Here is a 72,089-nt window from a genome sequence, read left to right as displayed (position 1 = left end):
ATCCCAGGGGAAAATCTTTGCCTGCAATGTTTCTGTGGCCCTTTTTCAGCTGAGGAAAGGGAAATTTTTGGTGAAGAGGCAGAAATGGATTTTTCTTAACTATTATTTTAATCTCTTACTGACTTGACTATGTAGGACAATTGACAAGCCTAATTTTGACCTGTTGTCTTGGATGTATGCAGGATTGCCCTCTATTGCCCAGGACCAGAGCCTGTGACGGACCCTTCCCAGGGAAGGCCAGCTCACCTTCTGGAAGGCACTTGGGTGGTGTAAGAACAACAGGCTCCTCGTTACAGCTTCCTGGCCTACCCTCGCCCTCAGGAAGGAGCCAAGGATTTGCTGTAATACTAAATCAATTACAGCTGCCTCTCCAGAAGTCTGTATGTCCCATTTGGACAACTACTTCAAGGTCCATATGTTTATCTATACGTCATCCAAAGTATGTGATCAACCTGGGTCCTCTAAGCAGGGTGGGAAAACAACCACGTTTCTGCTTCCTCTCTTCTTGCTGACCTGGAGCAGAGCACCCTCAGGGAAAGCCAGAGAGGACAGAATTGAGAACAAAGAACTGCACTGCTAAAAAGTGTATTTTCCTGACCATGATGACAATGACAGCTATTGAGCTCAGGAAGTAGCGGCCTTGTTACCTGGACCTGAAAATGAGATCGCACACATGATTGTCACTGTGGACAGTAGTCAGGCTTTGAAGATGTGCAGAATATGGAAGACCAAGAGAGGGGCAGATGCTTCATAGTGAGAATGATTTTCAAGAATAGAGATCCAATGGGGAACAAGCCAGAAAAACTTTACTTAGTGATTTTACAGTCTAGTAAGGCACTATTAGCATTTCTTTGGCAAATGAGGATTGATTTGCTTGTGTATGATAGATTACCAAACATGGAGTTAAAAATTGGTGCTATGCCATGTAACTATTGCTCCAGTCCCTTTTAAAAAGTCACTTGGTACATCGTTTAAAATCAGTGTAAGTGGTCACTGGAAAACATTAGTTACACGGTTTCCATTGAAAACGAAAGTACCTGTTTATAGTTATGTTTTCATGCAAACAGATAGTGTAGCATAAATAAATATCACCATTCTGTACTTAACATCACAATGGAAGTGAAATAAGGCAAACCCCAATGCATAAAATCTTTATTGGATCTCAGGAGGAAGAGAACAGCAACTTTTTCATTGAAATGTCCATTGCTCTGTGCTGTCAACACTAGTCCTCCAATGCAGAACAGTCTTCCTAATTGTCCACAGGAGAGGAATATAGTGTTATAGAAAACATTTGGTAACTTGATGTAACCTGGTTTCTTCTGCATGGAAGTTTTAACTGTTTACTGATAGTTGTCATGCTGTTCTCGAAGTATCGTTTACTTTTCATTTCTTATTAGGGAGGTTAAAATTAACTCCATTTTTTGTGCTTCAGTATGAAGTCTTTGGCCTCCTCGTCTGAGGAGTGAGTGTAGGAACTTCTGCCTTCCATCTCCTGCTCTTTGCAGTCCTCTTCCCACCCAGTCACTAGGAAATGATGCAAGGAGAAGAGGACAAGGACCCAGCCTCCTCTTCAATCCATTCTGTTCTCTGATGGGAGATGATTTGTTTCACTGCATGAATATTGGGACACAGCCTAAGGTCCACTGAAATAAACACTTTTCCTTCTGATTTAAACCCCAGTAGAAGAGCAGGTGCTGTCCCAAGCACAGAAGTTTCCATCAGGCACAGCACAGAAGCCAAGCAAGGAGGGAGGACAACCTTCTGTGGTCTCCCCCCTCTTGCACAACTCTGCATGATAGCTGGTGTAACGAAAGTCTCAGAAAACCCTGAAAAAACAGAGAGAGAGAGAGGACTGTACAAATATTGTAAGCTTTAAAGCTGGCTTATGGACAGGAAACAGAAGGCGCTAGTAAGAGTGAAGAGTTCAATATAGGGAGAGGTAGCAAGTCCTGTGCTGAAAAAGTCAGTATACCACACATATGAATGGTCTTGTGGAGTGTGAGAGTTTTACTTCAAAACTGTTTTTACTGATAGCACAGTAACTGAGGGTGGGAAGCAAAAGAAACAGAGGAACTGAGTCAGATGGACTGGGAGGGCAGAAAGGGAGCCAAGACACAGAGAGGGGGGGACGAACCTCATGCGTGGTAAGTGGCAAAGGCATTTTAATGCAGTGAATAAAAGTGAAAAGAAAATGTAGAAAATATTTTCCTTTGCCCTCCTCAAAAATGATGGGTCTGATTCTCAGCTTGTATAGTGATCACAGCTCCAAAATAAAGAATCAAGTGTTGAACAAATATTGTTTAAATCAAATTAATTCTAGACAGTAAATTCAATTCCCACCAACTTTAGTGAAAATACAAAGTGCTGAGCAAATGACATTCTGACTTGGATTTTTGTCCCTGGTAGAAAGGAAGAAGCTTTAGAAGAAGAAGCTTTAGAAGAAGCTTTAGAAGAAGTAACAAGGAAGAAGACCAGTCTTTATGGTCCTCTAAGATACCTATTATTTATATAAAGTTCATGAATATACGGTGTATCGAATCCAGCAGTAAAGAGTGTTTCCAGAGTTAACAGGAAGAGTTTTGGAAATGTCATACCAGAATGTTACGATTTGATTTAAATAAAAGCTGTTAAAATCATATATGCAAATCTAATATTTATATTTCATGGTAAAGCAAAAACTGTAAAGAACACTGGCCCCTGCTGTAACAGTTAAAAGCTGGAGGCATAATTATATAGTCATTCATCTAATAGGGCAAATTTTACATCCAGGATTAAAACATATTTAAAAAAAAGGGGGTTGAATTGTAAAAAATGTACAGTTTTATATTGCCCTCATACTACACAATTTTATTGCTTGGTAAAAACAGGGAAACACCTCATACCTCACTAGAGGCTCTTTTATACAGTTCTCTTCTGGCTGATCAGCAGTGATGCATTAAAACACATTGAAAAATTACAATTAATCTCTGAAAACTGACATTTTCCATTTGATTTAGTAGCACAAAGTTGACTTGAGGAGCTTCCAGCTTCTCTTGCCTCTGCTGTTTTGACGTTCTCAGTGCTTCAAGAAGTATTGTCTTCCTGCTAGAGTAATGGAGATATAACTCTTTTGTGCTTAATTTTTACTTCTGAAACACAAGGTTCCCACTTCAAGCTTTCGCATCACAGGGAGAAATAATCCTTTACATTTTCCTATCAATACTTCACCCTAAACCCTAAATGAAAGAAAACGAAAATAAGAGTCTTCTTTCTTGGTCTGTTTGAGATCTTTCACTTAGTCTTCTAAAAACCACTCAGAGGTGTGTGCTCATGTGTATTGTGCATGGGGGAGTTGTTTCCAGATAGCTCGTAGTTTAGGTTTATCACCTTCCTTTATTTTCCCACAGTTGTAGTACCCCAGTGTACTAAGGAGAAAGTTTTCCTGATGCCAGAAAATAATTTTTTCATGTTTTTCTTGCCATGGATACTTTCCTAGATGAGTTAATTTCCACCTAGAGAACCTTTTGAGTCATCTAAATGAGAGGAGACGAGCCTTTTCCTTGCAGAGGGCCAAGTAGACCTTTCACACACCTTTCACAGGCCACACATTAACACACAGATTAGTGTTATTTTATAATCTGGGAGGAAAAAAAAATATAGCTTCAAGTCATATAAATTAAAGCCGCAGGGTAATTCTGCCAATAGGTTCTCACATCTTCTAAACATGACCTCCCTTGCACGGTGGACTCCCATATTTATACACCTCCTTGAAAAACAACTCCTGAATGCTTTATTAAGGGAAATATCACAAATACAGCATTCCAGCCCTGGAAAAATTCACAAGGAATGTCTCTGAAAGTACGTAAAAAGTGTAGCTCATCTCTGATTAGGTGCTCATTTAGCTTAAAAAGATACCTCCTGAAGCAAGAGGATTACATGCATTTTCCTTTGGCAGCTTCTTCTCCACACTGATGCATTCACTTACGAGAGGCTGGACAGCAGCACCCATGGACTTCTGCTACTGGATGCCAGTTTTAACCTCCCACGAAGGTATATGTCAGCTGAGGGTGTGTGAAATCGCCCTGGAGCTGGGCACTTCGCGCTGGCAGTCCGCAGGTCTTCTAACAGACAGGACAAACAGGCAGTGCATCCCACCCTCCGGTCACCCTGGGCACCTGCTGCCTGTGCACACCACTAGCTGCTGAAGCACATCTTAGGTAAAATTCATTTGCATTTCAAAGGAAGCTCTGGAGGAATTACTCACATCTGTATCTTCTCCCAGACCACACTAGGAAGAGTTTACAGGATTGGATGCAGTTCCTCAAAGCTGTGCTCTGGATAGCCAACCCTTCCTCTCCCCGCCACAGCTCTTCCATGAATTCATGCTCTTCTCACTCACACATCTGGAGTTTTCTTCATATTAGAGATATTCTCCCATATCGCATGAAATGCCTTTGTTCTCTCTGCAGGATTTGTTGAGAAGGATGGATTGGATGCACAGGAAGATCATGGTAGGCATGTGAAAACATACCTAAATCTTAACTTAAGCCTACATTCATTTAGCGTAGAGCTCAAGGCTTTTCTGTTGTGGCTTTTAGGACTTCACACTTGCTTGCATGCTGTCAGTTAATGAAACTATAGCATGAATTTGTGAGAGGCCACATGTAACAGGTTGTGTCACTAGCTGGGGGTATAAACGTTTTGGGTTTCCCACAATATACCCTCTCTTTCTGCCTGGAAATGTTCTCTGGGTAGTAAAAGATAATTCTTCCCATTTGTCTGGATAAGTTAGCCCAGAGAAAAGGTAGCTCTCTGGCTGCCAGATGTACAGCAGCCCCAGGCAAGTGTATGTGCAGATCACCAGGTAGACGTATTGCTTCATGTAGTAAGTCAGACGGACCCCAAATGCATTGATTCTGTTGTGTATAGTATCTGTGCCACTCCTCTGTTGCGAAATCTGAGACAGAAATACTGCAGCCCTATTAGCTAAAAGTCCTTGGGTTTACATTATATTGTAGCATAGAAGTGACATCCTATACTTTTTCTTCTTAAAATACTTCTGCCTGATTTTCTACGTTGCCAGCATCTCCCTTCCACTTGAAACTCTCAGGTTCATCGCTCCCTGCTGCAACAAGCATTTGACGCTGGTCTGATGATAAGTATTAGATTTAAGAGATCTTAACAGTGGGAAAATCCCAGCCCATGTGTTGGGGAGTAAGGGGGTTCTGGTACTGCGTTGCTCCTGGGATGGCTCCTACAGCATCACCTAATCAACTCCATCAATTTTTGGCTGTTTGAACAGCCTGAAGTTGCTGGGAACCAGGCCAGTGGCTGAACCATTGAAGGTTGAGGGGTGGATCAGCAACATGTGCTCCTGACCTCTCTGCTGAATGAAAAGCAGTTCAGATGTTGATCCATAGTCTGTGTATCTATGGAGATGGAGCTGGTCAGTGGAATTGGTGATTCTAGCTATCTATAACAGTTGTCCTCTACGTTTTACATATCGCCATAAACCAATTTAACTTGTACTCCTAGTTTTGATCACATACTCACCAGTAAGCAACTGGCTAAGCATATGGAAGTGGTGGCTCAGGGGGCACATAAAAGGAGACAAATGCAAAATGGATATTAGTGCTCAGAAAAGGAGGTCTAAGATGTGACGTCAGAAGCAGGTTTTTTTGCTTTACTGTGACCATAATTTCACCCAGCGGAGTGAAGGAAAGTGCCCCTTGTCACACTGTCTTGCAACTGCTGTAACACACTGGTGAAATCTCCTCGTCCTGCCCTACACAGTTCTGCTATGTTCTCACTGCTCTGTGCTTTTTCCAGTAAAAAACAGTAAGTGCTTCTTTTCTTCAAAGCAATAGAGAGCCACAGAATCTACCCAACTTTGTTATCAGATGATTTCCCTGAAACTGTAGATCAGCCTCTTAAATTTTCTGTGTGCACCAGGAGCTAAATGAGCTAACCTTCTGTCAAGCAGCGAATTCTGGGACATTTTTTCCACTTTTGCAAACATCAGTCTGTTTAAGTGAATCAAGTACTTAACATGGCATGATGAGGAGGAACCCTGGGGAAAAACTAGTGAGCTCATAGTCCAAAACTGATGCAGTCATAGTACTCAAAGAAAAAGAAAGAAAAAAGCACTCAAATTTTCCACTATGATAAAACCAGAAGCAAGCGCTAGAATAAGTAGGTTTTGACATCCATTGTTCAGTGTCACTAGACTGCTATTTTTTCTATATAGCAGAACAGTGGGTAATTCATAGCTCTTGGAATTTTTTTTCAAGCATAAATCACTATAGGGTTTTTTTTTTCCCCTATATCAATCAGTGGTTTGTAAAAATCTGCAGGGATAAATAAACCATACAAGCTGGCAAGTAGTTTTAGTGGCATTTAAAACAACTGTGGTAGTTATAAACAGTAAACAAAACATAGTAACCAATTTAAACACTAGAGATTGTTGTATCATAGGAGCATAAATCATTAACTTAATAATTTCAGCAGCAGTGACTCAAATACAAAATTAAGCCAACAGTACCCCCTGTGGCAATAATGAAGTACTGTATTTCTTACAGAAAACAACTGACACAATTTGTGGTTGCAGCTTGGAAATCCTCTGAAGTTGATCCTTGGAAGAGAGATCTCCAAGCAGCTTTAGCACAAAGTACTTTTATAAGGAATTATATTCCAAACATATTTTCATAAACACAATCCAGAGTCTATGAGCAATGGAGATGAGGTTAGAGGTATTTAGAGAAGAGATGCACACATATAAATGTGATGGCAGACCACTGCTGGGATTCAGAGAGTTCTGTGTTTTTAGACAACATTCCTGGCTATTTTTCTGAAGAACTTAGTGACACACCAGTGTTATGAAGTAGGAGATTAAAACATAGAAGGGTCTGAAGATGCAGTGTTCACTCTGGCTAAACTCCTGTTACAGTAGGACTGAAGAGTTCAGTTCCAAATATCCCAGCTGGCCGTTTATGAAACACTGAAGCATATCTGAAATGAAACTACACTCTCCTCCCCTCAGCCAAATCCATCCTACATCTCTTCCTACTGCCTGGAAATGAAGCTTAGAGTGACTAGGTTTCTCTCTAGGCATTAGTCATGGGTCAAAAGTTAGGTGGCTGAATCTTAGCTTTAATTTTCCAAGAAAATTGCAGAACTTCTAGGATACATGAATGCTGCTCAGTCAAAATTTCTTTTAATTATCATGTTCAGATTTTGATACCTCTTCAAAGAGATGAGAAAATCCAAAAATTGCTGTTGGAGTTGGTAGGGAATGCAATTCACTTTCACCTTATTTCTTTTTTTATTTCTCTACTATTAGCCCGCAGTATAGCATTTTGGGGATGGGAACAAATAATATATTTCTGATGTTAGTTGATACTACAGGGGGGAAAACAAATCACGTGATACTACTTCACTTCAGAAGCACCTTTTAATTAAGGATCTCAGAATTCTTGTTCCAGACTTCTACATACAGATTTCTACATACGTAAATATGTAGAAATTTAGTCTTGGCTTTGGCCAAAGCTCAGGTAGCAAAAAGTAGGAAATATCACTGTTGAAGCACAGGAAATTTTCAGATGGAAGAAACAGAGACAATATTGGTCTCTGGTCGCCCTTCAAATAGCTGATGCAGTGCTACAATCTTTTCTGCTATTTTTAGCTCAAAAAGAAAGCACATATAAGAATAGGGCTTATTTTTGATATATTTAAGATGTGAAAAAAAAAAAAAACAAGCAAAAGAGAAAAATGTAAACATTCAAACAGGAAAAGAAAAGACAATTGAATGTTACTACAACAGGAATCAGACGGAAGATCTGATCTCCTTTTCAGCATTATTAACACATGTCCCAGTGTAAGTGTTGTCTTCTTCCCTTTGCTTCAGTGCCTAAGAATCCTATTTGTATGGCAGGAGCCTTGTACAGCATGAAATAGGGCAACAACTAGTGTCCCAGTGAAGCCATAATCTAACTATAAGACAAGAAAGTAAAAATTGAATCAGTGGTGCAGGGATACCTTTCACTTACATATGTACAATAACAATTCTTCAGTAAATACTTGAGCATACTGGTTTTCTTCATAGAAATCACTCGAGTCAAACCTATCTTCCTCAGCTGTCCTTTGTGATTTTGCAGGGTGGTGATCTGTAATTTCAGCCTAGTCCCTTTTTTAACAGAACTAGATTTTTGTTCTGTAAGTATCTGTCATGACATACATTAATGCTCACAAGAAATATGAAGTCCTTCCCTATACCCTAGGGAAGACACAGACTGAAAAGTAAGGGATCGATTGCAAACATTCCTGAATGTGAATCCAGACTCTTGACTCAGGCCTACATATCACATATAACGTACACATTAGCAAATAAAGGTGATGAAAGGAATTTGCAGAAATGACAGGCTACAGTGCTGTGTACTCCAGGGCTTCCCTCCAATTTCTAAGATTTAATCTTAAAAAAATCATTTAAGAAAGAATCATTATCTGCAATAGTTTTAACAGTATTACCTTATCCTCATGTCTGAAAGCCCTGAAACAATGAGTTCTTTTTTCTCAGTGTATCAGAGAAGTGAAGATGCAGCAAAGTGCCGCTACTGCTGGTAAGTAATCTGGATAATTTATCTGAGTAATCAGTGGGGACAGAGTCAAGCCTCAGCTATCTGAAAGCTTTCCTCCTGGGACAGCCTTCTGAGAATTAAAGTACAGAACAAGGAAAAGAGAAGAGATTCAGGATGGACACTGTGAAGCCCGAAAGAGAAATCTCTGTCATGATAGCAGGCAATGGAAAAGCTGAGTTCCCAAACCTGTGGCAAAGCCATCACATATGCAGGTGGTATAACTGCACTGAGCCCACACACCAGAGGAGCCCCGGGGTTAACTGCGATGGGCAAGTGCTGATGGCAAACGGGACCCAGGACTCATGCCAACAGCCCCAGATGATTGTTAAGGGCTAAGGAGTCATGTTGTTTCATGTTAAAAAGTAGCAGGCCATATTCTTGATGTATTTACAGGTAACTCCATGTAAACAGGGAAAGGGTACTTTGGCATTCTGGGTGGCTTTAAGATGGTGTCATTTCCATACTACCAGGTAACAGATCAGAATCCTTCATCCTCAATGCTCCAGAGTCTCAGATCACCTTCCAGGGTCATCATTCAGATTTCTGTCCATTTAATACTACTTACAGAGTAACCAGTTGCTATACATTGCCAGTTGTCTCTAAATCTAAACTGTATGTGAACTATGGGAGTGAGATTTGCCAGACTTTGAAAGGGATGAATCCAGTTCACACACAAACACCTATCAATCACATCTAGCAATAACATGTACAAAAAATATCAAGTACCTTGCTTGGGCTGAAATTTTTTCCTTTCAGATGTGCCTTAGTGTTTGCTTTATTTCTGAAGCAGCATTAGCCAAGAAAATCCTGACAATGGCCAACTATCATTGCTGTGTAGCCAAACTGAGGATTAATAACACATTTAGCCAAAAGCAGAAGGTTTAAGGATATTTCCCAGCTGAAATATTTTTCAGGTATAAAACACTGCTATAGATCTTTGCACGCAGAAGGATTCTGCATCACTCACTAGGAAAAATCCCATCACCAAGAAGATTCCTTGGAGAAGACTGAAAACTAAATAGATAGCCTGGCCAATTACTCAGCTTTAGCTACTAGTAAAAAGCTGCTTAAGAGGAAGAGGTGATTTGTGGAACTTTGCACTGGACAATACATCCTGGGTTCAGGTTTTTGAGCTCGAGACTGTCAGAATCACTGGTTATCTGACAAATCATAGATTCTGACCAAGACTCCGGCTGTGACCCCTTTGGGAGGCTGTGGGAGAAATGAATGCTCCACAAGTGAGTGTACGACCACAGGGTACACCCTGGCCTCCTGGAATAAGTGGGATTTTTTCACCAGTGAAGGCTAGCCATTTTTCACAACAGAAGCCAGCTCAGACCCCAAAGCCATTGCTACCTAGCGCTGAGGTAGCCCACTGTTTACTTACAGGCATGCATTAAAAAAAATGCTAAGAACTTTCTTGAGTTCACAAGTTTGTAAAGCATCATAAAATAAAGACTTCCCTTCAAAATGTAGGTTAATGTTGACCACAGAAAACTAAGGGGGCCTTGTTTTGCTGCACACAGGCTGCAAACATCTTCTGACTCTGGATCTAGTTTAATACACATCCTTGCAAGAAAATAATTAGGTTGTTAAGTGTGAGTCAAATGTCACTTACGTTATGAATAGTGCGTGTCTGTGTGATGAAGAAATGCTGACTACATATGAGTTCAGCCTCTTGACTAAATTTTCAGCCAAAACTGCTAGAAGTTACTTAATATGTGTGAACAACATAAACTGTAAACAAAACTAAAGAGGGAAATTTGGTCCCTGAAATACACCCTTTTAGGTCCCAGAGATTATTAAATCAGCAAGTTAGCTCTATCATTAATCTCTCTTGAACAAAAGTGGTCTATTTGTGTCCAAGTATATGTGACAAATAATGTGGAATAATGTTGCAATAAACAAAGTTGCAGGGTTCCAGGCAACACTGTAAAGGTATGGTAGAGGGCACATTGCTGTTCTTCAGCTCCTATCAAGAAACATCAAACATCTTCAAAAAAGATTTATTTTTGAAACATTGTGTGACATATTTACCAAAATGGAAAGCTAAATGAGGTAAAATCACAAAGTTGGTATGAGACAAGATGAAACATATCTTCATCTATCCAGTTCCTTATAAATTCCCATAAATCATGTTGATTTACCTTTAGAAATTCACAAATGCCCTCGATGTGCCACAGTACTTAGTCACTATGACAGTGTACAGACTGGGAAACAAGTCACTGTGCTACAGAACACCCTTCTGAAAGCACACCCACTCCTCTTCCAAATTTTCATCCAGGATGACTTCTCACTGCAAAGCAGTTGTCATGATCTTCCTGCTCCCCTTCATTTTTCAAAAGAGAATGTAAAGAAAATTTCACCTAAGCTGACAACTCTACTTTGTGATAACTCTGCTGGTGAACTACTAGGAAGGACTTTTGCAAGCACTTAATCTTGGTTGCCAAAAACATCATTCTGACCATCTGGAAACACGGCTCACCATCAGAAAAGACTAAAACAAACCTGATTGCAATTAATATGCTCTCATTATTTTGGTCACATGAACATTCTGTTGCAATGTGGCCCTCTTTTATGCACATCAACCCATCAGCTTGATCGGGTTGCTTCTACTGTAACTTCAAGCATCTCACTAAAATTCATACAACCCATATTACATCTCTAGAATAGAAAAAATCTGCTATTTTAATAGCGTATACAAAACAAAACTCCAAATCCCCTGTCTGCTTAAAGTGATAAAGGAAAATGTGACTATTGATGACTCCAGGATAATTAGAAGTGAAAGAACTTTAGCTTGCCAAAATCACCTTATCAGGAGCCTTATACTTCCTTATACTTTTAAAAATATGATCTTGCTGACCTTCCTTCCTATTCTTACAGCTTATAGCCAAAATTCTGGGATGGCAGCATCATGAGTTGTACTGTAAAGCATATTTAAGGACAGAAATCCAGTATATATAATATGTTTGAACTCTGTGAGTAACTAATAATGTAAAACATACAACACTTTCAGGCAAAGAAAAGCTATTTGTGATCCCTATTTACCACTCCAAAATAAAGTGAAAAAATAACATATTCTCCATATAAAAATGCAGAGACAAGCCCTATGTACAGAGATCACTTCAGCGTAATCTTTGAAGAACCTGCATGAGGCAAGGGATAGCTATAAATAAGCATGTATTCAATACTTAGTGTTACCTTTTGATGCTGCTTTGAAATGTCAGATATGCCCAATACAAACAGAATGGAAAAACAAAATTGCATCTAGTGGTGTCAGATGCAATCATTTTCTTGAGCACCACAATCCACGTGCTTAAACACTCAGCATTTCTGACTTGCCTTCTCTGTTGAAACACTGAAATACTTCACAAATATGTAATGTAATAACATATTAGCAACACTCAGCTATGTTCACAATAGCATTTGCATTGACGTGGTATCTGGAAGTGCCCATCAAAGTCAGACCCCATACAAGGCACTATTCAAAGAAAAGAGAAAAAAAATGTTATCAAACTAAGACAAGATGCCATAAGAGCATGAAAAGAATGGTGCAGCCAAGATGACAGAAGCAGTATGAGAATCTGCTTTTATGGAATCACTGAATGTCTACAGGTAAAGAGGGGCAATCTATACCATCCTCTGCTGCTACATCTTTGTACTGGAGCCTGATGTCTAGAAAGGGAGATAGGCAGTTGTTTTTTTTAAAGGAAGTGACTTTTTTTAGGGGAAAAGCAGTGACTTCTGTATTCCATTATATTATTTTTTTGTCTCTGACAAAATAAGGTATATTGATGATGCAAAAATTCTGTGGGCGTTTATGTTGTGAACGAGAATGGTAGAGTACACTTTGAGATGGTCTAAAAAAACAGATGATTTCCCTACAGTCCTTTAAAAAACTAATCTCGAGCTTAAATCACTGATTATCTTTTGCATAATTTACCTGTTCCACAGAATTGGAATTACTCCATAGAATTATGGCCTGCAATCTCAATGAGAAACCACATGCAAACTTTATCCAAACATTTACAAAGGGCCCATTTGTTTTTAGCTTCTGTCATCTTCTCCAGCCTTCTTTAATGTGAGAGTATCGTGATCCATTATGTTACTAAGACAAGGCAACCGTCTTTGCGCTATCTTAATATGACTAATGGCTACTCCATCCCTGAAATTGTTATTTTATGTAATTGAGAAGAGCTGACTGGGACTGTATTGTTCAGAGCTCATGGAAACTTCCTCCTTGAGGTCACTGCCCAGTTCATATCTAGTCCAGGCAGATCCTGACTGGTATTTGAACGCATAATGCCAACAGAGGCTCTGACATATGATCTTCAAAGAACTGATAATGGCAATACTGACCACCAAAGTAACACTGGCTACAAGGTACTTCTGTTCCTTCAGGAGATCTGTTGCCATGTATCAGATTCAACTTGCTCAAACATGGGACACAGGGTTTATGAGCAATGCTAGAATTTGCATCTCTGCTCTGTTCCCCTGCATCGAGTGGGGATATCTAGAGTTGTTTGAGAACATCAGCCAAATATCCCATGCCAGGAAACATGGAATAATTTTGTAAGTATTGTAATGCAAAGTGAATATAGTTTTGCTAATCATTCCCTTCTATTTGGCTTTCCTGAGGGTGCATTTGGAATACTATGTCTAATTTTGTCCCTTCCTCCGTGCAAGAAAGACACTGACAAACTGGAGTGAGTGCAATGGAGAGCCAACAAGATGGTTAGACTGGAGCAGATGAAGTAAAAGGAGAAACTGAGAAGGTTAGGTTTGTTCAGCCTGTAGAAAAAGAGGCTAAGGATGGGATTTAACTCCTGCTTGCCACTCCCATATGAAAGGGTGATCATAGAAGAGACAGAGCCAGACTCTTCTCAAGGCACACAGCAAAAGGAAAAGAGGCAACAGTCACAGGTTATAGGAAACAAAATTCTGTCTGGACATTAGAAAAAAAAATCACAGTGAAGGTAGTGCAGCACTGGAAGAGTCCACAGGTGTAAAATTAGACACCTTCACTGTTGTGAGAGGAGACCAGTCACAGTTCACCAGCAGACATTCTGGTCTGCAGGGCCTGATTTTCTCAGAGGGAGTCAACACCAGCTGTTTCCACTGAAGTCTGTAATATGTGTCAACCTTTATTACTTTGAGGAAATTAAAGATAGGTCACTGAAGATTCAAGGACCAGATTTTTAAAACTCCTTTATGGAAGGTACTGAACATTGAGGACAATTGCAGACACATCTATCTGTTTAGATACCCTAAAACTGTTGCTAAAACACCACAGAAAATTAGGCCCTCATTGTTTTACATGTTTCTTTTGTTAGTTACAGGTCAGATTTCTTTTGCTATCCCACAGTGCTATATGCAGTGCTGTGTTTATTTTCCAGGTCAAGTAGTTTCATGCGCTGGAAATTTAACTTTGAAGAAATAATATGAGAAAAAAAAAGATAATCTTAAATCTACCAAGTTTAAAGGGAAGAGAAAAAAAGTTTAGTTCACATGATTAACTGTCATAAGCACAGTACATACCATCAGAGGTGCCAAAGCCCAGCTTGAAAGGTTTTAAATGTTTCAAGCTGTGCAAGCATGCGTTTCTTCAAACAGGCAGAACTGATTATGATGATCACAGGCAAAACCTTAGTTAAACAGAGGATGTGCAATTTTTGTAAATCGTTATACAGCGATTACTAAGTATTGAAATAAATGGCTTGCATGTTTATTAGCATTAGAGTCTTTTTTCTCCCCTATGTATCCATGGGAAGAATAAGGAATGTTGCAGGTGATGAAGACAATTTTCGTCATCAGCACCGGACAGGCAATGAGTCTGGAGAAAATCAAACTTGGTCAAGTGTTCTTTAGATTTCAAAAAGTTTGGTAAACTTTGGGATAGTTTTCATTGCTGAATAACTCTTTTCTAACAGTTAAGGTCAAAATGCCACAAAAATGCTTTTTTTTTTTTTTTTTTTTTTTTTTTTTTTACCCCTTTATTACCAAAAATATATACATTCTGGTCATACCAAGGAGCTGAATGAACATCTGTTCCTCACTGTGGCAGGAGCTGTACACACTCCTGTACGCTCATCATTTTAGATGAATGAATGGAAAGAAGCACAGGAAATGTTGAAAATAGGGGTAAGGTCATGAAATCCATATTATATTTTACTGTTCATGTTCCTAACTCTAAACAAAACCTTACTCAGCTGAGCTATATATATTTTTAAAAAACAATGTATTTAAACTGGCACAGATCATTGTTTGGACACTCCTAAATTTTGTTTAACTTGCACAAGAGACTGAATTGACAAAAAGGTATGAAGCAAGCTAAGAGTTTAAACAGAGCTTCATAAGGGCTCTGTCAATTTGTCAATTTAAAACTTAAGTTAAACTGGCATTGCTTAAAGACTGTAAAGGCACGTATTATTCTAGCCATGTTGTACCTCCAAAACAGTTAAATGCTCACAGCCTGCCTCCAAAACACCATCTTCACCATTCACGAGCAGATCAGAGAGATGAAAACATCTGGAAGTGGACAAGGAAAACAACTGAAGATGGAAAACCTCTTTACCTAGAAGATGATGGGAGTTTACATCTTCAACTTAGGTGATGGCTAGTTCTCGTCCTTGCTGGCAGCCTCCTCCCAACCTACAGCCAAATGAATCAGTAGTTCCCAGGAACAGAAAGGTCTGCCTGGGCAGATCAGGTTGCAAACTGAGGCTTAAACATGTGCTTGCTGTGTTGTATATGTCAGAGCCAGATAATTTAGGAACAACATTGTGAACTTCAACCTATCAAAACAACAAATGATCAACATAACTTGCTTTCCACAGAAAGACAAGGTTTTTTCCTGAAGGGTCTTGTTTTATTGTCTTACCATTTGCTCTCCCAGCTGGAGACAACTGAACGAGGTCTGATTTTCAATAAATGGGGAGTACCTGCCCTTCTTTTTAAAATGCTGCAGCCGTCACCATTTCAGATTACAATGCAGCACTCGGGTTGTGATTCACAGAACTGTCCCTTGTTAGGATGGACCATGTTTAAGTCCACTGAAATAAGGAGGTGTTCAAACACTATCCTCATTAAGATATGTTTAATGTTTTCCTGGCAGGGATTCCTGACCAGTTAGATTCAGAGCACCTTGAATAAGCTGGAATTATTTGCTCCATTTTTTGGAATATGAGAAAATTTGATTTGTTCAGGGTGACAAAACATCCTGACTCCTATGCCTGGCTCTTAGTCATAGTTTCTCCTTTCTTCCATTTCATGATCTATTATGTGAAATAGGATCTGTAACCAGCAATAAAAGATTGGGTTTGTTTTATTCTGTAGACTGAGCATCTTATAGTGAACTGATGCACCAGTTTGCCAGCATCTCACCTCCTCTCTAAATACAGAGACACACACTTCCATCTATCTATACTTAGTTCTTTCTCATACATGTACTCTTTACAAATATGTATCAATTTCTGTGTGCATTATTCAGAAGAATATGCAACCTATAGTATATTGAAGTTGTCATTCTACAGTATCCTTAAATTTGTAATGGAAAAAGCCAGATCCAAAGGGAAATCTAAGAGGTTGATTAATACCAGAAAAGGAATAAATAAGATTGGAAACAGAGTGGATGCCTGAAAATCTTACTTGTTTCTACCTAGGGTCACTAATTTAATTTTCTCCTACCGTCCATGTGGTTTTTGTTTTTTAATTTCCAGGAATTCTTGACTGTTTATTCTATAGAAAACCAATGGGATTCTGAGGCCATGGTATGTTGTGGGAAATGTCTCAGTAGTATATGTTCTTTGTTAAAAGTTGCTGAGGAGCTGCATTAGTGTAATTGAATAAACGCTAACTACCCCACTTTTAAAATGGAGTGTAATCTGCACATTAATTAAAGCCAAATGTCGGCTTAATGGTTAAGACACTGCTATGTGTCATCCTCCCCATATTCAGCAAAGAAGTGTTCCATAAGTGCCTTGAAATCAAAGTGCCAGTGTTAAAAAAAAATCTTCAAATAGATGTGTGAAGGCAGATGGCTTGTTTATATACAATTTTAATGAGAACAGTGTTTTTCTAATAAAATCTTGTGTGATTCATCCAACATGTAAAGCCCAACAAAGGAAAACAAGGAGCGGACCATACGCACACACATACCAGGTTGTGATTATGCAAAGTGCTCCAGCGCCAGCCCCAAGCCTGGCCAGCGATGTGCTCCCTGCCTCCCTCCCACCCCAGTGCCCGGGCTGCCTGGGTGAGGGTGGGGAGCTGGGGCTTCAGCCTCGCACCTGGTAAGACGATGGCCACCCTACTCACTTTTCCCCTTGCAACATCCCTCCCTGCTTCTAACAAAATCCTAACACTAAATATAAATGTAATCATGAAAGAAATAACAGAGGTGCTGCTAGTTGGTAGATGTCTATCCCTGATCTAGGTCCAACTTCACTTGTCCTTCCTTGCCTCCTCCCATTGCTAATATTCCTCCCAGTGCTTCACAGATGTTTTCTTATCATGCTACTGAGTGGTTACTTTTCAAGTGGCTTCCCAGAGCAGATGTTCTACAGACATGTGCTCTTTAGCCTTCTGTTGACATTATGTCTCTTATAAAAGAAGTGTTACTGCCACGCTACTTTAAAAAAAAAGGAAAAATAAACCCCAGGACTTCAACTAAACAAACAAATCACTGGGGTTTTTAAATACCTGCTGATAATATTATAAAACAACCCTGATCAGCCTGGATGCTGTAGTTATTATTGTACATTTCACAAAGTAGCTCTTTCAAAATCTCTCTTGCTCAGAAAGCTCTAGTCCCTATGTAGTTGCAGGACAACTCATTTAACACTTCACAATACAGGCTACATGAGAAATAAAATGTGGCACAAATACGTTTACTGTTTAGACATATGCTATTTCACCACTATATTTTGATTATTTGCTTTAACAGAAAAGTCCCAAAATAAAATATGCATCATTTGGTTTTATGCCAGCAGGTGAATTAATTCACACTCAGTGAATCCTGCCTCTGCTCCCTCCACCAAGTTCATACACTGGGGCATGTTCTTTTATTTACTTGGTTCTAGCATCTTTCTATTGCACTTTTAATATAGTGTTTCATTCCAGTTAGTTATTAATGCAGATATATTCACTTGCTGCAGTTGTGCTCAGGTTTTCACAGGGTGTTTGGAGGTGCTGCACTTACACCCAGCTAGTTCTCAGGTCAACACTTCTTCAAAATTAGTGAGGAAGAACTCATTGAAGAGAAGTATTGTTGGACGCTGGATTTCAAAGAGAAATGTGCAGCAAAGTAGTCATGTGGAAATAAAATTGGGTTGGAGGCACTATCTGGGTGGAGAAAATAAACAAATATTGTGTAAGTTTGGGATCTACAACCAGTGGCCAGGTTTCCCCAGAGAGTATAAAACTGGAATTGCTCCATGAATTAAAACTTGGGTTCACGTGAGCTGTACCAGTTAAAACCAGCTGAAGAGCTAGCTCACAGCCCACAGCTTTTGGCTTTGACCAAACTGCACATCCCACTACATGCCCTTGATGTGCAAGCATGGCCTTGAAGAATGAGCACAAGAGCAGAAAATCTTGACTCGAGCCACCTCATGCCTCTGTTCCAGTTGGCCTTTCTATACAACCAGTTCATTAAACAATATTTCTAGTGCCTGATTCATCCTCTTTTATGCCAGTGAAATTGCTGGATCCAAACCAGCATAAAACTGGAGCCACACAGGGCTCAATTAAGCCCACGGATTTTGAAAGGGTTGATTAGCTAATGCTTTTTCAGTTCTTGTAAGTATAAAGCACCAAATGTGTTTCTCCTGCAAAGACTTTTCTGACTTCCAGAAACTTAGGACACGGGGCTGGGGGACAGCAGCAGTGTGACAATGACACATAATCAGGGAATGGGTTTTGAGATAGGCTATCCACCAGGTAGCCTTCTGTAACTCTCTGAGACTTCTGCTCTGAAAGGCAGCTTCAGTCCTGCACTCATCAGTTTAGGAAAAATGAATCCAACTTTTTCTGTTGACAGACTCTCTCTCCTTAGCCTAACACCACTCCTTTCCCACTGTCCTACATACCACCAAACCATCTGGGGTGGTGGCCTGTGCCAGAACTCACACCAAGTTGTCCAGTTGGCCAGATGTCCCAAAAGGCACGACAAATGCCTTGTATCAGATGTGTCTCTATCCCACTAATAGTTTTGCTACACTAAGAAAATAGTGCAATGGTTTAAAAAAAAAAACAAACAAAAACCAACACCCCAAAACACAACAGTGGGATATAAGCAGTTTGGAAGCCAAGGTGAGGAGAGAAAGAAAAAAAAGGCTAAATATAGTCGTGTGTGTGCGTGCATGTGTGTATTTACTCACAGACACACATACACACACTATATATGTAACGTTCTCTCAAAATATATAAGATGGCAGGCAAATTTCAAGGGTGAGCACAGAATATTACCAGAAAGCATAAGAGAAATAAAGTAGCTGACTTTGAAGAGTGGAAAGTACTTTTGATTGGATTTCTACTAACTGTGGGAACACTACTAGGGGAAAAGTGGGAAATGTTTAAGCGACTGTTGGAAAGAGTGCAGTTGAAATTCTTCCCACTTCAATCTAAACAGGGAAAAGTGCAACATAGGCCATTGTGGTTAGGTAAGGAATGAAATGCAAAGAGTTTTACAAGCAGAGAGCTGAAAGCTTTTAAAAAAGATAAACAAATCTGGTGCAGAGGATTTGGAGGCACTGTATGTAAAAATAAGCAGAAGTAAGTTAAAGGATCAAATTAAAGGAGCAAATGGAATTACTGAACGCTAAACTACATAAATATTTCAGCTGACAACAATGGACTCTTTAGACATATTCACATTAAAGAAAAAGGAAAATATAATAGTGGTCTCCTAAATATGCACAAAAAATGAGAAACAGGGACAAAGGAAATGGTCTAATAATAGTATAGAGAAGGAAGGGAAAAAACAAGGATTATATTACTGTTCCTGATTTAGAGCCCAGTCCTACAGGAATTGAAATGCATCTCTCTACTCTTTTAGGGGCAGATCTTCATCTGCACCAGGTGGAGGCCAAGACAGAAAAGGCAGGACAAAGTGTGCCACTTTGTCCACCTTTTCTCCCAATTGTGACTATGGGGCTGGTTGATGCTCCTGTGCTTGTAAGAGGAGGCATGAAACTCCTGTAAATTTTGCCTGGCTGCAGTGATCCTAAAGGCACCTTTCTGGTATTTGTGAATCACTGGGAGTCAGCTGTTTTCTGATCATGTACTAAATTCAGCCCAACTTGATGTCGGATAGCAGGGCGCTATAAAGCCTTTATAACGATGCTTTAACACCCTTTACTCCAGAGAAATCCCAAGGTAGCTCAGCAATACTTAGGTAACTCCCCACCTATTTTGTTTACACCTTGTGTCCATGAAAGTAAAAATGGATGCTAAGCACTAAGACAATATTAAACCTCAGTAAAACATAACAGGCTGTGAAGAGCTATGAATGATAGCCAGATAGTCGGCAGCCTACAACTTTTGGACCTGGAAGACTTAACTGCTTTACACGGCTCTCTTCTGTCATATGCACCTTCAAAGCAAGACACTTATGAAGAGGAGGATTTACAGAGGGAGTGGGCTGGGAAAGCTGTACCCCCCTTTGCATCAATATATGCTCATGCTGTTTGATGGAGAGAGACACTGCACTGCAGTGGATAAACTAGTATTTTTCTTTCAAGCCCTCTCTCCCCATCTGGCTCCACACCTGTTATGTGTTAAGCTTATTTTCAGTGACAATGAAAAACATTTAGGATGACCTAAAAAATGTGTACAAAATAATGAAGGAAGTGATAATGATGCACATGGTAAAACATCCTCCCAGCCAAGAGGCCCAAGAGCCATGAAATGTGGCAGAAGCATTCTAAACATAAACACGAATAAAATCCAGTAAGAACCTTTTTCACGAAGATAAATAAACACCTGCAATAAGCGGTCGCACTGGGCAATAAAAACAAATTACAACAGTGATCTAAGTATTTTCATACTGCAAATAAAAACGTAAAACACTGGAAAGTGGGAATGAGATAAATGTAACAAGAAAATAAAAAGAAGACACTTGGACATGACCATGTGCAGGCTGCATACGGAATAAAAGCAACTGTAAAAGAGCAACTGTTTATTCTTATTAGAGTTATCACTACTTTATTTAATCTTCTGACACTAAATTATGCGAAGCCAAAGCCAGATACTTACAGTGGAATTATAAGTACATACATGCTTACAAGGTTGCAAGAACAAATCCTGATTTCTTATTTTGAGCTATCACTGTTGAAGACATCGGCACTGACATATTATGCCTGACCACTCATGAAGGATGTTAATCTTTCAGAAGTAAGATCACTGTTACCAAGAATATTTCCTGCTTTGAAAAACTCACCTGACCTCTCAAACTGATTTGCTCTATTTAAAGTTAGCACTGAACATGAACTCCAAATCCAAAACCTTAAAGGTATGGCTCGGTCCCTAAATTTGAAACTTAGATCCTTCTCTGGGCCTGGACCAATTGGTTTATTAGTGCCACACTGATTTACACTTGCTGAGTGTGTCGTTCTCTATGTTTATTCCCTAAACGCAAGCTGAAAAAGTACATATACCCTGTGCCCAAAATATGTATGTTTTGACATTGCCTTTGAAAGTAGTGTTAAATCTTTAATATCGTTAAGTACATTCGATTTCTTCTTCAACAGCTCTACTCTCTCTCAGTTCAGCTAATTTTTGCCTTGCAGCGCAATGCTCACATGTTCAGATACTGCCCAAACACACTGGACGACAACGCTCTGTTTACAAAAAAAGCACAACTCTCAGTGCAAGTTTCTCTTCTCAGCCTTCACAAGAAGTTTTCCTGTTGTTCTCAACAGACTGTGTCTCAGGGCAAGATGCAACATGGTTTCGTTATTGGTTTGCTTGGATGATTGCTGATTACCGCCCACTATGAATGTGGGGGTTTGTGCCGTGTTTTGGCCCAAGTGTGCTGCGGCTCTTGCCCCATGTCCCACAGCCAAACCAGCAGAAGACAGTGACGGCTGTCATTCCCCATTGCCCTCTGCCAGCTTGGAAACCAGCCGCTGAGAAGCTGCACCTCATCACTGCCACTGGACAGTGCTGAGCTCCGTTTGCATACAGTGATTAATTCAATGAATTTCGCATGCAGAAAATAAATGTCTTGAAATTGCATTATTCCAGTGAAAACACCTGGATACCCTTAGGAAACAAATATAACAACACTAGTATTGAGAAAAAAGAATCACTAGGAATTTTAAAAGAGAGAAATAATTTGAAGTCACAGCTTTTATGTATCAGAACCAGCTTGGTTAAACAGATCCTTTTGTAGTGTTATCAAATCCTCTGGCGCATGGATGATATGCAAACTGCAGGTTTCCCGTTCTGCTACAATATTAGGGCAGGACTTCATTCACTGAAGGTTTTGCTTTAATATTAAAAACTTTGATAGGTATTTTCTATACTGCTATGAAAGAAAACTGTACCAAAAGGAGTCATAATTGTATGCCACATAAATTAGATCAAAATCTACAATTTTGACTCACAGGCAGTAATGTGTCTCTCCTCCTTCCTCCCCCAGCTTTTTGACAAGAGAAGGCACTGGAGAACTTGAGCATCACTCGGTTTTCTTGCTTCTTCCTTAATAAAATATAGTAAAATCGTAAGCTTTAGTAAATCCACACACCCCATCCTCATGTGTCAAAAGGCTGAAAGGTACCGGTAAAACTCAGAAGTCAGGGTGTCTAAACCAGTAATTCTTCTACAACAGTATCACACACACTCTTAATATCAAACCACTTCAGCTGATTCAAAAGTGTCATAGTGGCCTGGACTTTTGGAGCCTTTCTAAAACTGAAGTTCAGAATTACAAATGGTCATACAATGCAAGAATCAGCAAAAAAGCTTTGCCTAACAGTCCCATTTAGTAGTATTTCAAATAGTTACCATACAGAATGGCAGTGACCAAGGCAGAGAGGAGTAGAAGACAATTGCACCCCAAAATCTACTCAATAGGATTTTATTTGTTGTTTTAATTAAAAAGAATACAACTCTGCATTCCTAAGCACTGGCACCAGATACATAACAATTGCATATACTCTAAGATTCCTACTATGTATCTCTCAGTTACCCATTTGAGGACAATACAATCTAATTTCAGCACTCAGTTAATCAAATCAGGGTGAGAGGGTCAAGTGTTTCCAGTACTTTTCTGTGGAAATGCCTCGTGGCCCATTCTATTAAAAAAAAGAGAGATTCTTTTTTAAAAAAAATATATATATATGTACATCTATATATATAATATATTATATGTATATATAATTTCTGTATTCAGTCAGTAGAGCTAAGTTCATATATGATGTCATGGAACAAAAGAAAGGGAATGTGATGATGTGACAAAAGTATTTATTTTCCATGTTCCATTGCTATGAAGTCCTATCTTCTGAAGCTTGCTGCCTATAACATCCATTTAAATTTGATATAACAGGACAATTCATTCTCGTTCTGCAGCTTTCACCTGGCTTGCAAAATCCTTTCAGTACTTACGATTCCTTAATTACTTTTCTGAACTATTTTTTCAATTCACTGGTGTGATGAGAAGAGCATCTTTTTCACAACAATGGTCTCTAGACCATTTCTCTACACTCATAAATTAATTAGGACCAACCATCTCCGATAAAAATACAAATACACCTGCAGTGTTTCTTTAACTGAAGTATAAGAACAATTTGTGCTTACAGTCACTGTGACAGCATACCCAAAGGTGTTATGTGTACATATAAAATACACCAGAATCTGAGTAGCACCAGTCTTGCCTACACACTTGTACCTATGTGTATAGATGATAAATGCCTGTACCATGTTATGAACCTCAGGACTTTTTCATTCTCTGTATCTGAATAGCAAAACATGTGATATAAAAGCCATATCATGATTAGTAACTGAAGCTAAGCTCAAATCCTTACACATTCAAACCGCTGTCTGAGCAGTTGTAAATTAGTATTTGCTCATTCCAGATCTTACTGAAATATTCTGGATGAGACTCTTCAGTATAAAATACTGATTTTGTTCATTATAAAAGAAGACCATGACAGAAATCTCTTACCTGATCCTGTACTGAACTTTTGCTTAACTTACTTAAACAAAACTTAGATAGCAGCCACTTTTAAGTCCACAGTATCTCTAATAAATAAATACATTCATTTGAAAAAACTTCACCCCAAGTTCGTCTTGGTGTTCTTAAAAAAAGGCACATTTTTTCTTCCTGACCTCTTTCCCAGCAAAGACAGATAGGTTGTGTGCAGAGTTTATTACAAGATTGATCAAGATAATTGAGGTATAATTTTCTCAGCTATTTCTGTCATCATTTTTAAAGGCAGAGATGATTATGTTTCTCTTTCACCCATCTGGGAAAACACACTGTGTTCTCATGTAATTTGAACATTTCAGCAAGGATGTGAAACCATCTTTTTGGATATAGCTAATAGCTCTGCCATTAGGCCATCCTCTCTTGAGACTTCATTTTTCTTATTAATAATTGTCAACACTATCTCTTTTTCAGAAACAACCAACCACACCTAAGTCTTCTCTTCCTCTCTGGCGCAACACCAGCCGATACTAAGTCCAAAATGTGGCTATGGTTCTGAAGATCCTTAGAGATTCACTTGCTCCTTATGAAAATCTTCATAGACGATCCCTTTTCTATAGCACACTTTTTCTTTTTAAGAATGATTATTGAACATTTATGTTAAAACAAGCTTCTTTTTTTTTCTAAAGTCACCTTAAAATTAAACTCCAAGTCCCATATTTTTGCTGGAGTGACCATACGCAAAATTCTCTTCTCATTTATGCCAATCTTCCAGTGCCATAATTTAAGTGAATTACTCTTAATTGCATCTAACCTTTCAGAGAACAAGATCCTGACTGTCTGCTTTGTTATTTTTCATTCGATCCTTTTTTTCCCTCTGTGCTACTCTGGTTCTGGTAACTGTGATATCAGTTACCACAAGAAGCATTCCTGTTCTGAAATACACATTTTTTTGATCCAATATTAGATAATTTTCCAGATCTGCGATGATAACACTCTGTTTCACTGTGATCACTTATATTTCAATCTATTTTAACCACCAGTTTTCTACCCCGGAATTTTGTATCAGTAACCTCCAGTCCTTAACGCTTCAAAAGGTTAGGACTTCAAGTCAAAGTTTCTGCCTCTGCTTACCATGAAGGTAAAACCAAGACATCAAAGAGGTCAACATATGCATGAGAGTATATTATTGTGTATATAGTTTGTATTAGTCGTTTGAACTCTGACTGTTATTTTTCTAGAACTGGCAGTGATAAAATGTTCCTACTGGATTTAAAACCAGTGATTTCCAAGTATGTTCATGACATAAGCATATCTCAGCTTCAATGTTCACACCATATCTAAGCATCTGTGTCCACATTAAACAAACATTCTTGTTTTTATATATATTCAGAATCTTTGATGTACCTTGTGCACCAAATCCATTTTATAAACATAAGCAAATATAGCTGCTTGCTCTGCATTTGACTTAGAGTAATAATATTAATAAATTTACACTGTTCCAGGTTACTCTTTAACAAGTTTTTTTCTCTACTACCAAAAATAAGGCATTTGAACTAAATTGTTTTGTGAAAATAATCACAAAACTGAAAAATAAAATCAAATTCAATGGTAAGGTTTGAACATTTGGATCATAATGCTGGCTTTTAGCTAAGCAGGATATTTTCAGGACTGTCAAAATCTCTTTTAAAATGAACCACAAATTACTCACTATCTATCTGGAAAGTTCAAAGCACTTCAGCGTTTTACCGAAGATTTTGCCTATTCTGACTGGCAGCAAAATAAATATGATGGGTGGTCTGTTTAAGGCACCTGTCCAAGCCCAATCACATTACATTTTCATAGTATCAACATTTGAAAACACTATAGCTGTTGCATCAACAAAAGTGCATGGGAATATCTCCAAAGCAGATGGCAACGAGCACATCACAAAAACATGCAGATTCCTGAGCCAATTTATATAGCAAAACAGCATCTACCAGAGAGCAAAGGGAAGAATAATTAGCATATTCAAATGTTCAGAACTTCCCAACATCACATGGTTTATGCTAAGGACCATGAAAAGTAATTGCTCTCACAATTCATTTGAAAATATTGGCTAAATTTTGCAGACTGGAAATCACAGAAATCCAGACAAGGATCTTCTTAATTCAAACATTTAAGTATTTTGGTGTCAGTTCTTTTAAAGCAGTATGGTTCTAATGTCATTAACGTATTAAATTCTATAGTAATTCACAGGTATCTAATAAAGGCCACATATCAAGACAACAGTGAGCAATCTGCACCTATGTCACACATAACGCTTCATGCCAAATTTCTTCAGATACTGCATGCCTAGGTCTCTTTGCAATTGTTTCTGAAAACACCAATTACATTACACAAACGTAACTTACAGGTTTCACATTGTCTGAAAATCTAATTATTTAATTTTGTACATAGTTCTCTCTGGGTTAATTGACTCAGAATGGAGTCATCCAGTTACCCACAGGTGGCCCGGTTTTGCAGTTTTCACATGCGTGAGAATTCATTCAGATATGTAATGGAAAAACTGCTCTACAGCTAGGCTTAGAGCAGATCCAACACCCCGGTGGGTAACCTTTCTACAGCGACCTGTTCATATTTTTCATACTCTAATTCTGTAGCTCCTCTGCTGCAGGAAACAAAACACCTTGTTATTGCTAGCTCGATGGTGCTGATTTTAAAAACGTAGGTACATTTCAGGTATGACAGAACTGGGTCATAACTATTTTGTTGTCCCTCAGCCACCATACTCCAACTACTAGAGTATACAGATCTGAACTGGGACCCAATTAGACTTCTGAGAGACATCATTTTCAGTGGCCTGCTAATAACAGCATGGCCATGACCTGGAATCCAACAACACAAAACCAAAGTAGATATTTAAGATGTGCTTAATCTCACCTAACTTGAGATGTCCAGACTTCAGATGGATATAGCTGAGCTCATGGCCACAGGCACCCTGTACGGATCATAGAGAAGACCCCCTGCCTTTACTGACTACAGAAAAGGCCCAATCTTACAGACACCCAGAAAAAGATACCTGCATCCTTGAAGTCCAATTAAACAAAACAGCGAGGACCAACCATAGATTTTATCCTTAGCACATAGAAAAGATAGTTCATCCAGAACTTATTATCAGAGATTGCAGAACTACTCTTTTACGACATATTTCATTTCAGAAAAATAAATGAAACATAATAAATGTATATATGATAGTCACTCTGCATATTGGTTTTATATTCAATCATAAATTTATATGTAGGAAAAATGTATTGATGGATATTGTATGTCCTTATACCATATCTGATCTACACTGAAAAAGACAGACACACCACAGTGTTTTATCTTAAGGCATCACAAATGTTATCTTAAAAGCCTGGAGTACAGTATCGCACTGTTCAGCTTACCTCAATAGTAATATTTTATATATATGTATGTATACACATGTTGGACGCTCTGTTTGGAAGAATTTGGTGCACTGACACTAAAATAATTTAAAACGTAGCACATTCAATTCAAAGAAATGGGGTTTCCATTAATCCACTGTCTGAAAGTGGAACTATATATGTTTAGGACACCCTCTGATTTCCAGTCTTCCAAAGGTCTTGGTAGCTGATCTTGTCAAATAGTCACAACATTGTACTGGAAATGTGAACAAGATACACATTTTCTCAAATGAAATGCTATAAATTTAGGCCAATATAAACCTGTCAGAGTTATCCCTCTATAAGTTTCACACCAGGGTGTGGTGCTGCACAGCTGAGGAGCTGAGCTAATAAGTGTTGAAAAATGAAAAATGCTGCTTTATGGCATCACGTAAATTGGCACAAAAAAAAAATGCTTGCACCTACGCCCCAGTTTTGACAAATAAATTGCAAGATGTGGAAGCCATACAAACGAAGTCCTACTGGTATGAAAGCAGGAGGAAAGCAACAAATAGGTCTGTCAGGGAGTTCTGTATTATACGTTTCCAGTGTTGATATAAAGTTCTACATTTTACCTGCTCAGGCTTAGAAGGGGTAAATTAACTAAAACCAATGTGAACAGAGATACTTTCTACTTGCAGATTAAAAAAGTGATTTCTGCCATTGCCATGTTCTAATGTCGTTACAGGGTTGTGAATCCAAAAGACTCTTTTGTTGGGTTCAACTTATCTTTGGGTCAACCAGAGGGAGTTACTCCAGACTGACAGTAATGTAACCAAAACCAGATTTTAGCATTAAGAAAGCAAATTTAGATTTTGTTGTGACTGTATAAAGTCTTGCCAATATATTTATATGAGCAAAGCCCTCTTTCAGACTTCCAATTTATACTGGCAAAAGCACTTCACATCGACACGAGATACTTTGGTTAGATAGATTGCATTTCTATGGAGAAAACGAGACAGCTTGCTAGCACAGCTATGTTATTTGAGAGTGTGATATGTTTAACACGCCTGATTCACGTACACATGAATGCAGAATGGGGCAGCACAGATCTGGGCACACTCATTTATGAACTCCAGTGAGGTAATCTCACTAGAGCACTCCTGTTAATTTCAAGAATTCCTAATTCACAAATCAGAACTTAAAAAAATGAGTCAAAATTATGAGAGTTTTAAAATAGGAATCTTGGGGGTTTTTTCTTGTATGTCTGGATTTTAAGGTTCATGTTTTCACAGCGTCTTCCTCAATTCAGAGTGCTTATGTCCTTTTAAAGCGACAAGAACCTGAGATTCATATTCAGTAACATATATGCACTGGTCCTCAAGAGAAATACCAAAACACAGAACGAAATCTCAAGGTGTAACAAACTTGCCAGATACACAGTTTAAATCAATGAAGGATGCTTCATTCCAAGTCCAGAAATTTTACTGAAGACTGTAATAATATTGGGGTCCCAGTACCAACATCTTCCCACAGGCAAAGCTCTAATGGAGTCAAGCCCTCCCATGGTGCTTCAAACTTCCCCTAGAAGTCCTGAACTCCCATCTCCCACAGCCAAGGTGCATTCGCTAGCCAGGGTAAGCATCTTTGAAACACTCTCTGATATCTAAAGCTGCTTCACCAGCAACTGTTAAGTCAATGTAACACCAGTCATACCAGTTAGCAGCCATAGCTCTAGCCACCAACATATTAAATAAAAGGCAGACACCACCAGTCCACGTATTAATAGAAAGCAGCTTCGCTATTTGCTGAGAATACTGTTAATGTGTTTTTGGTAAGCCCCGAGCACGTCTGCGAGATTCCTTGGGGAATTCTGGTTGAGGAACATCCCTCCATGCTCCAGCAGGCTATAAGCTGAACAAGATGGGCCAAGGAGCTTGCCTGGGAGATGACTGCAGATGCAGCAGCTGAGTGGATGTCCAAATGACTCAGAAGCAGCAAACCCACTGCAAAGAACAAGCAGAAGAAACACACAGGCACCAGTAACGTAGCCAAGCCTGGATTTGTTTTGGCAGGCTGTTGGCTAGCTGCAGGCTCAGATCTCTGAAGAAGGGAACTGCCTCCTGTTGTCCCTGGGACTGTGCCCTCATTTGTTTTTAAATAAATTGGATGGCACGCAGTAAATATCTGGCTCCCGCTAAGAAAATTATCTCACAAGACCCTAAATACCAATTATCTCTTTGGCCAAAAAGAACATGATTTGTTTATTTATTACTTGTTTACCTTGCTGTGGTAACTAGAAACATTGGGTCAAGATCCCATTGTGCCAGACGGTATTCAGATGCAGAACGCAACTTGCTTTTCTCTTTGTGGACTGATTTCCCCCACCAAACTCTATGGTAAATCATATCTGTGATGCACAATATGAGGGATGATCCTAGCCAGGGAACATTTTTTCCTAGTAAGGAACAGGAGAACTCGGCACCAAAATATACTTCTGACTCGACAGGAAAACAACTTTTCAAAATCTACATACTTTTAACATTGCTCATTTGCTAAAAACCTCAAATTTTTTAATTAAAAATATCAATGGAAATACATTTTTCGTTTGGCTTGGTGAGGGCATGAATAGTTTAGCATGATAAATGGACCACTAGGCTGTGCATCTGAATGGCAACCCCTATGGCACTTCCTACCTCTACTGCAGCAGTTGTGCAGAGAACTGTTCACGAGAACTTTTTAGAATAAACTATCCCAAGAAGTACACTGAAAGGGGAGACCTAAAAAAACCCCATGCCATATAAATTCTATGTTGAAGCACTGCCATTGATTTCCAATGAATGAAACCACCTGCAAACTTGAGGATAGTTGCTTATTTTTATCAGACCATAGCAACTGGCATGATGGTCTTAAAAATAGTGGACAGACCCTTCAGCCTGTAAAAAACTGGGAGAAAGATAGGAGAGGGAAGGAATGTACAGAAGAGTCAAAGAAATTCAGCATTTAATTTTAATGCCTTAACAATGAAGAAAGCAAGTATAGGACAGCTATCACTCAAGCAATAAAGATAATAATGATGTGATCAGATGTGGTGATGATAATGTCACGATACTGAGAAAGAAATAAAGGGGCTATGTGGAAAGATCCAAATACTTGATACTTTTTTTTCCACGCCAAAATCCCTGCTTCTGTCAAAAATCACCTAAATGTAAATACAATCAACTAGAAATCAGATATACTTCTTTGTAATCATCAATGAAGCATCTGTGGATTAACTCACCTACTAAAAAAAACCCAACAGTAACCATACAATACCTACAAACTACTTTTCAATGTGGGGTGCAAGAGCCTTAGTTCTGCATATAGTTATAGCAGTGTTTCTGGATGTTATATATGTACACATGCTGGACATAAAAATTACTCTGCAACATACTGTTTTCAGCTAAAGCTAATTTTAAAGTGCAAAGCCATTTTAAATGAGAAAAATATCAAAATGTTTGCAAGTAAATTAAACTCTTCTGGTTTCTTCTGAATAGAGTCAGTGTGAGAGAATGGAGTCGAAACAGAGAGCACTGTGAGCAAGAGCCTGTCCTAAGGAACAAAACGCAGCTCACACTTAACATTTACTTTCTTTAGAAAACTTAAATATGGCCACACATTTACATTTCGGTATTTGTTTAGCATTTAAGTCAAAATTTAATCCGTTTATGTCATTAAGCCCAGAAAAAAATTAAAAAGAGAAGCAATTTCAACAGAATATGTTTTTAAGGGTGTGGGAGGACATTTTATTGATGCTGTGAAATGTAATAAATTCCTTTTGGAGATGTTACATGGCAGCAGCGAAAGACTTGTAAAACACCATAAGCATCAACACTTAGGCATATGTTAGCTTAACAAAATTTGCAAGCTATTTTCATATTGCCTATAATTTTCTACAGTTATTAACATACTGTTAATTTATTCAGGATAGTCCTTTCAGTTAGTAAGGCTAGGTTTTAGCAGCAGCCATGATTTTCATGGATTACATCTGCCTGCTTCAGAGGTTTCATGGATTTGGCCCAGGGAAATAGTTATAACCCTTTTCTAGTTCTTACTCCAATCATGTTCCCTCCTTCTTTGGGTAGAAGGCAAAACTGGCAGGGGAGGGGACTCTATCATCCCTCTAACAACAGAAAACTCCCAGAAATTAAAGAATCATCTCCTGGCCATTTCTGAGCACTTGATTCAGATCTAGCACAGTTAGAAGGGTTTTTTTGCTGTGCTTTTTTTTTTCCCCTACTGTCATTAAAATACATTTTTAATATTATTAACAGTCAAGATAATTAATATACTTAAAAACACCCCAAGAAAAGATTTTCCTCTGGTATAAACAACAAGTTATTACAGTAAATTTGTTGTCATCAGAATTATAACTCAGCTCTTTTCCATTTAAGTTTGTTCAGAGCTGCTATGGTCTCACAAGTTTCTATGTAGTTGTCCATTTTGTCTTTAATTTTTTAAAAATATTGGTCTTTCCCCTGAAGCCCTGGAGTCCTCTCCACTCAGGGAAAGGTAAAGATAGCCCTCTGCTTGTTTTTTAATTGAAAGGAAAGAATGAATCTTATGCCTTGACTGTTTCTCTTTAAAAAAAAAACCAACACACAAAATCCTCCAAACCTAGAGTACTATTTTTGCATGGTCTGCTATTTTATCCTTTGTTTTGTTCCTGGCACCAAGCTTTATTTGTTGGCACAAAGAAATCTTGTACCTCCAAGCTTGTAACTGAGAGGCAGGGAACAACAAACCATAAGCTTTAAGACGGCTTGATGATGGTTTGTTGCCGTAACTGTGCAGAAGAGTTATTCCAAAGCCACACATCACCTTTGCTCAGTGATCCTTCACATATAATAGTCCCCAAAAATTACAATGCTCATGAAAGATGGCAAGATAAATTATTACAAATAAGTATAATTAAATGAGTGAATATGTCCTATAATCATTATTAAACTTCCCTGCTAAGCTAATTTTAAAAAAAAAAAAAAAGATCCTTGATGTCTTAAATACCACAATTATTTTTGCATACTGCAAGTCAAATGACAAGCAAGGTGAGTCTCAGCTATTGGGCAACTGGCAATACTGACTTGTTCATGGTGGCACTACTTTGCTGAGATTTTGTATTCTTGAATTGGGCAACAGAGACTGGAGAAAATTTTAGCTATCTCTCTCATCCCTCCCCACTATGCAATTTTCTCATTTCCCCAACTATCAGATTTTTTTCCTTCTATTTACTTCTTGGACTGGCTGTAGAATGCTTCTAGATATATTAAAAAGACAGCTGCATACATTTTGAAGGGGCATCATAACACGCCATTTGTCAATCTACGTTTAACTGCTGCCCTAAGATTTCATGACCTAAATATATAGGAAAATAGTAGTCAGGACAGTAATTTGAACAGAAATACAAGCACAGCATGCTCTTCATATTACACACACACTGATGTTTCATCTACTTAACCCACAGGCCATTCTGAAGGTAATAACACGCTACCTCAAGAGGCTAAGGTTTCATTACATGTTTAAGGACTAACAGGTGTGCCCCTATGGTTTGCCAAAATACTTCATGATGAACTGCAAAACTAATCTGTAAACTTGCTGCTCACCCCCTGGCTCGCACTGCACCTGGCTAGTGAAATGGCGATAGCGGAGTTTATGCCTGGTCATCCTTGTTCCACTGACGCAGACCTCAAAGCACCAATGCAGGTGGTTAATCTACACATCACTAGGAAAAAAAAAGTCTTATGACCTTGAAAGTGTGTAGGTTCCCTAAAAGTGCAAAAGCAAGCTCCTACTCCTTATCCCCCTACAGCAGTTCAGTAGAAACGACCAAGAGCATCAGAGTAGTTGTGCTCAGACATGGATGAAGGTCAGACAAGCTCTCAAATGTCTACGGGACCTTTGTAACATTGGTCCTTGCAGGCCCTTCACCTTCTGAAGTGCCTCGAAGGAGCCATCAGGGCCCCTGCCTCACCTCGGTTCGCTTGCCAACCAGGCCTTTACTCTTGAGAGCATGCACCTGGTGAGGCTGAAGCCTAATCGCTTTTCCAAACACACACACACCCCTTTTACTATTTGATCCCCAGTTCACCTGCCATATGGCATTTCTAAACATGGGGTCTGCAGTGATGTGGTGTTTTCTATAAATAGATTTTGGTAACAAGGCATGGTGTTGAAAGTGAGAGCTTTTCTGGTTTGGGGCCGGGAGAGCTGTCCCCGGGGGCAGCAGTGCCTGAGGAGAGCGGGAGACGGAGACTCAGGGCCGCGGGACGAGGCTCCGGGAGCGGCCCCGAGTGCCGGCCCGGCCCGGCGGCGGGGCGCTGCAGCCGCGGGGCCGCCTCTGCGCCGGCGCGGTGGGCCGCGCCACCGGCAGGGCCAGGGCAGGCCGGGAGGAGGAGAGCAGCGGGCATGGCGGCGCCCGCAGCGCTGCAGAGGAGCGTGGTGTCCCCCGCGGGCAGGCACACCGCCTCCCTCATCTTCCTGCACGGCTCAGGTGGCTGCTTTCCCCCCCTTCTCTCCCCTGCTACCCCGCGGTGGGGCCAGGCCGCGGGGCAAGGGCTCGGTGGGCGTCGCTTCCCGCTGGGGAAGGGCGCAGCGGTGCCGCCCGGGGAAGGCCGCCCTCCGACCGCGGGGCCGGGCTGGCTGGCGCCGTCTCGCCGCCTTCTCCTGCGCGGCGGGGCCCTCCCGGGAGCGCGGCGGTGGCGAGGGGCCAGGGTCGGCCCCCTCAGGCCGCGGCGACCCGGTGCTGCGTGAGGGGGCCTGCGGAACGGGCCGGCGGGCACGGCTGCCGCCAGGCTCGGCGGGGCTGGGAAGCGAGGAAAAGGGCGTGAGGCGTCCCTGTCCCTGGGTCCCTGGCCTCCCCTGGGGACAGCGAGGCGCTGGCCGGCAAGGAGGAGCCTCCGTGGGCAAAGCGGTGTGCGAGTGCCTGGACTGGGTCTGCCCTGTGGGCCTTCCCGGGACTGAGGTGGGCCCGCGGGGTGCGTTTGAGGGACGGTGCCGTTATACACCAGCCTGGCTTTCCTCACCGTGAGAACCAACGCGTTCCAGAGGATATTCTCTTAATTTGCCCACTCTAATAGTAGCCACGTGCAAAGGATGATTTTCATAATTAAAATGGCTCTTGGCGTTTTTAGGATCAGACTGAGAGCATTGCTGTCACCTTTTAAAAGCCAGTGTTAATAGACTGACTTCTCTCCGTTCAGAAGGGTCGTGGCTGTGTACAGACTGGCTTCGTGGCCACCATCAGCAGAAGGTAGTTACCTGCATCAGTGACCAGTCTGAGGGCGGGAGGGGAGTGTGTGTTTTGTTGGGCTTTTTTCTTAAAGGTTGTTTCTGACCTGCTAAATAACAACAACAAAGTCCACACGACTTAAAAAAAAAAAGGAAAAAAACAGTAATCACAGGTCTTTATTAGATCAAAGCCCTGGGAATCAATTTGAGTGAGCTGTCCACGTGCATATGGCAATGTGCTCAACTCTTTCAGTGTCTTTTTCTTAGTTTTGCTTTTTGTTGATGCTTCTATTTAGTTTAACAAAGATGTACATGCTTATTAAATTCGTTTCATTTTTATAGTCTGATTTTGCTTTTATCAAATTCTGTGCGTTAAAGAATGAAAGTGAAAGAGTTCATAAGATGTGTTCAGCTCTCTTGTTAATGCTAATGCTTTAATGCTTGAGGAAATAATTTTCTCTCATGTTGGAGGAGTAAGGGAAGATTATGGTTAGAGGATGATTCCACATGTGGTTGAAGTGCTCTACAATTTTTCATTTTTGATATGATTTCATTCATAGTGTTTGCAATGGGGAAATACAAGAGTGCTCTTATTTGGTTTTGTTTAGCAGTTCCGCAGAATAGAATTTAAAACAGAAGTAGCCGCAGTGCCGTTGCTGTGGGCTGGCCTGTAAACCTGAATGGGTGCCTTCTGTACAGCGCTTGTGATGGAAAGCGGCAGTCAAATGGCATGAATCCATTTTTGTTCATAATGCTTGCTCCAGACAAACTGTAACAAGTGTAGAATGTAAATGCAAAATGGTACAGAAAAACATTAGAAAATTCCCAGTACTGTACATCAAATTTAGGTAGAGGATCCATTTGATAGCTCAGCTATGAAGGCAAACAGACATAACAAATGTATAATAATTTTTTAGACTTAGGTTTGCAACTTTGCATGTTGTAACATGCATGTTACATGTTAAGTTTAAACTTTGCGCAGAAAGAAAATTTGGAAGTTCAAGCTATATTTGAAAGGAAAATAATTCATATTTTACTTGGAGGGGGGAAAAAAGATAATATTGGTGCCATTAGTCCATTTCAAGTTTGGAAACAGACTCAAAGCATAATTGTGCATTGTTTGCTTCTTTTTAGTAGTGTTCAGAAGAACATATAATGCCAAAATCTAAGAAAATCTTGAAAGACAAACCTTTCAGAAGGTCCTTGGCATTTTTTTTGGTGTCACAGTCTCTTCTCTTTCTCCCTCCCCTCTGAATTCTATTCTTACCGAATCAAAATGCATTACCTCTGCATGCAAGTGCTCACAGTGCATGCAACAGAGTATTTGGGCCATGGGAACTCTTGACACACAGAAGGTCATAGCTAAATTTTCTCTTACTTAATGAGTTTTCTATGAACTTTTCATGGACAAACTAGCTTCATTAACTGTAAATGTTTCTGCTCATCTTGGCAAAGCTTAAGAAATGTGAATAAATAATCAAAGATGCGTTCTGCACCGTTCAGGACTTTGTAAAGGCCTAAGTAAGTCCCAGTTCTGTAAGCAATCAGATAGTTGCTTAGGTTGACCTACCTGAGTGTTGGTCCTGTGCAAGTATTTGCAAAGCCTAGATTTCTGCTTTCTAATTGAAAAAAGAGAAGTGTATAGAAAAATTTTATTCAAGCCTTCTTAAGGTATGTTGTTCATAAGTAAGGTGACAGCAACCACAAGGAAACCCTTGCACGTCAAGAGCGTCTACTAAGAATCGATGTGTTTGGACTTCAGACCATGCTACTCACATAAGCAGAGTGCTTGTGGGAATGTGTTCTGAAGCATCCAGTGAAAGACGTAGCTTTGATTTTACTGTCTAACGTAGCACAGAATAAGATTTGTGTCAGTTTTGTGACCCTATTGCTTATTTGTCACTTGGAGTATTTAGGTCAAACAGAGAGAACTTCATGGTTGTGTGACTTGTGCTAAACAGGAAAAAAAACCGCTGGGTTTGGATCCTTTTGCCTTCCATTTTAATTCTGAAGATGCATAATTGTATGTGTAAATAAAGATGAATTAATTTTGTTCGAGTGCTAAAGCAAGAGCAGATCTTCTCCATTGGGGAGCTACAATCGTTGTAACAATAAATCAGTATGTTCATGTGACGTTGTTCAGATGAACACATGTAACGTGGCAGTAAGCCTGGCTTCGGGCAGTGGTATTTTTTCTTGTGATTTGGCCATTTTATTGAGAAGAATAGAGTGAGTTTAAAGTCAAACTGACCAATTTGAGATAAAGTAATAGAGAATACTATTAACTCAGTTTAGCAGTTTGAGTTGATAATATATGGGAGCCTTGACGTCAAGCAAGGCTAGAGTCCTACGGCATGAGTGGCAGTAGTGAAATTGCACTTTACTGGATCCCTGCCAAATTTTTAGGTTGAACATTACTTCATGTTGTGCTACTACCTACTATAAACCGTGTTCCTTGATGGGCCAGTTTCGTCAAGCTTGAAGCATTGTGTAACTCTTACTGGAGGCATGTGTCTGCGTGCTGTTCAGCAAGGTGGCAGTGAAGTTATAGTTGAAGATATCAGTGACACAAGGACAAGGTCTAGAAACTGCTGTATGTATGTATATTTGTTTGAAAGGAACATGTGCTGTCTGCATAAGGATTAATCATGTATATCTGTTCATAGCACTTCAGTCTGCAGGGGTTTTGGCTATAGGCTGAGTTGATAACACTAGGAAAAAACACATTGAGAGTCAGATCTCAACTAGCTTTCAAACAGAACTGTGGGATTAAGGTTTTTTGAGGAGCCTGCCAGATGTTTTAACCCAAACTCATCTCTTGAGCGCTTTTACAAAACGTTGGGAGTGTTTGACTGACACTTCCCGTAAAGCCTATGTGTAATATTAGTATAATTAAATGTGAAGATCCTTTTTATTGTTCTTGACTAAGTTTTGAAGTGGGTTAATATAAAATTCTGTAGTAAAAGTAATTTTCTAAGGGGAGCAGCAGGTATTTTATCTCACTTTTTAAGATGTTCATCAGTATTTTTTGTTTATCACTGTTATCAGCAAATAAGGTAAGTTGCAAGTAAGAGGTAAGGCCTTGTGCCTGATTAGGACGTACTTAAGCCATTGGATGTAGTAATGTATTTATTAAACTTATGCTGTGGGACCTCTTAAGTAGTCTGTTTCTAGGAAGTTTTGAGTCCATCTTCATTGGAAAGGGGATTGAGGTTATTCTAGAAAATTCTTTTAGTATTTTTGAGGATTAACTTTGTGGTTTAGAAATCAGGTCAATCTGGTATAAATATATTTGATACTATATAGTTTTCTTTCTAAATGCACAGAATAATTTTTGTTGTACTCTTCCGTGTGATACAGGTGATACTGGCCAAGGAGCAAGAGCATGGATAAAACAAGTTTTGAATCAAGACATGGCTTTCCAACATATAAAAGTAATTTACCCAACGGCTCCTGCCAGGTATTGTTTAATATATTTTAACTGTAGGATTAAATTGCTCTGTTCCAGAACTGTAAAATACACTTGTGAATATTGGTACAGTCTGTCATAACACTTCCTTCTTCTTTCTTGTGTATATGCTTTTTTGCAAAACTGGGGCTCAACAGTGCATTGCTGCCCAGGGACTGTGATTTTAAGTGGTTAAGACTCTAAATGGTTAAGACATCACAGAAGTCACAGTCTCTAATTCAAATTCAGGTATTGTCCTAATAGTATCTTTCCATCTCCTTGATATAAATAGAAGATGATGCTCCAATGTGTGTTGTAATGGCATTATAGAGCCATGTTCTGGATCACAATCTTACCTCTGACTCCCATAAATTAACCACTAAAATATTCTGTTGTATTTAATACCAGGTTTCAATTCTGAAGGTGGTTGGTCTTTTTGGCAAGCAGGATGTGAAAGATCTTCAGCTGCTGGAGAAAGGACTGGGAGTTTAAAATTACACATTTCTTCTAGTTTGAATCCTGACCCAACTGTTTCAAAGAGAATTGAGTTCAACATTCGCTACAGGCACAAATCTCGTTATTAAATGGCACTGTGTGTTCAGTGGTAGACCAGAAATATAGGTAAAAATATTTACCCCTGGGAATTTGAAAGTTAATGAGGCCAAACCTAAAGGCTAAAAGTTGGACACCTCCCTCCATATTTAGCTATCTAAAGGCATGCCCTTATATGTCAAAGATGTTTATTTTTTCTTAATACAAATTCATTTTTAAGGTGTCTGTGGCTCTAAGTTAGGAAACTGTTTCCTTGAAAGGTAATGGGGCTTAAGTTTCTTTCTGAATTTATGCGTAAGTGTGGATGAATGCTGAAAGGAAAAGGAAATTGTGACATTCTACACGGACTTTCGAGGTACAGAGGTTTGAAAGTCAGAAAAAAATTTCTTGGAGGCTATAAACAAGTATAATAGCAGATTTTGTCTGGCACTCACTAATACATGAAAAAAACTTTCCTTGACCATGTATTTTTATGATCTACTTAGGCAGGAAAAGCAATTGAGAGATTGCAGTGTGAATGTACTCACTGTGTTACAGAAGAATCAAGCCGGTGAGTGAAGTCTTTGAAGCAGTGTGTTTTGGGTTAGTAGGTAGTGAATATGATTTTCTGTAAATAATGTGCTCATTAGTTCATTGATGACAGGCTAAAGTGATGCTAGAATTATCAGTGGCACATCACACATACTGACAGGCTCCATTTCTTCCCTATCAACACAGCAGGCACTGTAGAAATGCAGGAGGTTTTGCTTCCCTATGAAACGATCTTTCTTCACATGTTACATGCAGCCAAAGCGCCTCAGACCACATCTGTTAGGCCAGTGCTTCACTTTTCCATCCCACTGCACTGCTGGCCTCCAATCCTTTTCTCATTTGTTTTGGTTTTGTTGGATAACTACAGATGTAAACTATGTAGAAATGATTAACCAGCAAGATCTCCTGACTGAAATGAGTGGCATTTATGGGGAATTTGTCTTTATCTTAAGACTTTGGATTTCAGTACCTCAGTAAACAGAGGGGAAGAAAGATAGTGTTGTAATTAAAAGATGTGAATAAAGAGTTAATTCCACTCTCTTTTATTTGAGTCGAGGTTAGTCTTGTTCTACTCTAGAGCTGATAGAGGTCATGCATGAGTTGATTCAGAAGTGGTTTTTAGCAAAACTGTGGAAAGTTCTATATTCAAAGAATAAAAAATACCCACACTGTCTTTGACTGGCAATATGAAGTACACTTGGGAATATTAGCATACAGCCCTCTGTTGCTGATAAGCACCATTAACTGACATAGTGAAATAAACCAGATGCCCTTAAGTACCATAATGTTTGCCACTGTTTGCAGCAATGCTGAAGTGAAGTTTGTGAAGATATGTGTTATTGGTCAAAACCGAAATAAGAGAAGCCTGTACAGATCCATTTCATGTTGTTTTGGTATTCATGTCCAAAACACACTATGCTTTTTGAAACATTTGTAATGGTTGCACTCCTTTCTTCCACAGAAAGGAAAAACAAGGCCTAGAACATCCAAGCTTGCATGGCAGACATGAAAATAGTTATATCTGCATTAGCAACTTAAACATATGGTCTGATTTTATGTGTGTGCATGTGTATATGTTTTGATAAGGATTCCAAATGCTTCTCACACCAATGAGGGAACTGAGCATCCTTGATAATGAGACCTATAGGTAGACAGTTACCGGTGTGCAGATATGCTGAAGAAGGTTCTGATCTTGGCTTTCATCGTGTAGAGACAGAGCATTATGCTGGTGGAAAGCTATGCTGATGTGAGTGAGAGCCTCTGTGGGTGGCACAACCTGCCCCTGCATTGTCAATTATAGGAGCAGATTGCGAAGCTTGCCAGCAGGTTTTTACACTGACGATGAAATAAAAGAAAAGCTTGAAGTTAGGCAAGACCATAGTAGGATTGCTTGGCTAATATGCTCTTCTGGCAAAATACTGTTAATGTGGATGTAGTTCATACTCTATAAACTCCTGTCTTTTCCAGCATAACTTACCACATACATGTTGAATGTACTCTGTCAAAATAGTTACGCCAGTAAAAGCAGGTTTGATGATATAACTGCAATGCTAGAGGCTTTGGCAGGATAAACTGCAGGTCAGGAATACCTCTTCATGTTTTTGATGGATATAATTCTGCTGATAGATCTATAGATTTGGCCTTCTGCATTCTTCACCTCTATTAAATAGAGTTCTGAAAAGCAGTGGAATTCACATTTTTTCAACAAAACATTGAATTTTTTTTGTGGAGGGTGGATGGGGTTTACGCTGACATTTTGTTTAGATTTTATCCCAGGCACTGAAACATACATATTTTTCATTTAGTACAACATCAGGGGTTCAGACATGTTTTAATTTTAGTTAATATGTGTGAAAATTATTTTGGAAAACAAGCCCAGCCTATAATCTAAAAGAATTCTAAAACATGTTCTCTGGCTTTGTTAGCAGTGATTCCGGAAAAACTTCCGTTGGAAGTTTTGGGAAAATGGAGAGGATAAAAAATGGAGAGGATACTTCCATTTTATGGGTAAAAGCAATAGGATGTTACTGAACTACATTTTATAAGACTGTTTTGTACTATTCTCTATAGGTCTCTGTGAAAAGTTACACTTTTTTTAAAAAGGCTTACTTTTCTTTAATCATTTTTATAATGTGCAGGGTCGGTGTAGAGAATGATTGCCAGATGTCCCCTGGACAGGTAAAGTGTTTGCAGCATTTTGTCACTCATCCCCCAGCACTTTGGAAAGCCCTATGAATCTCATATTTGTTTGTTTCCTGAGCAAAGATAACAGAATGTAGATAGTGCAATTTAGTATTAAAAAAGAAAAAAATGCAAAATTTCTAAGTAAAATGCTTATGGTAAAAAGCATGCTTAGATAAAAAAGGGAAAACTGTGGATTTGAAGTATCAGTGTGATGTAGTGAGAGTGGTGGCACCTGAGTTTGGAATATGTTTGAAAATCAAATGCATGTAACTGGGGCATGCAAATTTTGCTTTACAAATGAAAATTTTTAGACATTGCTTAGAGAAGTTCAGGTTTTTCTCTGTAATGTAGGCAACTGGGATACTTAAAAATGAGTAGAGAACTTGTTTTAATAGGTTGTTCTTTTATCTGGCTTTCTTTCAAGATCAGTGCTTCTGTGCATAGATGAAACTTGCTAAACACAACACAATTCTATTTCCTTTCCCTTGTAATGCTAATGTATATCTTTAATTAAAAAAAAAGAATCTCAAATTGTAGCCCTAGCAGCTGATGCAATCCCTAAAGCCACGTCTACAGTAATAAAGGAAAGGGTTTCCTTTTTTCTTTTTTATTTGGGTCAGGATGGCTACAGCTTTAAATACTGTTTCAGCTGCTACAACTGTGACTTAAACATTAGGTTTCTATTGAGTTTCTAAATCAGAACTGAATACCACCCAATTTAACTTTTTTTTTAATAGAAAGTGATAGTTTAAATTGGCACTGCAGGAGCTAACGTGGTAAAGTTAAAACCATTTAGGCTCCACTTGTTTTAATAAGTATGCCTTACCTTCTATAATTCCTTAAAAATCTAGGTCAAAGATTCTTTGCGTTGTCTAGCATTCCATTCTGACAGTCCTTCTCTTTTGCAAGTCAGAAAGTGAACTATAAATACTTCTTGGGCTATTTTGTGGATCTCTGACATTCACTCAACATACCTTTCTATGTCCAGTAAGTCTCTATGCAGACTTTGTTGTCTCTTTTTGTTTTTTTTTTTTTCTGTTGTGTGTGCCCCCCCCCCCCCCCCCTTTTCCCTGATTTCCCCTGTCTCTAGGTATATGGCTGGTAAGGACTGCTCAGCATTATATGGCCTGGTACTCTATCCTTTCACCTAAGTTCACATCTTTGCTCAGCTCATGGGTGGAAATGAGGTTCATCTCATCGTAGTCCCCATTTGACTATATCGCAAAACCACCAGACAGTTTGGCACCGTTCAGCTACACTGGCAGTCTCTACTTGTGAGAGGCCTGGGATTGGAAAAGCAGCAGGGGTACTGCAGGTCAGACTTGAGATGGATTGGCAGAGCCGTGTAGGGGAGCATGCACAGTGCCTATCATACTCTGTTTGGCTCAAGCAAATGTTATTAATCCTTCACTTTTGTAAGCCCTAACCTCATTCATAAATTTAACACAAAGAAGTCTTTTTAGAGGTGGAAGTTTGGGGGACAAATGGGAAGGGTTTTGGTTGGCATCATAGGGTGGTTCTTTCATCTCCTTCTGTAAGTAGAAATTTAACATATTCTGCATAATAATGATGGAAGCATGCTTGGATAAACTTCATATTTTCCTTTTATTTCTCCTCTTGCATTAGGTGGGGAAAACATACGGATATGTATATGTGCAGTGCTTACATCATATATTAAATACCACGTGGAATGCAATAAATACTTGTCAGAGATACTTTAGTCATGCTTCAGGAAAACAAAGTAGAACATGATGGCAATAATCTTGGATTTCTAATCCTTTAACTACATCACACTCTTAGACATCCTTCCTCTTGTTTTTCGTCACTCAACCTTTTTCCAATACAGAAGAGACAGTGGTTTTTATATGGCCCTTCTAGCAAGCAGTTATGGGGTTCGAAGTTATGTGTCATTCTGTGCTCTTGCTTTACAGTCTTTTCAGGGGGTTCTGTGCTTAGCTAGTGTCATTCATCCATCTTCAGTGTTGTTTGCCACCAGCTTGTGAAAGATACCACTCTGAACCCAAGAGTGTCTTTCAAACCCTGTAATGGAGAATGATTCAGATTGGACCCTGGTTTGCCTCTTGCCACTTTCTTTCAGTGAATTCATAAAGCAGCAACTATTAGCTGCTTGCTGAGGAACTGGCAGTGTCTAGAAAAGGTCACTGGCAGGTCTAAAAATGGTCTTCTCAACCATAACATTATTGCCGTTTCTCTGATTAGGGGATTACAAATCCCCACAATTTACACCCCACCAACCCCACCCCCACCCCCCCTAAAAAAAACCAAAAAAAACCCCAAAAAACCCAAACAAAAAAAAAACAAAAAAAAAACCCAAAAAACATTTCTATTGTGACTTCCTTTGTCTTGAATGAATAAGATTTGTCCCAAGTAACAAAAGCTGTCAATGTAGTATTCCTTTAGGTAACTATTCTGTACTGGCTCAGTTAGCTCTCATTTCAGGCAGTATACATCCAGAACAACTCTATCAAAAGCATTTGCATGTGGGTGAGTGACCAGGCACAGCCTGTTCTATGGAACAGACAAAATTGCTTCTCATGGAGATCACTCTTGCCTGCCTTATTTTTGTCTGGCAGTGTGCTCTGTAGATTTTCTTGAAGGGATGCATGGACTCCAAAAGACAACATTACAATGTCTCATGTGATTCTGTGCTTCCTAACTGAGAGGTGATGGGTTTGGGAAAGAAGCAACAGTGAGGATTTAAAAAAATTTTGATCTTTCTCTTTCTTTATTTGAATCTTGAAGCCTAACTTCAGTATAAATTCCCAGTTCTGTCTGACATCTCAGGAAGTTCTGTCTGGAACTTAAAGAAAGCTGTAAGCCAGCACCAGTGGTCTGGGTTTTATGTGACTGCATTAGCAGGGTGATCATAGTACTGAGTGTGAAGGCAGCAACACGATTGTGCATCAGGAGGAGTCGGGGGAAGAATATTTACTACTTATCAACGTGCTGTCTGCTACTCTTATGTTTCTTATTTAAAGTAGCCAGTAGTGCTGGCTTGTCTTTTAACTTAAAATGTTGGACAGGGACAGTGATTTACTGGATAACGAACAAAAACACCTGTAGTTTTATGTGCATTGCTGTGCTAATAGCATTGTTTTGGAGATAGGATTTGGCATGTTTTTAGATCTGAATTTGAACCTTGTGTAGCACTGTTCAGTTGCTCTCCACTTCTGTTCACTTAATATAATGTCAAACTATTTAGGACAATTCTAAATGTGATTAAGAAGGTCTAGAGTATATAATCCATGCTCCAGGAAGGTGGAAAAAGATGGTGTTACTGCTTCCTGCTTTCATTAGATTTTCATCGTTACTACATAACTGATGTTAGCAGAAGCTAACCTTTGTTTGTGAAAACTTGAATCATAGAATCATTTAGGTTGGAAAAGACCTTCAAGATCATCAAGTCCAAACGTTAACCTAGCATGAGCTGTATTAATGTTCACCTAAAATGATCTGTATTACTTCGAAACTTTGCAGTGAAATCAACAGTGAAACTTACCTCTATCTGAATACATATTTAAAAGATTGAAAGGATGATAAATACTTACAGAGATATTACAGGACATATTTTCCTTTTAAGACATTCACGTATTAGATGTGTAGGATATTCTTGAAGCTGCAATCTCATGCAAGAAGTGTATGTGTGAGAAAACAATTGTAGATGAGTGCACACCATTAAAAAATAAGACCTATAAAGTAATCAGAAAACATGGTCTAGAGTGATTTGAGGATGTTGGGAAGCATTTTAAAGATTCTTTTCCTCAGGATGCCTGCAGTTTCTTAAATGCTGTTTGATATTAGCCATGTCTCCTTTACATCTTCTTTTCTCTTTATTTTCAAATGTTAAAGAGTTAGTTCAATTTGTAGGAAGTTGTGTTTCAAATGTCTCTTATAAATGGGTACAAGTTTGGAAGTTGGATATACCCAGAGAGAGGGTTCTTGATTCTTGTTTTCTTATATGGATTTGAATTTTGTGTGTGTTCCAGAGCAAGCAAAACAAAACCACACATCCTCTTTAAAACAACAACAAACAACCCCACACAACTTGGGGAGCTATATATTTTCATTCCAAGTTTCAACAGTACATGTTTTAGAGACATGAGGCTTTATTTTTCATATCATTTAAAAAAGAGAATAAAGTAAGTGAGGCACAGAGGAAAAAAATCATTGGGACTAATGTTATGAGTTTTGATTAAACTTAGGAAAGCAAAAAATTCAAACTTAAAGCTGACCATTTGGTCTGACACTGTTGTTAACTGACCATGCTGATCTTACCAGATGGAGTTTTCACTCCACTCTGTATTTCTTTGCTTTTGTGTATTTCAGTCCAGCCCCTCGTGTCACTGTAACATAGGGATTTTTTTTTATTTTTTTATTTTGTGGTTTAATTGTACGAAAAAATTTTGCTCTGTATTCTTGGAGCTGTACAGATGGTTCCATGCCAAACATATTTGTTTACCGTGGTAATGTCTGAGTTGTAGTGTGCCAGCTAATAAAGGGATTTATTTAAGGAACAAGGTGAATGACTAAAACAGATGTGCCAGTTGGGTGAACCATTAAAAGAATCTTATTTCTCAGCTTTATATAAAGGTTATTTTAAATGCATTTCTGAAAAATCAAAAGTGTTTGCAAGGATGTTTTTGAGACAGCTGAAAGCATCTCATCTGTTTGCTTGGGGGTGTTTTCCTGTGGGCTTAAGACACGTTAATCTTTCATCTATCTTACTGAAGAATTTGCAAAGATAGCAGGTAAAAGTCCTGAGTTTTGACGTCTGATCAAGTATTATAATCTCATCATGGATTTTGTCCTGTTTAAAAATTGTAGGTTTCTGTCTTTCAGTTGTGGGGAAACCTGTTTTAATATTTCTGTAATGTAAGTGTAAATTTCTGTAATGTAACACAAATATGTATCTTCATGCCATGGAAATCCTGGGTCAACCTGCTGTAATAATACTAAAACCTTACATATCTTTTCTCCCAGAAATAAAAGGTACTCTGGTTTTACTGGAAAATGAAGCACTCTGGCTGCTAAACATTTTAACCAGGATTGATGTAAAAGTGTTTGAGAGAGAAGCTAAAACCATGAATTAAATGCTCTTTGCCCAAGCACTTAGTCTGTTGTACATCACATTGTCCAGGTGTTTTCCAGAAACTCTATTGATTCCGCTGTTGTTGATATTTTTGACTGGAATGTCTTGTCTTAGAAATTGATTTTGGTGAATTAGAGATTTGTAATCTTGTTTCTTAGGTATTGACCAGTTCATTTGGGAATAATCCTGGAGACAGTGGTAATACTAAAGAGAAGTTAAAAAAAACAAACAAACAAAAAAAAGCAAAAGCATTTTAATAACATTTTTTAAACTTAGCTTTAGCTTGTTGGGTGTACAAAGTATTTCACTGAATTTCCTTTAATTTAGGAATTACCTTTTTTTAATAGACAAGTAAGGGCTAACTTGAAAAAAAATTAATTGTGGAGCTTAAGTATATGGTTTGTTTTGAATTAAACAAATGAGGGGCTACTTAAGGCACACACTGTACTAAACTTGACCACATACTTGCATGCCATTTTGAATAACAGTAGATTGTTGTGGTTTTTAGGTACTCTTTCCTGAAGCTGTGCCCAAAAAGATGGAACAATGTAGTCTGTCTGTACCTATCTGTTGCTGTTTGTTGCCTCTTTCTTTATATTTGGTTTACCAGCTTTTAAGTCATGAACTTTATTTCATGTTCATGGCACCGGGCAGAAGAAAATCTGTGTTTTCTCATTTTTGAGTTGTGCGACTGAGTAATGCAACCGGTATACTGCTTCTTGTGCACTCATACTAGTGGCAGTATTTCTGGTTTAAAAATAGTGATTTACATATGTGAAGCATTCCTGGTATTAATAAAGGCAGAATTTGTTCCTTCATTAAGAATAATTGAAATAGTAGCTTTCTTATTTTAGGTTAGTTGTGTTTTTCTTTAATCCTAGTACTGAAAAAAATCCAGAGAGAGCACAGAAGTCAGTGTTGGTATATTCAGTGGGTTCCCATCCAGACAAATTCATCAAAGACTGTCTGTTTGTAGGCTGTCTGATTGTAATATGATCTGAGCTCATCTGAGCTTAAGTAAAAATGAAAAATGTCCCCCATGATTAAACATTGCAATTATGGATTTTAAGGGGCTTGGTTTTGAGATGAAGCACCGATCTCAAAGCAGTATGTTTGGTATTAAATTGTAGAGCCATTGCAAGGCAATTAGATCACCTTTCTTGGGATTTCAGGGCTCTATTCATCTTCTTTATTTAAAAACAAAGAAAAGGCTGCTTTGGATTGTAGCTTCCTTGATTATCTGAGATTTGGGCAGCATGTTAAAGCACTTAAAATACTAATCTAACAACACAGTATTACGGGGCGGGGTAGTATCATGATGTCTCTTAATTTGTGTCTGTGCACCAATCCAGTAAGCAACATGGCATTTCTTTCACTTATTTTTATGAGATACCTGACACGTTAAGGTGAGGATGGCTGTATTTATTTCAGAAAAAGAAAAATGGACAGAAGGAAGACACCTTTGTAAATACCTAGAAGTTCATGATACCCACCTCCTGTCGATTTCAACAAGAATAAGACAACTGAACCCCATAAAGTTAGTTCCTGCAAAGCTGTCTTGTTTAGCAGTTACTTCAGTTTGTCCTCTTCCAAGGTAGATTTCAACCCTAATTTTGTTTAGGATTAAGAACCTCTTGGCAGGGTTAGGATTTAAAATGTTTAGCTGACTTGATCAACCTTGACATTGAACTGACGGAAACTTGCATTTGAGACAGCTTCCAAATGCGCTCTTTGTTCTTGAAGGACAGTGTTTTGAATGCAGGGAAATGCAATGTGACTGGATGTGAATTGAGTTAGACCCGAAGGAGGTTCCTTCTCTCCTTCGCTGGAGAGAAACTGAATTGTTTTTGTTTATCAGGTATGCTGAAGGCTTTTGATCTTATGCTTGGTTAATCATTTGTTTTCTTTCCTTCCACCACTGCAGGCCATATACACCTATGAAAGGAGCCTTTTCCACTGTGTGGTTTGACAGGTATAAGATCTCTAATGATTGTCCAGAACACATTGAAAGTATTGATTCTATGTGCCGGGGACTTACAGACTTAATCAACGATGAGATAAAAAACGGCATTGCAAAGAATAGGATACTAATAGGTAAGAGAGACTTATTTTTGATGTGTTTATTTCAATGCTTTTTAATTGTTAAGAGATCATCTACTTTGAATTTACTCCATCCTGAAAGTTCATGAGAATGCCTTGCGACTGCTGAACAGCCCCTTCAGCAGCCAATCCTCAAGAATATGGAATCGTTATTTAAACCTGTATCCGGTGGGGAATGTGGCTAACTGCAAGCAGTCTCCTCAAAAATGTAACTTAAAACTGTTTTTATTGTAAATAGTCATTTGTAATCATTATTTAAAATACAGGGCAGGTAGTGATTTACTTTAAAAAGTATGTGTTTTTACTATTTCCTTTTAGCCCTTTTCAAGGAATGAAGAGCATACTTTCCCAAAATTACTTCTGTTTTGGAGAGTGGAGATGTAGCATATAAATAATCATGAGCTTCTCCTTAGTGCTCTGATCATTTTGGATTAATTCTTGGGGAAGAAATTTGCATGTTACACATCACCAAAGATTAACACTTGATAACAAATTAAGTATTAGCTGTCATAGTTCATATGTGTCTGTCTTCCTGGTCCTCTTAATTCCCAGAAATTTCTAGTAACTTTCACAGTACTTCTGTGAAACAGATGGTGGGATTTTGAGGCACAGGAGTTGAGGGAATGCAGTAGCCTGTGTCAGAGAGGGGATGAGAATTCATGAGTCCTTGGCTCCCTGTCCCATCCCTAGACCACAAACTATTTCAGGTTGAGGAAAAAACTCTTAATGTGGGAACTTAGAAATTTATGGCCAACTGAGTCATGCCATCAAAATCCTGTGTGGTGGAGGCACTGCCATTCAGCCTACATGTTTTCTTGGTCGAGCCCCATGTTGCTCTTTGAAGGCCTTTGTTTACTTTCCCTTTCTGGCTCATTGCCCTGGCTGCAGAATGCATTGTTTTGGATGGCTGTCAGCACAGTCTCTTTGATCTGTCTTTCCTGTGCTATACCTGCTGGCTTGGAAACAGCTGAAGAAGCGCAGGTGCTTTTCTGTAGCGTGAGCTGGGAGGTGTTCTGTGTACAGATCCAACTTGCTACTAACCTTTTCTCTTTTCTCTGTAGCCTTCAGAATTAGATCTAGTGAGACTGCAGAGTATGAAAGTTGTTTTACAAGTCATAAGCAGAGTAAGGAAGTTGGTATGTACCGATTGTTTCAGCCTGTAGATTCTTTGGAAGTCCCCGTCTGTGTATTTGCATTCCTCATCTATAAATCAGAAATAATTATACTTATTTTCTCACTCTGAGAGCTTTGGATTTCAGGCTTCTAGAGTAAGGCACTGTTTCCTTGCCTCTGTGACAGGGACTACATGTGTACCTTCTCACAGTTGGATCTAATATTTGTGTAACAAACAAAATAAGGCAGCCCTGAATTAGGTCCATCCAAAGTGCAGAAGGGGACCCATCTAGATGCATAAGAAATTTGCTAGTGGAAAATGAATTGTGTCACTTGTGGCAGCACGAGATTGAGTGTTTTTCCATGAGGACTTTGTGCCTTGTCTGCACTGGTTTTGATGATTAACCAGCGTGTGATGCAGTGGAGAATGAAGCTTAGTGATCCTGTAAGGTTTCTGTGCATAAAGGTTGGGTTTAGTATCAGTCTGAGTCAGCCTAATGTGATATTCTTCGTTGTTTTAGACGGGACTTTGTGCAAATAATTGCCCATCTTCTGGCATTGTCTCTTACAGGAAATCAGAAATTCTGTAAAGGCACCTGGCAGCTTTATAATGTTTTTGATCAAAAGAGACTGAGGCCAGGGTCTGGTTTTGAAGATGGTAGTCGGTATGTCTGCAGCAAACTATAGCCTCCACTGTAAAAGTAGAAATGGGTGGCCTGAAATTTTTCTGAGTTAGGGAAAGATTGGTGTGCTGGAGGTAGTGAATGATACGGTCATTTGCTTAGAATGTCGAAGAACTAAATCATGTCAGGTCTTGTTAAATTTCTCTTTGAAAAAGTCAGGAACATCCATCTGGCACAAGAAGAGGAGGCTTGAAGTAACGAGTGGGGAGCAGACAGTGGATTTGTGAGTGCCGGTGTGATAGTTGCAGGAGGCGGCCTTCTTGAGGTGAAGGGAAAGACTATTAGAGCAGAGGAAACCATGATGAAATGTTGCTGTGAATATTTCCCCAGTGCATTCAGTGATGTGGTATCATGTTGGAGATCTCTAATAGGAATACTGGTATGTATCTTATTATACAAATCAGAAAAAAAAAAGTTGAGAGAAGAGACTGGAGGACTCGGGAGTTTGTGGAGAGCAGTGGGGGCCTTTTCGGGTAGGTCACAGAATCCAAGAGAACAGAGCAGTTGCATGAAGAGGGAGTTACATGGAATGAGATGGTTGTTAAAGAGTTAAAGAAACTGGGTTGTGGGACTGTCTATTTTGTAATGAGTGGGAGTTCTAATGAGTGGAAAGAAAACAAAATGAGTATGAGGAGGGTAACAAGATTGAAGGTTATGGTTTTATATGGAATAGCGGACTAGAAATTACAGGCTGAGGATGAGTGTCAGATATTGTTAGATGAGGGCAAGCAGGGTGTTAGGCGAGCAGGAAGGTGGGTAGCTGCTGACAGCTCAGAGGTGTGGGATAAGAAGGCAAGATCTGAAGGAGCACTGTGCAAAGGTGAGAGAGTGGGAAGAGAGGGGAAGCAGGAGCAGGCGCTCAAGCAGTGGAAAATGAGAAGCCCAGCACCTGGTGTTCTGGGGGATGATTCTCCTTCTGGAGCCATTCAGACTTTCCACAAGGCTCAAGATTGTGGGTACAGTAAGATCATTTGTTCTGAAAGAAATTATAGCCTGCGCTGTTTGTTTCAGTGGCCGTTAGCTCTGAAATCCACAAGTGGCTGCTTGTAGGACAGATCTCTAAAGCTGGGGGTGGAGTCCAGGTTGTGCAATGCCACTCCTCTTTTTCTGTATCAAGGAAAACATCGGTGCAGCCTTGTTTTTAACAGCTGCTCTATGAATCTACTTCTAAAGAATCAAATTACTTAATTCACTGGAGGTAAATAAAGTCTCATTATTAAAACCTCCATGTCAATTTAGTGTAACAACCAGCACACAGTAGTACATGGCTCATCTACCCATTCCTATTTCCTGACAGTTTCATGGTTTGCTTTCCTACTAATAACAGAAGGCTTTTGAAGGAAGTAGACTTCTGGTTCATTAAGGCTTGTTTCCCCTGACCTTGAAGGAGGAAGGTAGGGAGACTGACTGCAGTATATAATTATTCAAAAATAATTATATCATCCCCAGAATTTGATAGTGGAAGTCACTCTTTAGCCAGACATTCCTGTTGAGTTACTCTTGCTGGTCTTCCTGGCTAAAGCACTTCTTGCAAATAATCCTTTAAGTAGGTTTATATTGACTTTGGAGATAAAAGAGGATGATAAAATTAGTCAAATTCTGACACTTGGAGCTTTGATAGTATCCCTTCTTAAAAACTGCATGTATGTATTCTTTATAAATGCCTGAATTCATTGCTAAATTAGCTAAACAAGCAAATAACCAGTTTGACATGTGGGACAGTAATTTCTTTTTCTCTTTAAAGCTGAGTTGGTTTTTCAGGTGGTGGTGGTTCTGTTTTGTTTTCTTGTATTTGTTTTTTTTTAACTGGTTCCATAGTGATAGTGCACTATAAAATAACTCCACTTAGGTGGAAATTGTCAAAGATTTCAACAATCTTATTCAAGAATATGTTAGAAGCTCTTGAAAGAAATGGCCACTTCACTTCTGGAGCATTCTGATAGTGCTCACTTTAGTCAACTACACTTCAGTGAAAGGCAGTCTTTTTGTTCTCTTTTTTGGTTCTTAATTTAGTGCTACTTTCCTACTTTTACAGGTCACTTTTTGTGTAGTGCAGAAATGCTGATCCAAGCATGTTGGTCTCTGCCACCTGTAGTCACTTGTGTAAGCAGCCAGTGAAAATAAACTTTGCATAACAGTCCTGTAGATTTGACTGTATGCCAAAAAACACATGCATGATTCCTGACCCCTTGTACTATAACAATAACAGAAGACACACAGCCACTTTTTGTTTACTGCTAGACTTCTTACATAGCTACTGAACCATGGTGGAACTAACATGAAAGCTCTGTGCTTCTTGTAAATATTAGCATTTCCATCTCTCTCAGTGTGTGTGAGAATGGGATGGGGAGGAAGTATCTTGGCTTTAACATCCCAGAGAAAGAGGATTTTGTAAATATGGGAAGATAAAAAAAAATCAACAATAAATCATTAAAACATTGGGCAAACTACTTCACCTACAGTGTTCGTATTTTATGTCTTTGGTTTCTAAGCCTTTTGCTGTCACTCCTCCTATCTTGTATCTTCTGTCTTTATTAGGAAAACACTGTCTTTCATTTAGAGGCACTTACTACCTTGCTCTCACAGAGTAAATTCATGGTTTTATATTGCCATTTGTCACTGCAAGTCAGTTGAGATTTCTTTCTCTACCACCCATTGCATGGCTTTGTGGTTTATCTAAATTTTGCCTGTGAGATGCTGGGCTCAAAGCAGTACTGTTAGTCTGTCTCCCCCATAACACCAGCAAACATTTCATTAATTTTCAGTGTGTCAGTGTAAATTTGCCTTGCGTTTGTACTTAGGGGAAAACATTTGCTCCTCTTGTTTGTTTGCACCTGAACTGGCCGTTTGTTTTTCTTTTGGATCTCTACTCCTCTTTTTACTTCCTGATGTGCAAGCAATAGGCATTAACAAATAAGTGTTTGTTTCCTTCATAAATCATTGAGTAGGAGGTACAGATGCTAATAACTTTAACCAGAGAGTGGGATCCACCACTTGCCACTTTGTTTCCAAGCTCTCAATGGTGTCTGTATTAATGAATCTAGAAATGAGGGTCTTTGAAAGGTGGCACATTCTCAGTTTCAATCTGCATGGTGAATGACAGGCTTAGCAAATGCTAGTGAAGATTAGGAGTAAATAAGGCTCACAGCAGTAAGACTAAAAATAATTCAATCACGATATAGTCATCACATATTATCATCAGATAATGGCTTTGGAAAGAAAAGAATTATAAAATGAATCGAATTCTGATCTTTTCAGCCTGAATAGAAACTCTATTGAAAACATACACTTACTCATCTTTACTAAATGCCTGAATTCAGTGCAAAATTAAACAGATGGATGGGCTTTTAGAATGCTTGAGAGGCATGTGTAGACATGCCAGAGGGTGCACATTAACCTGTGCTTTCTTCACAGTCATGCCTACAGGATCATAGAAGAGTGAGGCTTAACAACATTTGCTAATCCATCTTCATGTGTCAGTGCAGGTTCAGCTCTCTTTAGGCAAATCCTTACCATTGCTTTTCTGACTTGTTCTAAAAGATCTTCATTAATGGAAGGTTCACAGCTTTCCAAGGCAACCTGTTCCTCTGCTTCACTATTCTTCACTTTAGAGAACCCGTTTTCTAGTTTCTTTTCTGTGATTCAGTTTAAAATCATGAATACCATGAGCATAAAGAGTAACCTATTCTCTTCCTTTTTTCCATGTTGTGCGGTTATGCTGACTGTAAAAATGATAGGTAAGCGGTGAGGAGGACAGCACAGCCCTGCTGCAGAAACAACCAAGAAAACACACTAGGTAAATAAACCAAGCCATAGATGTGATAGAGTAGCATCTTAGGAAAAATTGATTTGAGACTTTTCATGGATTTTATATTCCTTCTAGTGCAAAAAAATATGATTTCTTAGGTACACATGTTGGGTTCCCCTCTACTACCCATGTCAGTTGAAAATAAAACCGTAACTGGTTCTGGTTTTACTGCGAGTTGATACATTAGAAACTATTGTACACTTGTTTTTACAAGAAAGTGGTAAAACTTGTACCACTTAAATATCCATTTCAAAATGTGTTTTGGTTGGTGGGAAAGTTGGATAGCAAATTGCTTCATCTTCCTAACAAGAGGAAGTGGCAGAGCCAGTCAAAGGAAGTTGCCTTTGTTCCTGTAAAGACTCTTAGTTACTGAGTAACAAACAATAAAAAGGCTATCAAAGGTGGAAACCGTTCATTGCAGTTCTGCTAGTGTGTCAGGTTAGTGTTTAGTGAAGTTTCATGAATAGATTAAAAGGAGAAAATCGCTTCTGTGATGAAATTCACTTGAGACAAAGTACATGTTTGAGCACTTACACAGGAGCGGTGTTCCAGGAGTTCTGTGGAGAAGGGAATTTGCTGTTCCGCTGGCATTTGTACTCTTTGCTGATACTCATGTATGAACACTGTTAAATGTATATAATACTTCCATTCATAGATGAAAAAGGAAGTATCAAAACAGAAAGTCAGCTTCTTTGCAGATGATGTGTAGAACAAGGTCTGGCTGTTACCATTAGTAGAAGGTAAATCACAGAAAGTCCATAGGGAGATTGGAAAGTAAACTGGAATGTAGCTTTAGGGAAAAATTCCTGATAAGAAACCGATTGAAGTAACTCTTAAGTTGAAATATATAAAGAAAGGAGAAATTGAGAATGAAAAATTCTGGGAGAATGGAAAGAAAATGAGGCAAGAGTATGTAATGTATTGTGATGATAACAGAATGGGCAAAGACAATTTCTAACTGTGCTAGTGTAGCCTTACACAGCATAAGAGTATTTCTCTCCTTGTTCTGTGCTGGCACAGGCACTCTGTGCTGTAGCATTCATCTCTTGCCACTTCGTTACCAAAGCTGTACTGACAAATTTGAAGAAACACAGGCAAGGTGAAGAACAACTACTAGAGAGAAACTAGTGAAGAAATATTGCTTAAAATCAACACCCCAAACCCCACCCCTACACCCAAGTCCGAATCCTTATCTCATCAAAGTCTGGGGCTTAGCTTCTCCTCTTCTGCTTTTGGTTCTGTGCTGTCATGAAGCAGTTTCTACCTCTGCCACTCAGATTCATGTGAGAAGAGCTCAAGGTCTGTCTCTGCAAGGAGCAGAAGATCTGTACTCAAGGCAGATGGCAGAATTCATGCACTAAATGTGATTAATAACTAAAATTTGTTTCCTACAGCTGTGTTTTCTAGTGTGGAAAATGGCTTTAGTCACGTTTGAAAATTATACTGGAAAGACTGAAAAAGTGATCTGGTTTGTTGTTTCCTAGGTCCGTAATCATTATGTATAACAAATTGACGAGGGCATTTTACGGTCAGATCTATATAATTCAGGAGGCAATCAGCAATGTCAAACCTGTGTTTGAGAGGTGTGTTTTCCGTAAAGAAGAATGAAAACCTAAAGAGCTTTCTGAACTGAGGAATAGGTCATTGCAGGCATGGAAGCGGAGCGTGGGGGAGAAGGCAGAGTTTTTAGCATTCCCTCATGTATGTAGGACATGAGAGAGACTAAATAAAGAAACCTTTGTGCTAGATAATAAAGTTAGTCATTTTCTGAGATACAAACCCAAACATTGTTAGACAAAATACAAAGAAATGAATAAAGCTGATGTTTGACAGTAGGTAAATATTTGGTTTCCTGAACTCCATATAATGTCAAAATGTCATCATGGACCAGATTATCCTTTCAGACAGATACAAATGAGGAGCAAATTAATATAAATCAAGATCTTTAGCAGAAGTGAGCTCAAGGTTTCATACAAACACTTTGATGTTTAAAATGCTCCTAAGGCCATTTACAAGCTCTGGAAGGAAGGTTTTATCACTGAAAAAAATGGCAGCTGTGATGAGGGTTTCTATTTTATTCAAGCAGTAATAAATTACATATAAGAACTTCAGTCTCTATTCACTCTGTGTTACATCATCATGTGGCTGGGATTACCTTAACATAGTTACAAATGATATTCCAGCAAAGAATGTTTTGGTTTTAGTAAAGTATTGCATGGGATTTTCCGTCTAATTCAAATTCTTTGATTTGGAAGTGTGACGATCCTGTGATTTCACCAGATCTTTCTCAGCTAGCAAAGCAAGTTACAAGCAGCTTTCTTCTCACTGCGAAGGGGTATTGCCTAGAAACCAGCACTACACAGAAGCAGATTTGAGGTCATAAATGCATACTTGAGTGAAGTTTCTTTGCAAATCAAAGTGCTTTATTTAATTGAGTCTGTTTATGTGCTTACCTTTTAGCCTGTGAATAAACCTCCTCTGTAAGGCAGGAAAGTTAATGCAAATAGTTACATGCTTTTCTGCACTGGTATCCTGAGCATTGTAGAGCAAACACTTAACTGTTTTGAACCATTTATCACAGATCTCTTTAAAACTAGATACAAGAGCAGCCCTGAGGAGAAGGACTTGGGGGTGTTGGTTGATGAGAAACTCAATGTGACCCGGCAACGTGCGCTTGCAGCCCAGGCGGCCAACCATATCCTGGGCTGCATCAAAAGAAGCGTGGCCAGCAGGTCGAGGGAGGTGATTCTCCCCTGCTGCTGTGTTCTTGTGAGACCCCACCTGGAGTACTGCATTCAACTCTGGGGCCCCCAACATAAGAAGGACATGGACCTGTTGGAGCAAGTCCAGAGGAGGGCCATGAAGATGATCAGTGGGCTGGAGCACCTTTCCTATGAGGAAAGGCTGAGAGAGTTGGGGTTGTTCAGCCTGGAGAAGAGAAGGCTCCAGGGAAACCTTATAGCAGCTTTCCGGTACCTGAAGGGGCCCTACAAGAAAGCTGGAGATGGACTTTTTTACAAGGGCACATAGTGATAGGACAAGGTGTAATGGCTTTAAACTGAAAGAGGGTAGATTTAGATTAGATATAAGGAAGAAATTCTTCTCTATGAGGGTGGTGAGGCACTGGAACAGGTTGCCCAGAGAAGCTGTGGATGCCCCCTCCCTGGAAATGTTCAAGGCCAGGTTGGATGGGGCTTTGAGCAACCTGGCCTTGTGGAAGGTGTCTCTGTCCATGGCAGGGGGATTGGAACCAGATGATCTTTAAGGTCCCTTCCAACCCAAACCATTCTATGATAAGGGGAAAAATGGAAGATGAACATACTTTTTGTGTGACAGCTATTGGCAAATTCTGAAATCTCTGTGTACACCCTTTGTACTTCTTGGAAATAGATTGGTCTCAAGCAAAGGGCTTGCCATGTTCTGCCCATCTAAGGTTGAAATGTTGCGATGTCATTTTTGATCTTGATTAACACTCACGACACAATCTACTTAGCAATGCTGTGAGGTTTATGTAATCTTTATGCAGAGATCATTGGTGTACATAAGCTTACTTGTACTTTTTTTTTGCTTACGTTCTGACTATCACTTCATACATTTGTTTTGTGTAATATCTGTACCCACCTCTTATTTTTCCTTAATCCAAAATTTTAATTCTTATAAAAGTTCTTGACTGAGCATATCTTACGTGCTATGTCAAATTTACACTTACACTGAAATACGTCTTGTAATCGAAAAAAATTGTCTCAAACTACAAATGCTTATTCAAATTTTTGTTTCTGAAGCATTTACTATATGGTATTTACTCAGAGATTGTTGTGGTATCAAATGATAAACTTCAGGTTTTCCCCTGGAAAACCAAATTCAAAGAACTAGTCCTTTGTATTACGTTTTCTCATAGTAGTATGAGCCACATAAAAGAACCATTACCTAATATTCTTCTAAACAGAAGGTGACTGCATTGTCAAAGACTGCTGGTGAGTAATTGCAGATAGTGTTGCCAAATTGTGACTAACTGGGTACAAAATTTTAGATTAAATCATTTACAAACTAGTAATGAGTTTTCAATGCAGCTTTTTTCCTTGTATTCTAAAATACTTAAAATGGACTTCATTTTATATGTGGACAAAGTATACCTGTATTTATTTGTAAGCAAATGCAAAATGGTCTCTTAGAGTATAAGTGCTACTTTTTGGGTTTGGGGATGACAGCATCATTCAGAATGATCAAAAGGAAATGAAGAAGTAAATGATCAGATTCCACAGAAGAGAAAAAAGGAAACTTCAGCATAAGATGATGTTGTTTGCATCGTAACTTTGTGTAGCTGTTTTTTATATACTTTCTCAGAAGGCTGTATTTTTCTTTCTGTGTGAACGTGGGGTCAGCGGTGTTGAATTTTTTGATTACTGTGACACTTGTGCAATATATTTTTTATTTTTTTCATTGAAGAATTCTTTTACATGTGACAAGAATGTGTCTGGTAGGAAATAGTGATGCAGATGAAAGGCTTGCAGTAGTATTTTCAGTATTTTTATTTTTGTGAAGACAAGTTTATGCAAAATTTCAGATGGTGTGGGCTGTGTGAGTTTTTAAGGCGTGCTCTGAACTTGTTAACGCACATTCATTCCTACTTTTCCTCAACTACCTTTGTTTTTGAACTGCCACTGGGCACTTAGACGTACTACATTTAACTTTGAACTGGTTAAAGATTGATTCTAGGGTAAATAGCAGGTCTTGGCTTTATTTACCAGAGATAAATATCAGGGTATTATCAGCCCCCTGGGTGCCTAGCTAGGGGATCCTAGGTATATCTCCTAGTTTGAGGATACAGCTCTCCTAATTCAATTAAGGACTGTGTTTGAAAAAGGAAAGCAAGACTCCAGTGTTTCACGTTGTGTGGTCTTGCTCTTTCTCCCTAAGATCCAAGTTCTGTAAGTCAGAAACCTGCAGTTACCACTTTTGGCTGTAATTGTCATAATAAGATTATAAGGTGACAGTAAGTAGAAAGAAGAATCAGAAATTTAGTAGAAATTCTGATCAGAAATTCGTCAGAAATCAAAAAATAACATGTGGGAGAAGGAAAGGAAACACTTCACGTGTGGATTACTCTAGTGTTTTCAGGAAAACTTCCTACACAAATCCAGCCAAATCTTCCAGTCATAACATGGGATGGAGTGTGAGCTAGAAGGGCCTCAGACCTGCTGGGACTTGCAGATAAATGTGCTGGAGGAGGATTCCCCATTAGGAACAGTCTCACTGTGACCCATTTAATAGTTACAAAGTTACAATTTTCTGCCTCTGAGCTTCCACGTGCCAGAAGTTTTCTGTGTGGTCCCAGGATCCAGTGAAGTACCAAAGTTGCAGGGTGTCATTGGGCTCAGTTTCAGTGCTGCAGGGGTGCTACTTCCTACCTGGGTTTTGTTTAGCACCCATGTCGAACTTCTGTGTAGCACCGAAGTCAGTCCCAGAGGGCTTACGTAGCCTTTGCAAAAGAGCCATTCCCATTCTGAAGTCTCATTTTAATCTCTTCAGAAAGATAACAAGTTTAATGGTTTGGTATTTTATCTAGTATTTTTGCATTTCTTCTTCAGTCCCTAATTTCATGTCCCTTCTGTGAAAAGGTCTGGGCTCAGAATTTTGCAACTAATTAACATCAGTTAACTACCTGGCACAAACCTATTGTATCACCAGTACCCTGGATGCTGTCCTAATCTTTCAGCTGGTTGCTGTCTCTGTACTAGAAGAGATTTCAGCAGCCAGTCATTCTTCATGCTAGTCATTATCTGGATGCAGGCAATATAATAGCCTATGTACTGCGTCCTTGTGTAGTAATGTGGTAGTCTGGATTTCTTTCCTAATGAACAAGCGTTTGTCATGTGAAAATCATCCCTGAGGAATTACCTTGTGTATGGAATTGGCACAGCTGAAGAGATGTATGGAACACAGGATCTCTGAATTAAAGGCCTTTGGTTAGAGCTCAGGTGGGGTACATTGCAATTTTTCCCTATTTATTATATATCCTAAGGTGTAACAACAAAAAAACTCTCAAACTCGGTGTAGTAGTCTAATGCACTGAATGTTCATTGATGTACAATAGTGATACAGATCTTTCATGTGTGAATGCTACTGGCCTAAGGGAAAAATAATTTGAATACAAAAGCAATGAGAATTATCTGTTCATAGAGTTTTGCTTTGTTAACATCAGAGAATTTATGGCCAGAGTGTTCAGCTACCTGGTAGGGACCATACATGAATGGCTTCTAAAGTAATGGTATTTTGGCTCTTTTTTTTTTTTTTTTTTTTAAATTTTTCTCTCTCAGTAATGAATCTTGCAGTACTTTAGCTATGCAACTTCTTAATTGAATCATGCTTTGATTTAAGATCATTGCAACCTTTATGTTACTCAAGGTGTTTTTTGATTGCATCGTGTATAAAAGAAACAAGTCTGGAGATAAAAATAAATTGGACGCTGGGTTACAAAGACATATAGCAAAATCAATCTTTGTTTCTTTTGTTGCATCCTAGGAGGCTTTTCAATGGGAGGTGGAATGGCAATGCATTTAGCATATAGGTTTCATCAAGATCTGGCAGGAGTCTTTGCTTTGTCTAGTTTTCTCAATAAAGACTCTGCTGTTTACCAGGTGAGTGTGTGGTAGACTTTACAGAAAAACTGCTTAGCTAAAAGAAAAACATAATTAAAATTGAATATAGCATGTTTATTCATCTGAGACAATTGATTAATATTCTGAACTTATGACATTTCCTGGAAATAGATAAGCAGAGTATTAGGGAAGTGAGGCTTTAAAGCTGTCCTTACATGATGTTTTGTTTCTTTTTGGATAGACAGTACAATTATTTTATTTAAAGTAGGTCAATGTAGAAGACAGATTAACAAATGAAATGCTTTGCAAGTTGTCCTTAGTTGTTAGAGAGTCCATGTAAGTGTAACTATTCTTTGAAAATTTGTGATGAATTATAATACTTGTGGGCTCCATCTGCTGTCATGAATTTTTTCTATATCTCTTATTTAGAGAGGGATATAGACCTTAAAGTAAACACTATCATTTGTCAAGAGTTAGCACATTGGAATTTGAAGTGCAGGTTTTTTTAATATTTCCTTGTTTGCTTTTGTAGAGATAGTACAATATGACCACTAAAACACAGGTTAATAAATGAAATGCTATGTAAATTGTCACCATGTAATCGTAACTATTCTTTTAAATTTTTTACTGATGTGTCTGACAGTGTTTCTTCTCCATTTAGGCTTTGAAAAGAAATGAAACTGTTCTTCCAGAATTATTTCAGTGTCATGGAACTGCTGATGAACTAGTTCTCTACTCATGGGGTGAAGAGACCAACAAGATGTTAAAGTCACTGGGAGTATCGACATCACTTCATACTTTTCCAAACCTTAATCATGAGTTAAGCAGAACTGAAATAGAAAAACTAAAAACCTGGATTTTAGAGAAATTACCTGTTGAAGGAGCAAAGACAAACAAATAAAAGAAGATGCAGCTTTCATGTACTTCCTGATTTTTGTGGTTTTGAGTTTGTGTGGCATGTATATGGGTGTCCCATATACGTTATATAAGCACAGCTTCAGGTAGACAGTGTTATATTCCATAAAGTTCACTTAAGTGCTGAAATGACGGTGCTGACTGTTAACAGTCATTTTATCACATGGGTTTCTTTTTCTGTTTTCTTGTCCAGTTTTGAAATACACATCCACATCAGTTCATGGAAAATAATGACTGATAATATTAAAACTGTTCCTAAATAATCAAAACAGTATTCAGTAAGCATTGCTCTGAATTTCCTAGTTTTTTTTTGTATGTATTCTAAGATGGAAAAATACACAGTGGTATGGTTGTCTTTCTAATGGCATTACAGAAGAAAAAGGCCAATTATTAAAATAATGGACTTCTACTTGTAGAAATACATGCCTATATTCAAGTTAGTCCACTGAGAGGAACCGTATTGGCTTCAGTTGGATTCTCATCAAAGCAGAGTTGTATGTCACCTCAAAAAAAATAACTGAGGTTTGTGTTACATTTTTAAAACTCGTAAGTAGCTGTGTCTAGCTATACCACAGACTCTTGTTATTTCCCATTCTCGTCGTTTTGTTGCTCAGATCTAGCTTTATGTGAGTTGCTTGGGCCCTGTGTGGTTTATAGTGTAGGTTCTTAAAAAGAAAAAAAAAAAGTGCCATCGTGATTGTTAAGATCTATCCTGTTTTTGAAGAAATCATTCTTTGGGCACTGTTCCTGTAGAAACTTATTTTTGCCAACAGTTTTATTTTGGTCTGCAAGATCACTTTTTAAATTAAAAGATGAGGATACTTGACTCCTCCATGAATATTTAAGAGTTGTAAATAATGATTGTGATATAAAGAAAACTTTTATCCCATTATTTTAATGGTGGATGATTCATCTCTGTGTCAGTTTGATAAATTAACTCAGAGTATAAATATCTATTCTTATGTAATTTTAATGCTTTTTTAATGTCCCCCCTCTGCCCCATTTTCTACTCCCCAAATTCAGTAATTTTATTAGCATGACAAGGTATTCAACCTTTTGCCAAAGTCAATAGATCCAAGTCTCTTGCTTAATCTTCTCCTTCCCCCTCTTCTGAAGAGTGGATCTAGGACACTGTTGTTTGCTCTGTCACAGCAGATTGCTGCCAGTATTGGCTATGACTCCAAAAGTGTCGGCCAGCTCTGGGCGACTAAGAGTTTTGTTCGAATCCTCATGTGCTGAGACCTAAGCCAGCTTTTACCTATCTTGAAGAATAAGCAAAGGGGAAAAAATGTCACTGTTCAAGTACAAGGCATGTAATTGGCAGTAGCAAGTAACAACTTCCTGCTGCTAAGAATATTCTGCTTTATTTCATTTTGCTAGCATTAGCAAGTCAGCAGTCTGTTCTGAAAAACAGGATTTTAAATGGCACATGAAAATTCAGCTATTTGAAGCAGTAACTGAAAAGCATTTTTTCCTGGTGCTCTAGGCTTCCTAATTACTACAAATTAAATTGAAACAGGTGTGTTCGGAGGCAGCTGAGCTAACATTGCCTTGGCCCAACTCTAATTACGATCCTTGACAAGTGAAGTTGTAGCATTTTAGAGATAATACATCACTTTGAGTTTTGCACCATTTTCTGCTCTTCCTGCAGTTCCTATCAGGAGGCTATTTGAACCACTAATGCAAGGTGGTAATTCATTTTGGTGACAAGTGCGTTCAGATGGGAAAGGGGTGGGCTCCTGGCAAGGTGGCTTTTAACAAGGTCAGAGAACGGTGCAAACCAGTTGAAATAAGATCATGGAGGGAACAGAAATTATTACCAAGCCAAACCCAGTTCTTTCGATTGTTTTTGCAGTCTCAATAATTGCAAATACAGTGGATACAGAGTTTGGTTTTGTTCCCTTCATATAGGCTAAGAAGCAATTACAAAGGCCTGCATTTCATGACATTCTTGGAAAACAGTGGAGTTTGCATGTTTTCTTCCATCTTCCTTGTCTTGTGAGTGAAATGCCAACTAATGAGGAGGTGCATTGTGACATAAGATTGGAAATCTGTTTAAGTGTATGCTGTAAAGGGGTCCCAGATCTCAGTTTTGAGGTCACTTTTGGGATATTTGAGAACTTCTCAATAGTGTTTTCCCTCAGTCTGCAGGTAGCTGCAGTGAGGACAGTGTGACTAGCCTGGCGCATTTGCTGAGGATGGTGTGGCTCTGTGTCCCAGATGGTGCCTAGTTCAGGCTGGACAAACAGACTGAAGTTTAGCCCAGAAAAAGTTGGACTGCTGGTTGGTGTTGAGAAGCAGCCAGAGGCAGTATTAGTCCTTGAAGACAGTGGGCCTGCTGTTAGATCTCTAGTCAAATGAAAGCTTTAATAGTCAAAATTAGCCCAGCTGCTAGACAGCATGCTTCAGAAGTAATACAGATAGGTTTTTGACTGACTGGGCTTTTTTGACCTGGTCCCTTTTTATTACACTTAAAAAAAAAAAAAAAAAATTCATTTTTGAATTGATACTGGAGCACAGGGCAGGGGTTCCTTTGCAAAAGGACATCTCAACAATGCTTATGGCACTACAGCTCCAGGGTCTACCTGTTGAGTGCTGGGTGGAGTCTGAAGTACTTTGTAGAATGTTTAAGGATCAAAAAGAGTTCCCTGTTGACTCACTGGTAGCAGGTGCCAGGGCATACAGAGCCCTGAACTGGTGTCTCTTATCAGTTTTATCTAGATTTAGGTGACAAGAATGGAAAAGAATGCAACTGTTCTCATTCATTCCTAATCTTTCACTCCTTGTATCTTTAAGGGAGTTTACATAGCATATGAAGATGTTAAGGAGATAGATGCCATGTATTCTTAGGAGGAGCAAACTCAGGGCTCGCTCGCTCTTCCCCCCCCCCCCCCCCCCTTGTACATGGCATTTCTCCTGTTTCTCTCTTACAGATTGAAGGAGAAAAACACATTTCAAGATATAGTCCTGTACATCATTTTAAGGAATAAATTGCAAAATTTCAGTGCCAAGCATAGATCTGTACCAGTTGAGCTCTGAAGATATGAGAACATAAACTAGAAAGGCGGCAGCTGTGTGCTTTGCTGATCCGGAGGAGGCAGGAGCAATTAGTTGGCATGTGGTTTATGTTCCTACTGTAACTCTTTCAAGGTCTTCCCCCCCCCCCGGCCCCGCCCCAAACTTAGAAAAGAGTTTGGCATTTAAGTACAAACTTTTAATACCATTTAAAAATATGACTGAAATAACTGAGTGAGCGAATCCATTCAGATTGATGTTACTTTGTTGGAGTTTGGTGCTGTTTTGGTGAAAAATATAATTCAGTAAGCAAAAGAAAACTAGTTTAATTTAAACTTTAACTCTCTTGGGCTCAGTTAGTATGTTCCATACTGCTTCAGAAACAAAGCACTAGTGTTTGGACTTTCTTTTTTCTTTCTAATTTTCTGACATTACACATTTGTATTTCAGATGTTTGAAATTTGTGACTAGATCATTGCTGTGAACTTGGGTGCCTTCTGAGTAATTAATGTGCTAGTACAGACATATAAAGCCAGAGAACAAATGTGAATAAGGCAGAAATCAGCTGATCAATGTGGGAAGCCAGAAGTCGTTGGTAATGTAATTTTGACATTAAAGTAAGAAGTTTACTTAAATTAATTTCTTCTCATGTTAAATCTTTAACTCTAGCTTTTTTAGTAAATCATCTTTAAAGCCATTTAACAAGTCTCTACAGATGAAGTGAGCCAAGTGGGTGAATGTAACTTGTATTTATGAAGATGAGATCCAGATGGCAAAACACAGAAATGGGAACCTAGTGGACAATGTTAGAATGAAATTTGTTAAGACGTAGATGGAGGAAAGCAGTAGGAGTTTACTTCCCTGTTAACACACATTCTAGGACAGCTGAGAAGGTTGTTTGGGAGATCTTAGAAGAAAAACCTATTTCGTGAGTTTTCCAACTTGAGTCAACCTTCATTGGTGATGCAGCTGGTTAAAGGTGCCCTAGAGAAAGGAAATAACACAATTACCAATTCATGTAGTTTCCTACTTTTGTTTGTTTGTTTTCCAAACATCCTCCCATTGTGGGAACCTGATACTGCTACTCAGAAGAAACAGCAGCTGGCAGTTCTATTTTCAATACCAGATTGTCTGCTCAAATGTTTCTCTATACACTACAATGGGACTTAACAGCCTCCTGTTCATGTCTTAGTTACCAACTGATCAGTAGCACTCACCCAGCATGTGGGAGACAAGTGCTTTTCCTGTACAGAGCTGTGAGTGAGAATATTTGTCTTTACAAATGAGAGCCAGAAGGAAAAGGCAGTGGTTTCCAGATCGTCATTCTGTACTTCAGTGCCTAGTGTTAGCTAAAGACGTGAGACATCTGGATTTAATTCCTCTGCCCATTTGAGCATGTTCACCTGTGTGCCAGGCCTTAAAATGTTACCTGTATAGTCAATTTATCTAATATCTTTTTAGTATAGACTGTATCATCAGTCACTATAACAGAGAAGGTATTCCAGATTTTCCTTTCTTAGGTGAGTACCTGCAAAAGAGTTATGCTTGTTCTCCATCTCTCTCTTAAGGCATGTTTAACTGTTGCAGCTGAAGTAGAGAAGACAGAGCATCCTGCATCAGTCTGCTGATCACTGGTTTGAGTCATTCCCTGTGAGTGTAGGATACCCACCTGCACCCTCTCAGGCAGAGGGGGGAAATGAGCTTGTTCCCTGTGTCTTGGATGATCACTGTGTTTACTGAACAGTTAGATTTAAAAAAAAAAAAACTTTGAAGAGCCAGTGGCATGGATCTAGTAAGGGCCCTTATTCCCCAGGGCACAGCAGTGAGCCTGACTACCTTAGCTAACATGCCGCCATTCAGATAGGTTTTGTGAGTTTGATTTGAAGTACAGAAATTCCAGTCTCTTGTTAAGCATGTGAGGGCTGCAGATGCTGCTTTGGTGAGGAAGCACCTGAAATCTTTTGTGGGTTCATTGTGTAAATCCAGAGGCTCCTTTGAAAATGCAAGCAAAAGTTGGTTGCTCCTTATTAACTTAAGTTCTCAAAAACAGTTGTCTAATGAGTGTTAAATGTTATTGTTGGTTCATTAATTGCTAGTGACAAGGAAGTTAGATTCCTGAGAACAAAGCTAATGAGACTTTGTAACCTGGGCCTTAAAACATAGTGAAGACAGTCAAAATAGACTAGAGAGTATACTTACAACTTTTCCACTGCTTCACAGGGCCGGTATTTTGTGGTTGGAGGATATGTTGCTCAGGGTTCTTGAAAGTGCTTATTGTTTTAAATTAAATGCAACATGAAGGAGGAATAATCTAACACTCTGAAGCACTGAATAAAACCATAGAAGAATTAATTGGTTGCTTGTGCTCTCTTGGTGTAATTAAAGGTGTTTGTCAGAATATATACTGGTAGACATTAATCACATCAGATTGTAGTTTGAATTAAAAAAGCCATCAAGAGATGTTACTGTCATGTATACAGTAGAGAATTTATAAAAATATGACTTCTGCTGCCTCTTGGCCTTTAAAATATGGAGAACTAAATCAGACTGCAAGGCTTACCTGCTGTCATAGCTGATCTTAGTGTAAAAAATCCTTTCTGGAGCGTGTTTCAGCCAAATACTGATATTCAAGCACGTGAACAGCCTGTGCTGCCATAGAGCCTATGGTTCCCGCTGATGGATCTATGTAGAAAGTCTGGCTTCGAAGATGGAGTTTGTTTTGTTTGAGTTTGGAGGGTTTGGGGTGAAGTTCTTCATGTAGCCAAGGTCTCGTGGGGGGCAGCCAAAATAATTATGAACCTTAGTCACAGTAGTATGCCAAAAATGCAAAGGGAGTGATTTAATACTTCCAGAGTAATAAGAATGGTTGAATGCTCAACCATCCTTCCCTTCCATGCCTGTGATTTTTAATTGCTAATCTCTAGCCCAGTTAGGGTATGCTTATATCTGAGGAAGGTCTCTCTTTTGGGCTTACCTTTTGATGAAGTGTAAGTGTCGTGGTTTAACCCCAGCTGGCACCCAAGCACCACACAGCCGCAGGTTAATGGGATACATCATTCTGGCAGCAAACTTAATTTATACTTAAAAGAAAATGGAGCTTCCCTTCATTCTTTTTGCACTGCAGAAATAGTAATGGCTGATTGATGACCACCTGGGCAAGAACTGTTGCATTAGCATCAATAGGATTTTTCCAAATATGCAATAATTTAAATCAGGTTTATCCATAGACCCATCTTGACATAAGCCTAGATCCTGCACCTTTCAAAGAAATGAATGTTTTTCAGTGTTTCCACTGAACAGGTTACAGTCTAAATCTGCTAAATAAATGTCCAGTGAGGAACTCAGGGTTTGGAAACAGGATGAACCCTTTCTTTGGTATGTCTCAGAGTATTTTCCAGTTAGGATTTACAGGTGCCTGTCTGACTGCCACCTTTCCTTCCCCACTGGTTTGGGAAGGGAGAGGAAGCTTGTCTAGAAGTAGGTTCCCTCTCCCGTTGGGCAATCAGCCTGCGGAGAAATGTTTGGTCCTATGACACATCATGTCAGATTTACGCTGAGAACCATGCAGATTTTACTTTACAGGAAGAGATTTTTGTACTATGGACACCTGCAGCACGTACAAAGCTGATGTGGAGTGCCATGTGCTAATTTAAAATAATTTCCTCGGTAATGAACTGGATCAAAAATGAAGGACAGTGCTGCCAGTATTTTTAATAATATCTTGACATATTTTTTTGGAAACAATGTGGCCCATGCTTCCGTTTGTATTTATAATTTAGCATGACTCATAACCAGAAGTCAGAACTGTCCTGGTGAAAAGAAAAGAATGGATATTAAGATTACAAGTGCCAAGGCAGATTTTGTATATCGAAAGCTGACAAAAAAGACAATTTGCAGAGGTTTCAGTAAGTGCATCATTAAATCATCCTTGGCTCTTTCTCAGTTGTTTTTTTTAAAAATGATGCTTCTCTAAGCAAAAAATATAAACATGTGAAACACTGAAGGTGACTTTCTTGGAAGAACTGGTTTTTTCCCCACTAAGGAAATATATTTTTTCTGAAGATGTCCAATTGATTAATGCCAGACCACATGGAATTACTAAGTGAAATCCTCAAGATGTTCTATTGTTTTTATAGCACAACTCAGTCACCAGTGTTTTTCTGTATGTGAAAATATTTGGCAGCTGCTTTGACCACATAGGCAATGGTATGTGAATTTCCCATTTTATATAAAGACCCTTGGTTTCACATCTAAAATTTAGGGGTTTGATGTTCAGGTAAAACAGTGGGTAAGTGATTGCCTTCTTAATTTCTGTAGATTGTCATGAGAAAGGAGAGCCTTGTGTCGTGCTCCACTCCACCAGAACTGGACATACATGTTTGGTTTTCCTGAAGGCATTTTCAGACACAGCAAGCTGTCAAGCCTGGAATTGCCTGTAGTCCTGCTGGCCTCAGCAGCTCTCCCCGTGGCCCGTGTGGAGACTTAGGTCTGCTCTCCCAGTGTTACAAGCAAGTTCCGTCTTTGTAGCGGAATCCCCTTACTATGTTTGGCGTGAGCAGTGCTGAGAAACATACGTATTGTATAAATTCCCTTCTTGAAGCACTACCAGTACTTTGCTTAAGCCACTGTAAAACTACTGGTATGCATTTGTTCATAGTTTGGAAAATACTGTTTTCATTACAGTAAACCAATATAAACATCAGCAATATTCCTATCAAACAAATTAGTTCTCATGTGAAATGTATGGTAAGTAAATTTGTTGTGTAGCTGAATACAGTGTTATTTAATGGAACTTGATTTGGTGCCAACCAAACATATGGATCTTTAAATGCATTCCCCTTGTGGCTATGTTGAAATCATCCACCAATAACATGTGCTGAATTCCCTTCCAGACTTGCAGGCTGGCTGCCTTTATTGTATGAGGTTTTGAAGTGCAACAAATAGTATTGGTGAGGGGGGCAAAAAAACAGTGCAACAATTTCTGTTTTGTTTGTTATTTTTTAAAAAAAATTTGCCTGACTAAAGCTTTTCTTCTCTCACCTCCCCCTTCCTTTCAGCCTGGAAGAGTTTTCGTTTATCATCAAAAGTCATAAAGGCTCTTCATTCCTTTGAGGATTTTTGTCTCCATTTCTCTTCTACTTATTTTCTTTTTAGCAGGGGAAATTGATAAAAGGGGAAAAGGGGAGATAAATGGAAGACAGGGAAATACAGGTAAATATTTTTGTCCTTGCCTTTTTACAATATTAAAATTATTACTATAGAAATATATATTTCTGAAAAAAATTTTTCAGAAAACACTGCCTTTTTTTTTCTTAGTTGTGACAGTCTGCGTTCTTTGACAGGAGGCAGTATTGGGAAAGCTACTTCAGCCATCACATTTTTAACCACAGAACTTTAATGGGCTAACACAATGGGCTACATTACACTTGCAGCAGAAATAATAGCATAGATCCTTGTTTACCAAACGCTTCTGTGTGTACTTACATTGATTGCTGTGTGTAGTAGTATTGGAAATCAGTGTCATTCCCTTCTTGTAGTGAAACAGATACACAAGTGTCAGAAAGTTTAATACAGTGTTCTTCCATAGCAGTCAGTGTGCTAAGGTGGGCTTTAAAAATTACTGTATTGTAATTACCTCAAGTCATTAAATTTAACTCACTGCAATTTTTTTAAAACCTTCCGTTTGTACTTAATCAAATGCTGAAGTGGTGCTAAGAAGGATGGGCCTCATTTTACTTTGTCAAATTCCCTCCAGTGCTATAACCACAAGTGAGTGTGTTATAATGATTTACATGTATAACATCTGCGTGCGCTGATGTCTCTTGTAGTTGAAATTGTGTTTTGGCTTACTGAGACAATTAAATGGCGCAAACTGTGTTCCCAGATTTGTGCCCGGTGTCATATTCAGAGCTTTGAACACGTTTAGCTTCTGGCTGGCTGGCCAAACCTGGTAAGGTTACCTGACGGTGGCATGCAAGACTTGCAGGCATTCAAAAATAGCTTAACATCCAGCTCCAGGCACTGGATTGAGACCACCTTGGAGGGACTTGGCTTTAGAGAGCAGCAGGAAAATAAAACGTTCTTTCAATAAATAATTAGGAGGACCTGTTAATGCTATACAGACTAGAGTTGAGTTGTCTGTGCCAGTTCCTTCTGTAAAATGGTGTAGCTCCTTTGGGACCAGTCGAACTGTGCCAATATACATCAGCCGAGGACCTGACATGAGTGGAGTTACGGGGGGTCTGACCCTGTGCCAGGTGAGGAGCTGCTTCTCCTGGATAGTACATCAAGTAGAAGAGGATGTCGAACGGGCAGTTCAGCCTTGAGGAAATGTAGGTGAAATGGTGGCGTGATGCTGACAGCTGGAGAGGGGGCACTTGGGTTGCAATTAGTACAGCACCCAGTGGCAAGCTGAAAGATGTCCTTACTCCCTCAAAAACAAAGTTAGGGGCTAATTATAGATCCGCTGATGTAATGGGAACATTCTGACCCACCATTATTATCATAATCATAGTTGTAAGTCTGGTAAACTAAAAGGTCTGTTTTCCTTGCTTTCTGCGTACAAATTCCATTTCATAACATTTTGGGCTATTTCAGGGAGGTTACAGGGCTCTGAAGGTGATTAAACTTACTCAGTCATCAGCAGCTTGACTTGTAACCCACCCAAGTACTGCTTATAATAGTATTGCTTCATTTTGTTATTTCTCTTGAAAATTTCTTAGCTGAAGGTGAGATGTGGTCTAGGGAGCCTCAAGTGCCCGACTGAAAAATGAGTGTCTTGTGCAGCTAATATGATCTGCTGTCTATTTTGTTAAAATCTTGGCCGGGGGAGAATAATGAGGAGGGGAAGCAGCCTGTGGGGATTGAGACTTGTGCGTCGTCCTCCTACAGGGCAGCGTGGAGCAGTGTGTGTACGGTAGCAGTGTGCTTTGTGGGTCGCCATCCAGAGCAGGACCAAGAACGGGGGGGATCATCTGTGCCCTTCTGTGACTTCACTGGGTTAATCCAAGCTCAGTCATCACGTGGCTGCTGACACAGAGACTTTGTGTACTTTTTTTGCTGGATGAGTACACCAAGTCTGTCTGTGACCTTATACTTAGGCCCATGTTTCTACAAGAAAATTGTGGCTTGTGTCTCAGGTCATCTCTAGTGGCAATCAACTCCTGAACTGTTTCAAGGCAAAACCAAACTTTCAGTGTAGTCTGTACTATTACAGATGATTTAAGCTGATTTGTCAACTTGTCCTGAAATGGTTTTGAGGTGCTCACCCTGAGCTCTGTTTGGTCTTATCTGGAAATAAACGCCTTGTCCCTTCCCAAGGTGTTTTCAGATCGGAGCCCAGCTCATCTCCCTGTCCACTTGGTAAGAGCAGTGGGGTCATCTTGGAGTAGAAGTGTAGAAGGGGCAGAAGCCAAATGCTCGAGAAGTTTCTTCTGCCTGCAGGGGCGCATTTGGCGTATGGGTGACGAGGGTATCGTGTCTGGTCAGCATCAGAGTTAACGTGAGCCTGTCAGCATGCTGTTAGCTGGGTTGGCTGTGAGTAGGTTATGATCTTGCCCATTCTGTCAGCAGTAAGCTGAGCTTTACTTGCACAAGCCAGATGCAGAGACAAAACATCTACA

The 72,089-nt window shown here is 39.1% G+C and overlaps 1 protein-coding gene across 2 annotated transcripts; it reads left to right on the top strand.

Annotated features, from left to right (window-relative positions):
- Nucleotides 1–33,564: 33,564 nt before the first annotated feature.
- Nucleotides 33,565–61,614, top strand: LYPLAL1 (lysophospholipase like 1). Of its 2 annotated transcripts, XM_082305235.1 has the most exons (6): nucleotides 33,571–33,672; nucleotides 34,313–34,431; nucleotides 37,770–37,869; nucleotides 48,159–48,328; nucleotides 60,461–60,576; nucleotides 61,199–61,614. In XM_082305235.1, exons 3-6 carry the CDS (start codon nucleotides 37,823–37,825, stop codon nucleotides 61,436–61,438), a joined length of 573 nt encoding a protein of 190 aa, XP_082161361.1. In that variant the 5' UTR covers nucleotides 33,571–33,672; nucleotides 34,313–34,431; nucleotides 37,770–37,822; the 3' UTR covers nucleotides 61,439–61,614. The 2 variants fall into 2 exon arrangements, with proteins under 2 accessions (XP_082161360.1, XP_082161361.1); XM_082305234.1 differs by lacking the exon at nucleotides 34,313–34,431 and having other exon boundaries at nucleotides 33,565–33,672.
- Nucleotides 61,615–72,089: the final 10,475 nt, after the last annotated feature.

The sequence above is a fragment of the Platalea leucorodia genome (assembly GCF_965183815.1).
Source record: "Platalea leucorodia genome assembly, chromosome: 3".
Taxonomy (NCBI): domain Eukaryota; kingdom Metazoa; phylum Chordata; class Aves; order Pelecaniformes; family Threskiornithidae; genus Platalea; species Platalea leucorodia.
This window is presented reverse-complemented; position numbering and strand designations above follow the sequence as displayed.

Excerpts from the sequence above, each read along its gene's own strand:
- LYPLAL1 (XM_082305234.1), top strand. The coding sequence starts at position 33,588 with ATGGCGGCGCCCGCAGCGCTGCAGAGGAGCGTGGTGTCCCCCGCGGGC. Across the intron at positions 37,870-48,158 it reads TACCCAACGGCTCCTGCCAG|GCCATATACACCTATGAAAG; the intron begins GTATTGTTTAAT and ends CCACCACTGCAG. Across the intron at positions 60,577-61,198 it reads AAGACTCTGCTGTTTACCAG|GCTTTGAAAAGAAATGAAAC; the intron begins GTGAGTGTGTGG and ends TTCTCCATTTAG.